General features: G+C 45.8%; 4 protein-coding genes across 9 annotated transcripts in view; 3 read left to right on the top strand and 1 right to left on the bottom strand.

Moving 5' to 3' along the window:
- pisd (phosphatidylserine decarboxylase) overlaps positions 1 to 8,218 on the top strand; it is a 17,528-nt gene extending 9,310 nt beyond the window's left edge. For 3 of the 4 annotated variants that reach the window (XM_084382918.1, XM_084382920.1, XM_084382919.1), the window contains 6 exons: positions 4,589 to 4,723; positions 4,857 to 4,958; positions 5,162 to 5,285; positions 6,368 to 6,508; positions 6,591 to 6,751; positions 7,352 to 8,218. In XM_084382918.1, coding sequence (XP_084239044.1) covers positions 4,589 to 4,723; positions 4,857 to 4,958; positions 5,162 to 5,285; positions 6,368 to 6,508; positions 6,591 to 6,751; positions 7,352 to 7,621 — 933 coding nt within the window. In that variant the 3' untranslated portion in view covers positions 7,622 to 8,218. Of the gene's footprint in view, positions 1 to 3,649; positions 3,795 to 4,588; positions 4,724 to 4,856; positions 4,959 to 5,161; positions 5,286 to 6,367; positions 6,509 to 6,590; positions 6,752 to 7,351 lie in introns of all 4 variants that reach the window. The other variant, XM_084382921.1, reaches the window with a different exon arrangement.
- A 77-nt stretch (positions 8,219 to 8,295) lies between these two features.
- On the bottom strand, positions 8,296 to 10,352 carry rnf224 (ring finger protein 224). Of its 2 annotated transcripts, XM_084382933.1 has the most exons (4): positions 10,219 to 10,352; positions 9,556 to 9,897; positions 8,914 to 9,174; positions 8,296 to 8,812 (listed from the first exon to the last, which is right to left on the bottom strand). In XM_084382933.1, exons 3-4 carry the CDS (start codon positions 9,166 to 9,168, stop codon positions 8,477 to 8,479), a joined length of 591 nt encoding a protein of 196 aa, XP_084239059.1. In that variant the 5' UTR covers positions 9,169 to 9,174; positions 9,556 to 9,897; positions 10,219 to 10,352; the 3' UTR covers positions 8,296 to 8,476. The 2 variants fall into 2 exon arrangements, with proteins under 2 accessions (XP_084239059.1, XP_084239060.1); XM_084382934.1 differs by lacking the exon at positions 10,219 to 10,352 and having other exon boundaries at positions 9,556 to 9,953.
- A 7,942-nt stretch (positions 10,353 to 18,294) lies between these two features.
- Positions 18,295 to 39,225, top strand: fer (fer (fps/fes related) tyrosine kinase). Of its 2 annotated transcripts, none has more exons than XM_084384110.1 (20): positions 18,295 to 18,459; positions 20,134 to 20,382; positions 21,307 to 21,438; positions 21,593 to 21,766; positions 22,139 to 22,238; positions 22,394 to 22,577; positions 24,990 to 25,127; positions 25,219 to 25,338; positions 25,456 to 25,578; positions 25,941 to 26,139; positions 26,301 to 26,399; positions 26,591 to 26,794; positions 28,111 to 28,233; positions 28,558 to 28,614; positions 28,767 to 28,885; positions 34,209 to 34,303; positions 34,407 to 34,530; positions 34,718 to 34,872; positions 37,252 to 37,374; positions 37,558 to 39,225. In XM_084384110.1, exons 2-20 carry the CDS (start codon positions 20,314 to 20,316, stop codon positions 37,692 to 37,694), a joined length of 2,475 nt encoding a protein of 824 aa, XP_084240236.1. In that variant the 5' UTR covers positions 18,295 to 18,459; positions 20,134 to 20,313; the 3' UTR covers positions 37,695 to 39,225. The 2 variants fall into 2 exon arrangements, with proteins under 2 accessions (XP_084240236.1, XP_084240235.1); XM_084384109.1 differs by having other exon boundaries at positions 26,588 to 26,794.
- Positions 39,226 to 40,978: 1,753 nt separating this feature from the next.
- apc (APC regulator of WNT signaling pathway) lies at positions 40,979 to 68,966 on the top strand. The gene is made up of 17 exons (XM_084383844.1): positions 40,979 to 41,217; positions 50,740 to 50,895; positions 53,273 to 53,360; positions 56,287 to 56,509; positions 56,885 to 56,993; positions 57,143 to 57,256; positions 57,492 to 57,554; positions 58,014 to 58,064; positions 58,157 to 58,243; positions 58,357 to 58,534; positions 58,650 to 58,850; positions 61,411 to 61,506; positions 61,610 to 61,749; positions 61,835 to 61,912; positions 62,340 to 62,456; positions 62,595 to 62,809; positions 62,910 to 68,966. The coding sequence occupies exons 2-17, from the start codon at positions 50,761 to 50,763 to the stop codon at positions 67,882 to 67,884; spliced, it is 6,870 nt and encodes a 2,289-aa protein (XP_084239970.1). The 5' UTR covers positions 40,979 to 41,217; positions 50,740 to 50,760; the 3' UTR covers positions 67,885 to 68,966.
- Positions 68,967 to 70,513: the final 1,547 nt, after the last annotated feature.

The following is a 70,513-nucleotide window of genomic DNA, read 5'->3' as shown; positions in this document are numbered from 1 at the left end:
ACAAAGTACATTCTAGTAACAGTACATCTGGGTTTGAGTCAGTAACAGAACTTCTGGGTTAGGATAAGTAACAGTAGGATCAGTAGCGGTAAATCTGGGTCAGGGTCAGTGGCGGTACGTCTGGGTTTGGATCTGTAACGGTAGGTTTGGGTTTGGGTCAAAAATGGTACATCTGGGTCAGGGTCAGTAACGGTATGTCTGTGTTTGAGTCAGTAACAGTACTTCTGGGTTTGGGTCAGTAAAGGTACATCTGCGTTTCAATCAGTAACAGTAGGATCAGTAACGGTACGTCAGGGTTAGGGTCAGCAACGGTACGTCTGGGTTAGGGTCAGTAACTGCTCGTCTGGGTTTGGGTCAGTAACAGTTAGGGGTGTTCCAACAAAGGTACCTCACGATTCGATTCGATTTCGATTATGGGAGCTTCGATTCGATTATTGGCCACGATTCTTCGATTATTGCAATTTTTAATGCTTTTTTCCATACAAGATTGATTTTGTCTTCATCTGTGGCTATATTTGTAAATAAATAGCCTATCAATTAACTCAGTTCCTCTAAAACTACATTCATAAAGTAAATAACAAGGTTTTTTGAACATTTGACTTGTATTTTTCAAAGACACAAAATATTTTATTTTATCACTATGTAAACATTTGCACTTTGACCTACTTAACTTTGACCAGGGAAAGCTCCACTTGCAGGAGAGCCCCCTCTATTGGTGGAAAACACTGAAAACAGTCAAGCCCTGGATTTAATGAGGCGTAAGCATGTGACGTGACGTGGCGTGAAGCACGAAGTTGGGCAGTGATCAGTGACAACAAAGTTGTGTTCAAAATAAGAGCTGTACATTGCACCCCATTGGATTTTAGAACTGGGTTCTTAGCGGGGGGCTTTTAATTTGAAAGTAGTGACCGTTCGTAGCTTGCCGCTACACAACAGCTGACAGTCAGCAGCTACTAGCTGTTTGGTTGTGTCCGCTAGCTGTCAGCTACAGAGACCGAGGAGACGGTAGCATCTCCCGGATCTCAGCGGCTTTCCAGTTGCTCATCTTGACATCCGCGGATGAAGTGATGAACTGACTGCTGTGATCAGCTGTTTCCTGGTTTTAAAACTCCCGGCTGCGGGCCGCACGTTATCGACACCTCCGCCCATGTCCCGCAATTGCCGGCACATTGACGCCTCGGATTTAGATAGCAATGGAGGCAGCAGTGTACCCTCAGAGGCGTCAAACTAGCGGACCAAAACAGACCGCCAATTTGCCGCCTTCTGTCTAAATGCGCGGACCTAGCAAAGCATCGACGTTAATTAATCGATGCCGAATCGTCACGTGAAGCATCGCGATGCATCGCCACATCGATGAATTGCACCCACCTCTAGTAACAGTAGGATCAGTGACGGTACATCTGGGTTTGGGTCAGTTACGGTACGTCTGGGTTTGGGTCAGTAATAGTACGTCTGGGTTTGGGTCAGTAACGGTACGTCTTGGTTTGGGTCAGTAACGGAACGTTTGTGTTTGGATCAAAAACAGTAGGATCAGTTATGGTACGTCTGGGTTTGGGTCAGTAACGGTACATCTGGGTTTCGGTCAGTAACGGTACGTCTGGGTTTGGATCAGTAATGGTACGTCTGGGTTTGGGTCAGTAACGGTACGTCTGGGTTTGGGTCAGTAACAGTAGGATCAGTTATGGTACGTCTGGGTTTGGGTCAGTAACGGTATGTCTGGGTTTGGGTCAGTAATGGTATGTCTGGGTTTGGGTCAGTAACAGTAGGATCAGTGACGGTACGTCTGGGTTTGGGTCAGTAACGGTACGTCTGGTTTTGGGTTAGTAATGGTATGTCTGGGTTTGGGTCAGTAACGGTACGTCTGGGTTAGGGTCAGTAACAGTAGGATCAGTAACGGTATGTCTGGGTTTGGGTCAGTAACGTACATCTGAGTTTGGATCAGAAACAGTAGAATCAGTTACGGTACGTCTGGGTTTGGGTCAGTTACGGTACGTCTGGGTTTGGGTCAGTAATGGTACGTTTGGGTTTGGGTCAGTAACAGTACGTCTTGGTTTGGGTCAGTAACGTACGTCTGAGTTTGGATCAGAAACAGTAGAATCAGTTACGGTACGTCTGGGTTTGGGTCAGTAATGGTACATTTGGGTTTGGGTCAGTAACGGTACGTCTTGGTTTGGGTCAGTAACAGTACGTCTTGGTTTGGGTCAGTAACGGAATGTTGTGTTTGGATCAGAAACAATAGGATCAGTTATGGTACGTCTGGATTTGGGTCAGTTATGGTACGTCTGGGTTTGGGTCAGTTACGGTACGTCTTGGTTTGGGTCAGTAATGGTACGTCTGGGTTTGGGTCAGTAACAGAACGTTTGGGTTAGGGTCAGTAATGGTACATCTGGGTTAGGGTCAGTAACTGTAAGTCTTGGTTTGGGTCAGTAACAGAACGTTTGGGTTAGGGTCAGTAATGGTACATCTGGGTTTGGGTCAGTAACAGTACGTCTTGGTTTGGGTCAGTAACAGAACGTTTGGGTTAGGGTCAGTAACGGTACATCTGGGTTTGGGTCAGTAATGGTACATCTGGGTTAGGATCAGTAACGGTACATCTGGGTTAGGGTCAGTAACGGTACGTCTTGGTTTGGGTCAGTAATGGAACATTTGGGTTAGGGTCAGTAACGGTACATCTGGGTTTGGGTCAGTAACAGTACGTCTGGGTTTGGGTCGGTAACAGTGCGCCTGGGTTTGGGTCGGTAACAGTGCGCCTGGGTTTGGGTCTGTAATGGAACGTTTGGGTTAGGGTCAGTAACAGTACGTCTGGGTTTGGGTCGGTAACAGTGTGTCTGGGTTTGGGTCAGTAATGGTACATCTGGATTTGGATCAGTTACGGTATGTTTGGGTTTGGATCAGTAACAGTGCATCTGGGTTTGGGTCAGTAACGGAACGTTTGGGTGTTAGGGTCAGTATCGGTACATCTGGGTTAGGGTCAGTACCGGTACGTCTGGGTTTGGGTCGGTTACGGTATGTTTGGGTTTGGATCAGTAACAGTCTGGTGGGCTCTGCAGAGATAAATACATGCAGTATTGATTCACTTTGTTAATTAATTAATTAATTGATTGTTTTATGTAAATTAATTACTGAACTAAACTTCATGAATGGTTTTTGTTCCTGTCATCCATCACAGGAACATGAGAGCTGAAGGACTCAACTGTAGACTGTTTATGACATTATGACACGAACTGCTCTGCTCTGTCTGTTCACACGTTAGCATCACTGTTAGCATTCCTACTAGCTCCACTGTAGCTTAGCTTTTTTAGCAACTTTGTGCTGTGTTAGCGTCTGTCACCTGCCCCCCCACCCCCCTCCACACACACGAGCCCCGCCCCCTCCACAACTCTCTTAACGACAGCCAATCAGGTTACAGAACCTTGAGAACAGACTTTCACGTTTAAATTTAATTGTTTTTCTTTTCTTTACTTTATTTGTATTTTTCTTCTTTTGTTTTTTCTTCTGTCTCTACTTCCTGTCAGTGATGTTTTTGTTTCTTTTATTTTTCTTTTCTTTTGCTGTTTGTTTCTGTCTCCTTCAGTTTTCTTCATTCATCCTCCTCATCGTCCTCCCTCTCACCTCATTACATGTCATTACATCTCATTATCACAATCAGGCTCCAGGTGCCTCGTTCGGCTCTACGTCGCCATCTGAGCACGCTCAGTGGCGGTGTTTCTCGCACGACACCTTGGCGCCGCCGACCTTTGGCCTTCCTCTGCTACGTCCTGTCCGTCAGCACTCTGCGGCCGCCGGCCAATAGGGTAAGAGTGGCTGCCGGCGTGCGTCTGATTGGACAAAGGGGAAGGACCGTGTGTAGATGTCCTCATTTTGTCTTCTTCACTTTTTCATTCTTTTGTCTTACTCCTTCTCTGTCCTCCTTTCCTTCTCCCCTGTTTTACGTCTTCACTTCCTCTGAAGCCTCGTCATCAATACTGCTGCTAATGATCGATAAGTAATAATCAAGTGTCTCTGCAGCCTGACAGCTTTCAGCAGCTTGTTGGGTCTGGTTCAGTCTCAGGTGTGGTTGAGGAGTCTCAGGTGTGGTTAAGGAGTCTCAGGTGTGGTTGAGGAGTCTCAGGCAGTGAAACAGACATCATTGGTCTGTTGGAGCAGACTTATTGATCACATCAGATCATCAGATATGTGACCTCTGAACTCATCAATACAATCATGCTATTAATAAGAGAACATGAAGTTGGACCTGCAGGATCATCAGCTCTGTGCTGCGTTCATGTGCCCTCTGAAAACTACGGTCGTCACAGTGTTTAGTGCAATGTCAGTGATCTTCACCTCCTCTGTCTCCTCCTCTACCTGCTCCCTCTTCTTCACCTCCTCTGTCTCCTCCTCTACGTGCTTCCTCTCCTTCACCTCCTCTACCTGCACCCTCTTCTTCACCTCCTCTCGCCTCCGCTACCTGCTCCCTCTCCTTTACCTCCTCTCTCCTCTACCTGCTCCCTCTCCTTTCTTCTCCTTTCTTAAGTTTTCACTGTTATATTCTTCTGCTATAAATTCAGATGATGATGATGAACATGTTGTTTCCTGTTTGGTGCTGTAGGTGGCGTTGTACCGCTCCTTTCCGACGCGACTCCTCTCTCGGGCCTGGGGTCGTCTGAATGGGGTGGAGCTCCCCACCTGGCTCCGAAAACCCATCTACTCCTTGTACATCTGGACGTTCGGGGTCAACATGCAGGTCAGGACCAGCTGTGACTCATCAACACTTTACACTGAACGGCTGCTTCAAGTGTCGTGGTTGTGTTAATATATATGTTAGTATATGATGTTAATATATTCTCCCGCTCTGGCCCGTCTTTATCGTCCAATAGGAGGCAGCCGTGGAGGATTTACATCACTACAGGAATCTGGGGGAATTTTTCCGTCGGCGTCTCAAACCTGCAGTCCGACCGCTCTGTGCCGCCTCTTGTCTGGTAACAGACTCCTCCTCCTTTCATCCTTCTCAGAGGAGCGAGCGAGCGTCAGGCTCAATAACTAAATGAATAATGTGAGGTCTGACGTAGATCGTCTACCTCCTGTGGTCTCAGTCAGACAAACTGTAGTTTAGTTATCAGACGGACTTTTATATTGTTCCTTGACGATGTGTGACGGTGTGTGTGTCTGTTTTGTCTGTCAGATCTCTCCCGCTGATGGGAGGATCCTCCACTTTGGTCGGGTCAAGAACTCAGAGGTGGAGCAGGTGAAGGGGGTCACCTACAGTCTGGAGAACTTCCTGGGCCCACAGAAGAGGCAGGGCAAAGGTGGGATCACACCCCCTTAGGACGTGTTGCTCCTGATTTCAGACGTGTTGCTCCTGATTTCAGACGTGTTGCTCTTGATTTAAAACGTGTTGCTCCTGATTTCAGACGTGTTGCTCCTGATTTCAGATGTGTTGCTCCTGATTTCAGACGTGTTGCTCCCGATTTAAAACGTGCCGCTCTTGATTAAAGATGTGTTGCTCCTGAATTCAGATGTGTTGCTCCTGATTTCAGACATGTTGCTTCTGATTTAAAACGCATTGCTCCTGATTTAAGACGCGTTGTTCCTGATTTAAAATGTGTTGCTCCTGATTTAGAACGTGTCGCTCTTGATTTAAGACGTGTTGCTCCTGATTTAAAACGTGTCGCTCTTGATTTCAGACGTGTCGCTCTTGATTAAAGACGTGTTGCTCCTGATTTCAGACGTGTTGCCCTTGATATCAGACATGTTGCTCTTGATTTCAGACGTGATGCTCCTGATTTAAGACGTGTTGCTCTTGATTTCAGACGTGTTGCTCCTGATTTAAAACGTGTCGCTCTTGATTTCAGACGTGTTGCTCTTGATTAAAGACGGGTTGCCCTTGATATCAGACGTGTTGCTCCTGATTTCAGATGTGATGCTCTTGATTTCAGACGTGTTGCTCCTGATTTCAGACGTGATGCTCCTGATTTAAAACGTGTTGCTCTTGATTTCAGACGTGTCGTTCTTGATTAAAGACGTATTGCTCCTGATTTCAGACGTGTTGCCCTTGATATCAGACATGTTGCTCCTGATTTCAGACATGATGCTCCTGATTTCAGACGTGTTGCTCCTGATTTCAGACGTGACGCTCCTGATTTCAGACGTGATGCTCCTGATTTAAGCCATGTTGCTCTTGATTTCAGACGTGTTGCTCTTGATTTCAGATGTGTTGCTCCTGATTTCAGACGTGATGCTCCTGATTTAAGCCGTGTTGCTCTTGATTTCAGACGTGATGCTCCTGATTTCAGACGTGATGCTCCTGATTTAAGCCGTGTTGCTCCTGATTTCAGACATGTTGCTCTTGAATTAAGACTTCTGATTCCATCTTCGTGTCTCTCCGTAGACTCATTGTCATTCCGGGACCTCCTCCTGTCGTCTCCTGAGAACGACCTGTTCCACGTCGTGATCTACCTGGCACCAGGTGACTATCACTGTTTCCATTCGCCCACAGACTGGAGGGTGGAGCTTCGACGTCACTTCCCAGGTGAGAGTCTGTTCAGCTGTTCAGCTGTCTGATTTCTGATGTCCACCTGTTCTTCATCCCTCTCTCTCTCTATACTCATTAGGCTCGTTAATGTCTGTTAATCCGGGCGTGGCTCGTTTGGTTAAAGAGCTCTTCTGCCTTAACGAGCGTGTAGCACTCACCGGCCAATGGCAGCACGGCTTCTTCTCTTTAACGGCGGTTGGAGCAACAAACGTCGGCTCCATCAGGGTTTACTTTGACCAGGTGTGGACGACTTTAGTTTAACCTTTCAGAGTTTTGGTCCTTTAATCTTCCTGTAGGTTTTTGAGTTCATGCTAATATTCCTGGAGACCTTAATGAGGTTTTGACCCTGATTTTAGGAAATCATGATTCTGAGGGAAATAAATCAGTTAATTATTAAAAACCTTTTGGGTATTTTTTATTAGATAAATTATTGTAGATTATTTGTAAATCTTTATGAAATGTTTGAGGTGATTTTTATTTGTTTTTTGTTCTTATTTATTTTATAAGTTATCAGCTGTTGTTGTATGTTGTTCAGAACTTATATTTTTGTTTGTTAATATTTGCAGTACTGCATTCTGCATATTGTGGCATGTAGTTACATTTTTGAATCTTTTTGATATATTAATGTTTTTACATTATTCTATATATATATTGTTGTAACAATAAACACAATATATTGTTTTGTAGCAGATTTATTTATCTTTAATTTGTGTTTTAGTTGATCAGCAATAACTTTATCTAATTGAATATTTATGTAATTAGATACGTTTGTAATTAAATAAATATTCAAGTAAATAATTAATAGAGTAAAGACTTCCTTTGCTTGTTTATGATCCTCAGGAGCTTCAGACGAACGCTCCTCGCTACAGGAAAGGCTCCTTCTATGACCGCAGCTACACTGTCGACAGTGACCAAGTGTTGACTGGGACAGGTGAAGGGGGCGTGGTCTCCGTTGACGGAGGGGGTGTGACCCTACAGAGGGGCGCAGCATTAGGGGAGTTTAACCTCGGCTCCACCATCGTCCTTCTGTTCGAAGCTCCAAAAGACTTCAGCTTCAACCTGCAGCCGGGACAGCGAATCAGAGTGGGAGAGGGGCTCAGCTGCCCCTGACTGGATGAGCTGCTGACTGAGGGGGAGGGGCCTGATGATGAGGAACTGCTGGAGACTAATCAAAGCCAGATTTTAAGGGTTAAAGGCATTGTGGGTAACTTTCTCGGACCTGAAGATGTTTTTATGATAAGGACTCCCAGAATGCCTTGTGCCTCATGAAGGGCGACATGCCAAACTTTCTCTTTTTCTATCCTGTCTCTCTGTCGATCGCCCAGAAACTGAACCAACAAACTAAAATATTCCTTTAAAATCAACACAAACAAACATTCAGACAGCATTTAACAAACTGAAGTCTGTTTCTGTTAACGTTCTGTTTACGTTCTGTTAACGTTCTGTTTATGTTCTGTTAACGTTCTGTTTACTTTGTTAATGTTCAGACACTCCGTCCACTCAGTTTGAATGTTGAAGCTTTATTGTACAGTCAGAGCTGATAGCATCATTTAGCACATACATCAGCAACTGATTGGTGGAAAGCGTACAGGATGCCTGTGATTGGTCGTAGTTTTAATAACAATGGATGAACAGAAAAACGACAGCTGGATGATGACTGTGTTTGATGTTTTGTAAAATATGTCATAAATAAATCTCTCTCTGTGAGCAGCTTGGTCTTCATTACACTCAGAAAATAAATATTAGGACAGTTTAGATGGAACAACACTGTGATCCTTCTGCTCTTCACACAGGCACAGTTAGGTTTGACGATCATCTCTGATGTCATCGATGACATCATCATCACTGATGACATCAGCACGGGTTATGATATCACAAGTCAGACACACTATATTTCTTCTTCTCTGTTTAGTTTTATTTATTTGTGTTCAGTAGAGGGCAGAACTGCTGACTCATTGGTCAGTTCTAGCCCCGCCCCGGGCAGCAGAACCAGCAGCACAACCAATAGGACGGCAGCGGGCAACAGTTGCCATAGCGATGGAAGCGCGGCTCGGCCAGTCCTCCATGTGACCAGCCGTCATCGGTGACCTCCTTCCCCAGCCACAGCTTCCCGTCCCGGGACGCGTCTCCGGCCGGCGCCTCCTCCCTGCGGCTGGAGCTCCAGGAGGTCAGGGAGCAGGAGGAGGTGCAGGTCTGCTGGGCCTTCACTCCCAGGAAGGAGGCCAAATCCAGGTCCAGACCTGCTGCTCCTCCTCTGGGCCGAGGAGTGTTCTGTCGACACTGAGGACACGGGATCCACACCTGAGGGAGGGGGAGGGGGAGGGGAGGAGGAGCAGCTGAGATTTAATCAACTCTCACAGTTTACACATATTCAGGTGAGTGTTGATGATGTCATCAGTCACCTGCTCATTGATGACCGTGTCCAGTCTCTTCAGACATGCCTGGCAGAAGGCGTGGCCACAGTGCAGCCGCCGCGGCAACCGCGTCGCCAGGTCATAGCTGCCGAAGCATACGATGCAAGCCAGGTCCTGCCTCCTCAGTGACATCATCGTCTCCCCGACAACAGAGGAGGGGGGAGAGGGGAGGGGCTGACAGCTCACTTCCTCTTCCTCTTCTTCTTCTTCTTCTTCTTCTTCTTCTTTTCTGTCGTCTGACATTTTCTCCTTCACAGCAAAGAATAATAGTTGAAAATGTGACGTTAATATGAATATGAATGAAATATTATTGAATAGATCAATAATATATCAGTGTGTAATATAATATGTCCAGCAGGGGGCGACGCCACTGTTGGAGGCTGATGAGTAAATAGTTTCATGTTGTAAATGATTTCCTGTTTACAAACAAACAGACCACAAGGCAGGGCTTAGACGTTACCACGGTAACGTGTTGTCAGGTTCTCAGTCAGCTCCACCCTCTTTACCTAATATGGTCAATTCTGGCTCCAAAACCTAATCAGTAACTTTTAACAGTAACTTTTCCAGTGAGTAATCTGTAATCAGCTGATCAACTGTCACTACTGTGAATGGTCAGAAACACGAGCTCACCTGTATGTTCCTCTTCCTGAACCTTCACATCCCGTCTCCTCTTCCTCCCTTTTGATCCCTCTTCTTCTTCCTCTCGGTTGTTGTTGTTGACACGTTTCTTCTTCTTCTTCTTCGTCTGTCTTCCTCTCTCCCACTGTTAGTTTCTTCCTCCTCTCATCCTCTTTTCTTTTGTCATTTATTTTCTGTGTTTCTCTGTTTCTTCTTCTTTGGTTTTCTTCCCTCTGTTCTTTCTGTTTATTCTCTCCTTTTCTTGTCTTTCCTCTTCTTGTTTTTCTCTTTTCTGTCAGACCTTCTCTCTCTCTTGTTCCCTCTCTTCTTCTTCTGTTTGTTGTCATTTGTCTTCTGCTTCAGAGAGAGAAAGAGAGAGAGAGAGTGGCCTCCATCAATAATTCAGCCTCGCTCGGCCACAGCAGACTCTGACAGACCGTCATTTTTTATTGATATGATGAACGTGAATCTTTTCATCATATTTAATCACACTTGATATTAAAATAAAGAAACATTTAAAAATGTTTTCATAAAATAAAATAAAATATAAAATAGAGTGAATATAAACATGACTGTTCTGATCAAGTAACAGAACATTGATCAATAACTACCAATGCATTTATATAACAATCATATTCAGACATCACCATGATGAACGGATCAATAATCTGTAACCTGATCAGCCAATAGAAAGTGGAGCCATTCTCAGGTTTCCATTGGCTGCTGGTGTCCACCGATCAGGTTACAGCTCAGTGTGGACTGACAGAGGTTGCCTAGCAACAGACGTACAGTGCGTGTGCGTGCGTGTGATGGCGGGTCAGCTGTCATCACGTTGTTCCTCTGCAGGGAGACGAAGATAAAACACAAAGTGATGAAGATTTCCCTCGGCTGTCTGAGACGGTCACACTGTTCCCCTGAACACCACCTGTCCTCCTCCTACAGGTGGCGCCACCATAACATCTGACTGATGACATTGAGCCAGGAAGTGTTGCTATAACCTCATCAAGTCTTTAGCAAACATTTGTTTGCAGCTTTTATCAGAACTGACACTCTGGTGATGTTTCACTTCCTGTTTGACCCGAACAATCAAGTCAAACTGTTCAACTGTCAACACACTGATGTCACAGTGATGTCAGACTGATGTCACAGTGATGTCACAGTGATGTCAGACTGATGTCCCACTGATGTCCCACTGATGTCACAGTGATGTCACAGTGATGTCAGACTGATGTCCCACTGATGTCACACTGATGTCACAGTGATGTCACAGTGATGTCCCACTGATGTCACACTGATGTCACAGTGATGTCACAGTGATGTCCCACTGATGTCACAGTGATGTCACAGTGATGTCACAGTGATGTATGTATCTCCTCTGACCACCGCGACCTGCGACTTTTCAAAACCGTCGTCATTCTACAAAACCTGACGACTGATTAACACAACCATCAGGTTTATAGATCAAACTGGGATCATAACGCTTGTTCTTTTTTTAGCTTTGGACAGCAGCCAGGCTGCTAACTGCAGCCAGGCTGCAAGCTATAGCCAGGCTGCTACCTGTAGCCAGGCTGTTAACTGTAGCCAGGCTGCAAGCTGTAGCCAGGCTGCTAACTGCAGAAAAGGAAATAAGGAGGCAGAGAAGTAAAGGAGGAGGTAGAGAAGAGGCTGCTAACTGTAGCCAGGCTGCTAACTGTAGCCAGGCTGCTGTGTTTGTATTTGTGTTAGCCAACAGTGATACCTCAGGGAAACACAGAAATTGAAAGGTTGTCTGTCTCTGCTTTAAACAACCTGAACAATGTTTGTTTGTTTGTTTACATTCACCTGATGACAACAACAGTATCTGTTTTTGAAATGTGCTCAGCCTTTACTCAGGTGACCAGTTCAGACCAGACCAGTGGAAGCTGTACTTTCCTTTTCATCCAGCAGGTCAGTGAACATGTCACTCTAAGCTGATGGTGAAGCTTCCAATGTCCCAGCAGTCTTTGACTGCACCACCATCTAACCTGATGAACGAACAGTGTATACAGCACCTGCAGACACCTGAGAGTTCAACAGATCAGCCTTTCTCTGAGTTCTACCTGTCAGGCACCACACAGACGAAACTGAGGGCAAAAAAAATGTACTCAACAACAACAACAACAACAACAACAATAATAAAAGGGTTCTGTATAGCTGACACAGTAAAACTCATTTATGATGTCAAACACTTTTCCTTTATTAATATTTATCATCTTTACTTCATCAGCTGCTCTGAACGAACAAAACAATTCATCAAACTCGTTTACAGCTAAACAAGAATATTAACAGTTTGATGTTAATATTTTATCATTTGATGTTCTTTCTTATTTCGAGTCGTTCTATTAAGAATTTCTGATTTTCTTGAATTAAAAAAACTCCTTCATATTAAAATGTTTAAAATCAATGTTATGAAAAATAAAAATACTTTATGGAGACGTTGCAACACTCCTGAAACCAGAATAATACATGAATACAATATGAAATACGGCAAAAATAAAAACATGTCCCATCACAAGTTGTTCGTCAGCAGAATGTGTTCATATTGATAATCAAGCATGTTAATAATCAATCAGAGAGGAAACTAAAGTTAACATAGACACACTTCATGTTGTTCATATTTCATGTGTCATAAACAAACACATTTTTTTCGTTAATACTCGTTAATGTCTCCAATAATCAACCAATAATTCATCAATATTTACCCAGAATCATGACAGGAAATAAAACCAGCAGAATAAAGTGTGATGTCATGATGATTTTTGTGTCAAATCTGCTCATAAATGTCAACAATGATAATAAAATAATAATGTGTTTGTCCGTGGGTCAACAGAAAACAACAACAACAACAACAACAACAACAACAACTGCTGCCGTGTTCTCATGAAGCTCTCAGCTGCGTCTCATGGTCTTCAGCTGCACCAGTAAAGTAAGTGGACGTTGAGTTTTAAAGGTTGTTTTAAAGGTTGTTTTAAAGGTTTTTTTTATTTTGAGCTCGTTAGAGACACAAAATGGCCGCCCCTGAGGAAACCACCCAGTCGGCCTCCTCTGCCTCTGACTGGCTGAGCCAATCAGAGGCAGAGGAGGTGGGTCATGTTAAGAGAAGCAGAAGGATTCATAAGAAACAACTTACTCGAGGTCATCACCTTTCCTTCCCTCCCTCCTTCCTTCTGTCCTTCTTTCTTTCCCTCCCTCCCTCCCCCCTTCCTTCCTTCTCTCCTTCCTTCCTTCCCTAGTTTGAGTTTTTTTTCTTTGTGTCTGTTTTTCTTCTCTTCATTTTTTCTTTCTCTTCACTTCCTCGGTTGCTTCCTTGTTTCCTCAGTTGAAGCAAGGAAACATTGACTCAAAAAGAACAGGAAATAACTAAATCTGAGCCAATCACAGTCCTCCTGCCTCTGTGACATCACTTCCTCCTCCTGCAGCGGTAGCAGCAGACACGGCTCCTCCCCTCCTCCTCCTCGCCCCCCCCTCCTGCTTCCTTCACCACGTATGGTGGTGGGGGGGCGGAGCTCGACACGCCGTAAGGGTTCCCGCCGTCACTGCTCAGAGCCATCGGATTGGCTATCACTGTGTCGACGTCATTGGAGGGGCGGAGCTTAGCCCGTGGGATGCTCACCTCACTGTAGGGGTTCTCCAGGGTGACATCAATCTTTGACATGATGAGGCGTCACAGGGGGCGGGGCTAAATATGATCAATCAATCAATCAACCAACCAGTCAGGCAGCCGGCCAATTAAAAGACACGTGGCAGTAAGGGCGAGAGAGCTCTGTGGTGGAGAAAGAGAGAGAAATTAACCTAGGAGGGAACGAGGAGGCAGATAAGGAAAGGAGGAGGCAGAGAAAGGAAATGAGGAGGCAGAGAAGGAAAGAAGGAGGCAGAGAAGGAAAGGAGGAGGCAGAGAAGGAAAGTAGGAGGTAGAGAAGAAAATAAGGAGGCAGAGAAGTAAAGGAGGAAGCAGAGAAGAAAGAAAGGAGGCAGAGAAGGGAACGAAGAGGCAGATAAGGAAGGAAGAAGGCAGAGAAGGAACTGAGGAGGCAGAGAAGGGAACGAGGAGGCAGATAAGGAAGGGAGGAGGCAGAGAAGGAACTGAGGAGGCAGAGAAGGGAATGAGGAGGCAGATAAGAAAGGAAGGAGGCAGAGAAGGGAACGAGGAGGCAGATAAGGAAAGAAGGAGGCAGAGAAAGGAAATGAGGAGGCAGAGAAGGAAAGAAGGAGGCAGAGAAGGAAAGGAGGAGGCAGAGATGGAAAGGAGGCAGAGAAGGAAAGAAGGAGGCAGAGAAGGAAAGGAGGAGGCAGAGAAGGAAGGTAGGAGGCAGAGAAGGGAATAAGGAGGCACAGAAGGGAAGGAGGAGGTAGAGAAGGGAATAAGGAGGCACAGAAGGGAAGGAGGAGGTAGAGAAGGGAACGAGGAGGCAGATAAGGAAAGAAGGAGGCAGAGAACTAAAGGAGGAAGCAGAGAAGGAAAGGCAGAGAAGGAAAGGAGGAGACAGAGTAGGAAGGAAGGAGGCACAGAAGGGAAGGAGGAGGTAGAGAAGGAAAGGAGGAGGCAGAAAATGAAATAAGGAGGCAGAGAAGTAAAGGAGGAGGCACAGAAGGGAACAAGGAGGCAGAGAAGGGAACAAGGAGACAGAGAAGGAAAGGAGGAGGTAGAGAAGAAAATAAGGAGGCAGAGAAGTAAAGGAAGCAGAGAAGGAAAGGAGGAGGTACAGAAGGGAACAAGGAGGCACAGAAGGAAAGAAGGAGGTAGAGAAGGAAAGGAGGAAGCAGAGAAGGAAAGGAGGAGACAGAGAAGGAAAGGAGGAGATAGAGAAGGAACTGAGGAGGCAGAGAAGGAAAGTAGGTGGCAGAGAAGGAAAGGAGGAGGCAGAGATGGAAAGGAGGAGGTAGAGAAGGGAATAAGGAGGCACAGAAGGGAAGGAGGAGGTAGAGAAGGGAACGAGGAGGCAGATAAGGAAAGAAGGAGGCAGAGAACTAAAGGAGGAAGCAGAGAAGGAAAGGCAGAGAAGGAAAGGAGGAGGCAGAGAAGGAAAGTAGGAGGTAGAGAAGAAAATAAGGAGGCAGAGAAGTAAAGGAGGAAGCAGAGAAGAAAGAAAGGAGGCAGAGAAGGGAACGAAGAGGCAGATAAGGAAGGAAGAAGGCAGAGAAGGAACTGAGGAGGCAGAGAAGGGAACGAGGAGGCAGATAAGGAAGGAAGGAGGCAGAGAAGGAACTGAGGAGGCAGAGAAGGGAATGAGGAGGCAGATAAGAAAGGAAGGAGGCAGAGAAGGGAACGAGGAGGCAGATAAGGAAAGAAGGAGGCAGAGAAAGGAAATGAGGAGGCAGAGAAGGAAAGAAGGAGGCAGAGAAGGAAAGAAGGAGGCAGAGATGGAAAGGAGGAGGTAGAGAAGGACAGGAGGAGGTACAGAAGGGAACAAGGAGGCACAGAAGGAAGGAGGAGGTAGAGAAGGAAAGAAGGAGGCAGAGAAGGAAAGAAGGAGGCAGAGAAGGAAAGGAGGAGGCAGAGATGGAAAGAAGGAGGCAGAGAAGGAAAGACATTAACATCCAGAGAAGTTTTTCTTCAACATTCAAATAAAAACCTGATTGAAACTGTCCAGTGAGCTGTTAGCAGCTCCTGTTAGCAGTGTACCCAAAAATGTAATAGATTACTCTGCTACTTAAGGGAGTTCTGCAGAGTCTTTGTTCTCTGATTTTTTTAACAGTTACAGTTACAGCTACAGCTACAGTAACAGTTACAGTTACAGTTACAGTTACAGTAACAGTTACAGTTACAGTTACAACTACAGTTACAGCGACAGTAACAGTTACAGCTACAGTTACAGCTACAGCTACAGTTACAGCTACAGTAACAGTTACAACTACAATTACAACTACAGTTACAGCGACAGTAACAGTTACAGTTACAGCGACAGTTACAGCTACAGTTACAGTTACAGTAACAGTTACAGATACAACTACAGCTACAGTTACAGCTACAGTTACAGCTACAGTAACAGTTACAGTTACAACTACAGTTACAGTTACAGCTACAGTTACAGTTACAGCTACAGTTACAACTACAGCTACAGTTACAGTTACAGCTACAGTTACAGCTACAGTAACAGTTACAGCTACAGTAACAGTTACAGTTACAGTTACAACTACAGCTACAGTTACAGCTACAGATACAGTTACAGCTACAGTTACAGCTACAGTTACAGTTACAACTACAGTTACAGCTACAGTAACAGTTACAGTTACAGTGACAGTTACAGCTACAGTTACAGCTTCAGTTACAGTTACAACTACAGTTACAGTTAGAGATCAGCAGAGTTAAACTGAGTCCCATGGACGAGGAGTCAGTGAAGGTTTCATGTTCAGCCTGATGAGACTCAGCAGCAAACATTCGAGTGTAAAACACAACATGGAGTCACCTGACTCACCTGTTCAGAGCTGCACACCTTCTTCTTCTTCTTCTTCTTCTTCTTCTTGGATTTAGTGTCTTTGTACAAAAATCACAAACTTCTTCTTCTGCTGTTTTTATCCCGTCTCTTCCTCTTCTTCTGTGCTGCTGTTTAAAGAAAGTCTCAAACTGAAGGAAACTCAGCAATCTGACTCTCTCTCTCCTTTTCACCGTGTGTGAAGCTCGCTCGACCGCCTCGCCCAAACCTGTTCTACCTGCCGACACTCCCTCTCTCCCTCTCCCTCCCTGTTCATTCCCTATGGAGCTCCACCTCTCTGTCTCAAACCTGAATGCCTCGTTGTTTCAGTATGTCACTTCACCTCTCTCTCTCTGTCTTACACTAACATATGAACAGTGTTTCAGTGTTTTACCTCAGGAACAGGGAGACCAGGTACAGCTGTAACACCTGGAATTGATCCAATCAGAAACGGGCTACGGTGATGTCACTCACTCTGCACATGGTCAGTTTGATGGTCACGTTGCTGTTGAAGAAGGAGCCAGACTTCCAGAAACACATTTTTTAACTTTTCTGTCACTAACAGGAGTGGACAGGTAGGCAGGCAGGTGACAACATGGCTGCTGGTAACATCTCGTTTATATTTTCAGATCATAAAGGCCTTCAGAAGCTACATGAGACTGTTGGCTAAGCTCATTTAGCCCCTCGGGCTAACGCTGACATTTCTTCAGAAGTGTTATTAATTTGCACTGTCTCTCAAATAAAATAATGCAATAAAATAAAACTATTATTGTGCAAATTAAATGTTAAATGCTAAATTCTTAGTTGGTGTTAATTAGCCCAGTCACACACTAACAGTCCTCAAACTATTTAGAATCAATGTTTTAATATTTGTGTGTTCATCAGACCATTTTCTTTCTTCATGATGTGTCATCTCATCTTCATATCTGAAAAAAGTTCATCATTTTTAAAGAAAAGAAAAGAAGAGATGGTCACGATAACCAGCGAATGAATTAAAATCAATTCCTCAACAAGCACATATTTCATGAAAACACTAAAATATATTACACATTGACGTTTGTGAGGACAGGTGAGACATCCGGACAGGTGAAACATGAGGACAGACGAGACATCAGGACAGGTGAAACATGAGGACAGATGAGACATGAGGACAGGTAAGACATGAGGACATGTAAAACATGGGGACAGGTGAAACAAGATGACAGGTGAGACACCAGGACAGGTGAAGTCCGTCTGTCTGTAACCGGTTGGACAGAAACTTGTATCATTCTTGTGGCACCAAGCCCCGCCCACACCCTGCTCTCACACCTGCATTATTATGACGCAGGTGTGAGATTGAAGCAGCTGGAAAAACGCCTGTAAACCTCTACAGGCGTTTTTCCAGCTGCTTCAATCTCACACCTGCGTCATAATAATGTTTACAGTGTTAAAAACGATGATGAAGGCTCAAACAAAGTGTCTCAGGTGATCTCAATTCAAGAACAAAAACAACTAAAGTATTGATCCGGTGTTTGCATATTGATCAGGTGCTAACTAAATAATAATCAGTCAATATTTAACAGTTGAACATGTTCTTTAAATATGTCGTAAGTTGTTTTAATATCTCAGTAAGTGAACTCATTCAGCTGAACCACTATTAACTATTAATAAATGTTTGACCACAATATTAAACTTTATATCATTATTAAATATGTTTGTTGTTGTTTGTGTTATCATTAAATATGTTTGTTGTTGTTTGTATTATCGTTAAATATGTTTGTTGTTGTTTGTATTATCATTAAATGTTTGTTGTTCTTTGTATTATTATTACTATTACTATTAAATGTTTGTTATTGTTTTGTATTATTATTAAATATGTTTGATGTTGTTTATATTATTATTATTAAATGTTTGTTGTTTATATTATTAAATATGTTTGATGTTATTATTATTATTATTATATGTGTTGTTGTTTATATTATTATTATTAAATATGTTTGATGTTGTTTATATTATTAAATATGTTTGATGTTGTTTATATTATTATTATTATCATTATTATATGTTTGATGTTGTTTATATTATTATTATTATTATTAAATGGTTGTTGTTTATATTATTAAATATGTTTGATGTTATTATTATTATTACTACGTGTGTTGTTGTTTATATTATTATTATTAAATATATTTGATGTTTATATTATTAAATATGTTTGATGTTATTATTATTATTATTATTACATGTTTGTTGTTGTTTATATTATTATTAATAAATATGTTGTTTTTAATACAGCCCCCCCCCAATTTCCCCCTTTTCCGTTTCCCGCGGAAGCCCCTCCCTGTTAGCCGTTAGCCGCTTAGCTCTATTGCCGGACGACAGGAGGAGTAGCCGGGAAAACAGAGGAGGAAAACACGGAGTAGAGGAGGACATGAGCCCGGCGGAGGACGGCAGGGGACCGCGGTGACCGGACAGCGAGTCTGCCGCCGAAAACAGCCGCTTCACGGTGCGTTATTGCGGCTGAAAAGGGCCATGGAGAAGTGGAAAAACAGCCAACCTCCTCCCGACTCTCCCACTCCTCCTCCTCCACCGTCTGCTGTCTTCATCTTTTCTTTATTTACCGGAGAAACGAGCCGAAAACCGGAGCAGGAGCACAAAGTGCTGACTGTAGTCCGTTTGTTGAGCTGGCGGTTTGTTTTAAAGCTGTTTTAATCAGGTTTACCAGCCGCCGTCAGCTGCCAGCTCCAGTTTCCCTTCAGTTCAGTGGAAACTTCAGAGCTCCTTATCCTGTTAGCCTGCTAGCTTCACTCTCCCACTTGTTTTGATGAGGAGGAACGGCTAGCGTTAGCCTAGCTCCAGCTGTACAGCAGTTCTGAAGGAATTTCAACGGTTGAGTTTGAAATCAGTTTGTAAAAAGCAGATTAAAGCTGTTCGCTTTCATTTAAATGTTGTAAATAAGTTAGAAATGTGTTTGTGAAGGTTTGCAGGAAGTTAGAAATGTGTTTGTGAAGGTTTGCAGGAGGTTAGAAATGTGTTTGTGAAGGTTTGCAGGAGGTTAGAAATGTGTCTGTGAAGGTTTGCAGGAGGTTAGAAATGTGTTTGTGAAGGTTTGGAGGAGGTTAGAAATGTGTTTGTGAAGGTTTGCAGGAGGTTAGAAATGTCTCTGAAGGTTTGCAGAAGGTTAGAAATGTGTTTGTGAAGGTTTGCAGGAGGTTAGAAATGTGTCTGAAGGTTTGGAGGAGGTTAGAAATGTGTTTGTGAAGGTTTGGAGGAGGTTAGAAATGTGTCTGTGAAGGTTTGCAGGAGGTTAGAAATGTGTCTGTGAAGGTTTGGAGGAGGTTAGAAATGTGTCTGAAGGTTTGCAGGAGGTTAGAAATGTGTCTGAAGGTTTGGAGGAGGTTAGAAATGTGTCTGTGAAGGTTTGCAGGAGGTTAGAAATGTGTCTGTGAAGGTTTGGAGGAGGTTAGAAATGTGTCTGTGAAGGTTTGCAGGAGGTTAGAAATGTGTCTGTGAAGGTTTGGAGGAGGTTAGAAATGTGTCTGAAGGTTTGCAGGAGGTTAGAAATGTGTCTGAAGGTTTGGAGGAGGTTAGAAATGTGTCTGAAGGTTTGCAGGAGGTTAGGAGGCAGGTGTGTTGACAGTCTGACTGTTCACACTGTCACTGAAGAAACAGGAGATGTGAACTGTGAGAAATCTTCTGACTGGATGTTTGAGATGAGAAGTGAAGCTCCGGATCATTAAACTGATTAATGTACTGAATGTTTCACTCTGGACTGAATGTGAAGGCTCACAGATGTGCTGAACACTGTCTGGTGTTTGGTGGATTTTATGTTTTTGAAAATATTTTAAAGTTTCTAAGTAAATCAAATGAAAACTTAATGTTTGAGTATTATTAAGAATGATTAAAGCAGTGGTTTTGATGAAGGCTGCAGATTGTGATCACTTTAATAATTGTGTGACAGTATTTATTACACATTAAATCTAAAAGGTGTTCTTGAGACAGATCTGCTGGACTGTGTTTGAAAAGTTTAAATACTCCATTACAAGTGACCAAGCCTGTTACTGCAGTACGACAGCTACATGTACCTGATCACATCTCAGTGTATATGTCTACTATTCATATGATGTTTAATAATTATGAAGCTGATGATGATACACACGTCTTTGTTCTCTCTCCTCAGAGGACCATGCAGTCATTTCTCGCTCACCCCTGCCATTAAAGTGAGAGAGAGAGAGAGAGAGTGTGTGTGTGTGTGTGTGTGAGAGAGAGAGAGAGAGTGTGTGTGTGTGTGTGTGTGTGTGTGTGAGAGAGAGAGAGAGAGAGTGTGTGTGTGTGAGAGAGAGAGAGAGAGAGATCCAGGATGGGGTTTGGTCGGGATCTGAGGAATTCCCACGAGGGATTACTGAAGCTGCAGGACTGGGAGTTAAAGGTGCGACTTGTTAAAGTGTCACATTTTAATATTCATCTGTGTTTCATCAAACTGACACTCAGACTCAGAGGGACGTGTTCATATAATGGAGTGTAGCTGTCGTTAGTCATGCATGTAAGCAGATCGAGACCTCGCAGCCAATCAGGTCTTCCATTAATCAGTGATGTCAGCGCTGCAGCAGACCGATCCATTAGCTTTAATGCTAACTCTCCACATACCAAAGAAAAAGTGTTAAAAAGGAAAATCACAATAAGTGATCGTACTGACAGCTGCTGATCAACAGGACGTCGCTTCACGACTGTCGGCTTCATATATATGTTGTCGACATATTTCATTAGTTTTATGACAAACTGAAACTTTCCAGAGTTAAATTATCTTTTGAATTGACAAACATCATCTGTGTTATTCATGACACGATTCAAACAGGGTCAATGATTATTTGTCTCTTTGTGAGTTATGTGTGATGCAGCAGGTTTCTTCCTGTCAGCTGTTGTCAACAAACACTGTGATTGGGTCTATGTTGGTTCAGGATGCCACCGGCCCAAAATCTGTTTAGTGTGACTTCACATTCATTGGTCGCAGCGCTGCGCCTGATATTCAGCAGGTCAGGTTTTTAAAAGAGACAGTCCCCTTTGGACAAATATTAGCCTCTAAACATATTTTCTGTGGATTAGATTGTCAACGTTTATATGAAGTAATGGTTTAATTAATACGCAAAGACAGTCTGATTTATTTATTTGACTGTGTGGAGCATCGACAGGAGAAACATTTATCTTAGATACAGAATATTTTATATTTCAAAACTGAATGATGTGAAAACTTTGAAGAGGCACACTGAACCCATCGAGGTGTGATGTCATCACTTCCTGTCAGCGCTACACACTTTAACAATAAATACACAAACACGTCTCTGTCGCCCTCTAGCTGCTGGAGACGGTGAAGCGCTTCATGACACTACGAGTGAAGAGCGATAAAGAGTACGCCGCTCTGCTGCTCAGCATGACTCAGCAAACTGAGAAACAGGAAGCTGCTGATTACGTCAGCACAGTGAGCAAGGTAAGACTCACTCAGACTCAGCCGACTTTATTGATCCTTTTGGGAGGTTCCCTCAGGGAAACTGAAGCATTCAGGCACTCCTGGGGTCACACCTGGTCTCTCAGTGTCACACCTGGTGTCTCTGTGTCACACCTGATGTGTTTGTGTGTGTCAGTCGTGGTCTCAGGTGATTCGTCAGACGGAGGCGTTGGGTCGAGTCATGAGGAGTCACGCTGACGATCTGAACTCCGGTCCTCTGCACCGTCTGGCCACACTGATCCGGGACAAGCAGCAGGTGAAGAAGAGCTACCAGAGTCTTCATCAGCAGCTGGAGAGTCACAACCACAAGGTCTGCTGGGAACCTAACGCACACAATACACACACAACACACGCACACACTGAACACAACACTGTAGTTTGCAGTGAGAGCAGCTGACTGGTCAGTTGAAGTGTCGATGAGTAAAGCTGAAGTAAACCGTCTATCAGCACTTCAGACAGCTGAAGACCTGAAGGGATCTGAAGCGTCACTCTTAATATTTAACAACAGACGAACTGTCAAAAGAAGAGACTGAAACAGTCAGAGAGGAAGATGGAATCAGCTGTTTGAGGTAGAAGAAGCTGAAGTCAGTCCAGACATGACAACAGTTACAATCAGCTGAAGTGTGTGGACCTAACCCTCTGTTCAGTTGTTTCACTAACCTGCTGCTGCTGTTGTTGCCAGGTAACCAGGAGTGACCTGGACAAACTGAAGGCCACGTATCGTCAGCTGGGCCGCGACGCCAACAACGCCAAAGAGAAATACAGAGAGGCTCTGGCTAAAGGTTTCTCTTCTTTACTCTTCAGTCTGTTTACATACTTTCAGTTTATCGAGGTCAGAATTTCTGTCCGTGAATGTTTTAGTAATGTCTCAAAGCTTAAGCTTTATGTTATTTTGCAAATGTCCCTGATTCCTCCCCCTCTTCCCGTCCAATCACAGGCCGGGAGGCAGAGCGTGCCCGCGAGCGTTATGACAAAGCGACGACAAAGCTCCACAACCTTCACAACCAGTATGTGTTGGCGGTGTGCGGCGCTCGAACGCAGCAGGACGAACATCGCCGCCGTGCTGCACCCGCACTGCTCGACGCTCTGCAGAGGATGCAGGAAGATATGACACTCGCCCTGTGAGTCACATGACCACACACTCTGAATCCCTACCTGACACACCCACATGTTACCTGACACACCCACATGCTACCTGACACACCCACATGTTACCTGACACACCCACATGCTACCTGACACACCCACATGTTACCTGACACACCCACATGTTACCTGACACACCCACATGCTACCTGACACACACCCACATGCTACCTGACACACACCCACATGCTACCTGACACACACACATGCTACCTGACACACACCCACATGCTACCTGACACACCCACGGTTACCTGACACACCCACATGCTACCTGACACACACACATGCTACCTGACACACACCCACATGCTACCTGACACACCCACGGTTACCTGACACACCCACATGCTACCTGACACACACACATGCTACCTGACACACACCCACATGCTACCTGACACACCCACGGGCTACCTGACACACCCACATGTTACCTGACACACCCACATAATAATAATAAACTTTATTTATATAGCGCTTTTTAAAAACAGAGTTTTACAAAGTGCTTTGACAAAGACAATGCAAAATTGTAGAGGACAACAGAACAGATTTGAGAGTAGTAGTAGAAGAACATAAGTAAGAATAAGAAAAAGAATAAAAGAAATGGGTTAAATCAATAAAACAAGAACAACAATATAGTCAACTCAGACAGTAGGAGCAAAGTAAAAGGAAGACTTCACATAAAAGCAAGTCTATAAAAATGGGTTTTAAGAAGAGATTTAAAAGAGGTTACTGATCCTGCAAGCCTTATCTCCTCAGGAAGGGCGTTCCAAAGCCGAGGGGCCCTGATGGCGAAGGCACGATCACCTTTGGTTTTTAACCTCGACTTTGGGATGGTTAGAAGGGCCCCGCCTGAGGATCTAAGGCTGCGTGCTGGCTCATAAGGAGTTAAAATGTCTGTTATGTAACTCGGGGCCAGCCCCACAAGTGCTTTAAAAGTGATCAGTAAAATCTTAAAATCAATTCTAAAACGGACAGGGAGCCAATGAAGGGAAGCTAGGACTGGGGTAATGTGGTGTCGTCTGTTAAAACCGGTTAGAAGCCTAGCTGCTGAGTTTTGTACTAATTGGAGGCGAGAGAGTGATTTATGGTTGATACCGGAGAGAAGGGAATTACAGTAATCTAATCTGGAAAAGATGAAGGCATGAATGATTTTTTCCAGATCCGGGCGTGAGAGCATATGTTTGATTTTGGAAATTGATCTTAATTGGTGAAAACAAGACTGGACCAGTTTGCGTACATGCGGGATGAAAGTGAGCTCTGAATCAAATTGGACACCAAGATTTCGTGCAGTGGGTTTTATGTTGGCGGACAGTGGACCAAGGGCTTGCTGAAGAGGGCTGGTATGGTTTGGGGGGCCGAACAGTATGATTTCAGTTTTTGAGCTATTTAGTTGTAAGAAATTTAGAGCCATCCAATGTTTGATATCTGTAAGACAGTCTAAGACAGCAGCTAGGCTTCCAGGGTCACTGGGCCTCAGCGGGAAGTATATTTGTGTGTCATCAGCATAGCAGTGGAATGAAACATTATGGTTTTCAATGATCTGGCCAAGTGGGAGCATATAAATAGAAAATAAAATCGGACCTAAGATAGAACCTTGCGGTACACCACAGGTAATGGGTGTTGTAGTTGAAGAATAATTACCTGTGGTGACCGAGAAGGATCTATCTAAAAGGTAAGAATAAAACCAACTAAAAGCAGTATTCATGTTACCTGACACACCCACATGCAACCTGACACACACACACATGCTACCTGACACACCCACATGCTACCTGACACACACCCACATGCTAACTGACACACCCACATGCTACCTGACAAACACCCACATGCTACCTGACACACACCCACATGCTACCTGACACACACACACATGCTACCTGACACACCCACGGTTACCTGACACACCCACATGTTACCTGACACACCCACGGTTACCTGACACACCCACGGGCTACCTGACACACCCACATGCTACCTGACACACCCACGGGCTACCTGACACACCCACGGGCTACCTGACACACACCCACGGGCTACCTGACACACACCCACATGCTACCTGACACACCCACATGCTACCTGACACACCCACGGTTACCTGACACACACCCACATGCTACCTGACACACCCACGGTTACCTGACACACACCCACATGCTACCTGACACACCCACGGTTACCTGACACACACCCACATGCTACCTGACACACCCACGGGCTACCTGACACACCCACATGCTACCTGACACACACCCACATGCTAACTGACACACCCACGGGCTACTGATACACCCACATGCTACCTGACACACCCACGGGCTACCTGATGATATTGATGTACTGGTGATATCCCTGTGTGTACCTGTGTATTACTGCAGTAAAAGTATCCTGGAGGAGTACTGTGAGATCAGCAGTCTGCTGACGGAGGAGATCGTGAAGGTCCATCAGGAGATCTCAGCAGCTGTGCAGCAGATCGACCCGCTGGCTGAGTACCAACACTTCATCGACGCCTACAGGTCAGACAGTCATCACTCGTCACACATCCCTCACACTCTGGTTACTGTGGTAACTGTCTTTGTGTGTCTCTTCTGGTTACCATGGTAACAGGTCTCCGGAGACTCCTGAGGCGAGCGTGGAGTTTGATGCGTGCCTGTTGGAGGAGACGGACAACCTGCCGGCCAATGAGATCCTCTGGAACACTCTGACGGCCGACAGCCTGCAGGCCACGTGAGCTGCTACAAAATAAGAGCGTCACACACAGTTTCCTGTAGCCTGTCAAAGTAAAATGTTGCATGTTTTCCAGCTATCTGTGACACTTTGTTGATCTGTTTGTTTGTTTTCCAGGTTGTCGTCGGCGACGGAGGAGCTGGTGCTGACTCAGCAGAATCTGAGGACGAAGGAGGCGCTGGCCGACGACCTCGATACCAAAATCCAGACGAGTCAGCAGAGCGCCGAGAGGAAGAGCGAGTGAGTCTGTCTGTCTGTCTGTCTCTGCTTCCTATCTCTGACAGTAGAGATGTTCTGCTGACTGATTGATATGTCATTCATCAGATCAGGTGAGCTGGAGGCCAGGATGAGTTTGTCTCCACTGTCTGTCAGGAGGATTTATTGAAACAGCTTGCTGGGTTCCCTTGTTGTGTCTCATCTGATCTGAGAGTTTAAAGGACACGTGTTTGGTTGTGGTCTGAGAGGGGGGATTGCTGTCTGCACTGATAGTGGAGGGGTCCATGTCAGTGACTGCATAGTCTGCTACACTAGACCCAAGAGCTGAGGAGTATGTGGATCTCTCTCTCTCTCTCTCTCTTATGGTCTATGTCTCTCGCCCTCAGCTGTGTCCTGCTGCTCAGTCAGAAACTGTCTCTCCTCGAGCTTCATCATGCTGTCCAATCACTGCGCGGCTCAGAGGCCCGCCTCGCCTCTCAGAAAGCCCTGTTGGATGCCAAGATGGCCGATGCCGCCTCCCCTCCCCCACCGCCGCCTCCCCCTGCGCTTCCGTATGAGGACGACGCTCGCTCCGTCGGATCCACCGTAAATAACCCTTTATTGATCGGTGATCATTGATTCATCTGATCTGAGCTCTGTACAGGAGCTATAGCACCAAGCTGCTCTTCAAAATAAAAGCACGTTTTCAAAAATCCAAATTTTCAACCTTAAAGACAGCTGGATTGTGTGTGTGTGTGTGTCTTCAGGATAAAACGAAGGAGAGGAGCTCTCGGTTCGACACTCTGCGTCACTCTCTGGCCGGAATGATTCGATCTCCTAAGGCCATGCTGGGCTCCTCCACCTCGGTGAGACTCACCTGTCTGTCTGTCTGTCTCACCTCTCACCTGTCTGTCTGTCTGTCTGTCTGAGGATTGACTCAGTCGTAGTCTGTCTCTTCACTCTCCTCCCTCACTGTCGCATGTCCTCATGTTTGTTGCTAATAAAGTTCATTTGAAGCCAGCCTGACTGTGTGTTCCTGTGTTCATATCTGCAGCAGTTCTTTGACGTCATCCCCACGTCAGAGCGCCCCCTGGCGGAGCAGGAGTGGTATCACGGTGCCATCCCTCGCACAGAGGCTCAGGAGTTACTACGGCAACAGGGAGACTTCCTGGTGAGGGAGAGTCACGGCAAACCGGGCGAGTACGTTCTGTCTGTGTTTTCTGACGAGCAGAGACGACACTTCATCATCCAGTACGCCGATGTACGTATATACACACAGTAACTGTGATGTCTGTGTCATTAATCACTGAGTTAACAGTCTTTAAAACAACAAACTCAAATGTTTCAAGACAATTTGTGTGCAGTGAGTATGTGAAGCTACATCACCGAGGTTCATATGCTGCACACTGTGTGTCAAAGAGAGACAGAGGGACAAAATGGCTGACATAAAAATGGATCCGTGAGAGTGGCCAGCCTTGGTTATTAGGGATGCACGATATTGGATTTTATGCCGATATTTTACTACTCATTTGGCCGATAACCGATATCGATACCGACATATATATATGTATATGTAAATATATATAAATGTATACTCTTTCTTGGAGGGATCCTCAAGTCTCTTCTGTAGTTGAATTAACACATTATTATGCAGACTCTTATCGTGTTGGCTCACCGGTAAATGCAGACATAAAATGCAAAGCTTAAAATTCTGAAATATTCATTCCTTATTCAAAATAAGAAAAATACTTTATCTAATTTTTGGCTTTATCCCAGGACTGTAGAAGAGGCAGCTGGTGAGTTTTCCTCCCGCCGGTTACCTGTTGTTTCCGTGTCCTAACGTGGTAACGTCCCGGATGACGGTTCTTCAAATGGACAATTCAGTTTATGGTGTTAAAAAAATGCTATCCGTTTTCGACACCTTAAAAAACTTCCATGACGCCGTCATTTTAAGCTTCTCCCTCGCTCTGCTGCAGGTTGACGTAGGTGATGTGTCACGTCGCGCTGCGCACGTAATCCTCACACCTGATTGGTGTTTGGAGAGCAGTGTTGTTGTGAGGCTGTCAGACTGTCTGAGAGGGGCAGTCAGCCTCAGGACCAGCTGACAGAGGGGACTCTTCTCTGGGCTCAGCTCAGAGTCTGGAGGGCTTTGGAGTGGAGGCGTCTCTGGCTGGACTTCAGCTGGTTAACAAGTGGAGCGTTCTCTGTTGAATGTTAATTATCAGCGGGTCTCTGCCTCATTCTGCTCTACATGCATTTGTTGGTGTGTTTCTGTGTAAAATGTGTCTGCAGACTTCTGCATGTAAAGACTCTGTCGGATGTTTGTCCCAGCAGGTTTAGTTCTGATGACTGAGTGGACCCAGACTTCACTACCGTACAGCGCAGTGGGCTGGATGACACTATCAGAGATCTGAAACCAGATTCTGACTGGAGTTTGTAAATGATAAATGTTCTCTTAGTTGCATGTCGGGCTCTTCAGCTGTTTCCTTTAGTGCATCACTGCCATGTTGAAACTCCCTGATGCTGTAATGGTTCTCTCTCTCTCTCGCTCTCTCTCTCTCTCTCTCTCTCTGGCAGAGTCAGTACCGTTTTGAAGGGACCGGGTTCTCCACCATCCCTCAGCTCATCGAGCATCATTTCTCCACCAAACAGGTCATCACCAAGAAGTCTGGAGTCGTGCTGCTCAACCCTGTCGTCAAGGCAACCACCAATATATATATCTATACACCCACACATGACTTGGTGTATACACATTATTGAGGACGGGTATCATGAGGAGTTTATTGATCAGTACCAATAACACTCCATAAAATAATCAAGGTATCAGTGTCTTCAGTATGGATTAAACCACCTGACCTATCAGTAGTTCTGACCAATGAGGAACTTACACATCTACTAGATTACCTGCATGTATGTGTGTAAATGTGTAGATTACATAGACACATAAATATGTCAGGTTGTACACTTGATGTGTAGATAGACGGCTGAGTGATGTCCTGCTGAGTTTTCTTTTCGTCTCTGCAGGATAAGAAGTGGATCCTGAACCACGAGGACGTGGTGCTCGGTGAGCTCCTGGGAAAGGTGACCTCACTTCCTACTTCCTGTTTCCTCCTGTCATCGATCACTCCACCTCATTACACAGTTTTTCAAGGTTTTTGGCATTTGAAAGTGTTTTTACCGTTTCTCTCTCTGCCTCCATGTCCCATCATGCCCTGCTGTCGTCTGGTTGCCAGGGTAACTTCGGTGAAGTGTTTAAAGGGACACTGCAGCGTGACAGAACGCCAGTCGCCGTCAAAACATGTAAAGAAGATTTACCTCCGGAGCTGAAGATCCGCTTCCTGTCTGAGGCCAGGTCAGCATCAATCAATACTTCAACAATGAAATACGAGAAAATATTTTTGTCAGTAAACCTCATCAAACAACAACAACAGGAAAGTACATCCAGGAAAAGAAGTCTAAGACTGAAGCCCTAAATCAATCAATCAGTCAATATATGACTGAACATAAAGACAATAAACTGAAGCACTAAATCAATCAATCATTGGAAATCTATATAGAATTGTCAGAAATGTAATTTTTTCAAAATTAATTGTCATACATTTGTATTTCTGTTTAAAACACTAATAATTACACTTTTGTCAGTAAACGTGTGTTTATTGTTTATTGTAAGTGCTGAATCGTTGGTAGCCAAACCTGCAGCACTGAAACACGTCTTCATCGAACTGAAACACGTCTTCATCGAACTGAAACACATCTTCAACAAACTGAAACATGTCTTCAGCGAACTGAAACACGTCTTCAGCGAACTGAAACACGTCTTCAACGAACTGAAACACGCCTTCAGCGAACTGAAACACGTCTTCAACGAACTGAAACACGTCTTCAGCGAACTGAAACACGTCTTCAGCGAACACGTCTTCAGCGAACTGAAACACGTCTTCAACGAACTGAAACATCTCTTCAACGAACTGAAACATCTCTTCAACGAACTGAAACACGTCTTCAGCGAACTCAAACATGTCTTCAACGAACTGAAACACGTCTTCAGCGAACATGTCTTCAGCGAACTGAAACACGTCTTCAGTGAACTGAAACATGTCGTCGACGAACTGAAACAAGTCTTCAACGAACTGAAACACGTCTTCAGCGAACTGAAACACGTCTTCAGCGAACTGAAACATGTCTTCAGCGAACTGAAACACGTCTTCAGCGAACTGAAACACGTCAACGAACTGAAACACGTCTTCAGCGAACTGAAACACGTCTTCAGCGAACACGTCTTCAGCGAACTGAAACACGCCTTCAGCGAACTGAAACACGCCTTCAGCGAACTGAAACACGTCTTCAACGAACTGAAACACGTCTTCAGCGAACTGAAACACGTCTTCAACGAACTGAAACACGCCTTCAGCGAACTGAAACACGTCTTCAGCGAACTGAAACACGTCTTCAACGAACTGAAACACGTCTTCAGCGAACTGAAACACGTCTTCAACGAACTGAAACACGTCTTCAGTGAACTGAAACATGTCTTCAACGAACTGAAACACGCCTTCAGCGAACTGAAACACGTCTTCAGCGAACTGAAACACGTCTTCAGCGAACTGAAACACGTCAACGAACTGAAACACGTCTTCAGCGAACTGAAACACGTCTTCAGCGAACATGTCTTCAGCGAACTGAAACACGCCTTCAGCGAACTGAAACACGCCTTCAGCGAACTGAAACACGTCTTCAACGAACTGAAACACGTCTTCAGCGAACTGAAACACGTCTTCAACGAACTGAAACACGCCTTCAGCGAACTGAAACACGTCTTCAGCGAACTGAAACACGTCTTCAGCGAACTGAAACACGTCTTCAGCGAACACGTCTTCAGCGAACTGAAACACGTCTTCAACGAACTGAAACACGCCTTCAGCGAACTGAAACACGTCTTCAGCGAACTGAAACACGTCTTCAACGAACTGAAACATGTCTTCAGTGAACTGAAACATGTCTTCAACGAACTGAAACGCCTTCAGCGAACTGAAACACGTCTTCAGTGAACTGAAACACGTCTTCAGCGAACTGAAACACGTCTTCAGCGAACTGAAACACGTCTTCAACGAACTGAAACACGTCTTCAGCGAACTGAAACACGTCTTCAGCGAACACGTCTTCAGCGAACTGAAACACGCCTTCAGCGAACTGAAACACGCCTTCAGCGAACTGAAACACGTCTTCAACGAACTGAAACACGTCTTCAGCGAACTGAAACACGTCTTCAACGAACTGAAACACGCCTTCAGCGAACTGAAACACGTCTTCAGCGAACTGAAACACGTCTTCAACGAACTGAAACACGTCTTCAGCGAACTGAAACACGTCTTCAGCGAACACGTCTTCAGCGAACTGAAACACGTCTTCAACGAACTGAAACATCTCTTCAACGAACTGAAACATCTCTTCAACGAACTGAAACACGTCTTCAGCGAACTCAAACATGTCTTCAACGAACTGAAACACGTCTTCAGCGAACATGTCTTCAGCGAACTGAAACACGTCTTCAGTGAACTGAAACATGTCGTCGACGAACTGAAACAAGTCTTCAACGAACTGAAACACGTCTTCAGCGAACTGAAACACGTCTTCAGCGAACTGAAACACGCCTTCAGCGAACTGAAACACGTCTTCAGCGAACTGAAACACGTCTTCAACGAACTGAAACATGTCTTCAGTGAACTGAAACATGTCTTCAACGAACTGAAACACGCCTTCAGCGAACTGAAACACGTCTTCAGCGAACTGAAACACGTCTTCAGCGAACTGAAACACGTCTTCAGCGAACTGAAACACGTCTTCAACGAACTGAAACATCTCTTCAACGAACTGAAACATCTCTTCAACGAACTGAAACACGTCTTCAGCGAACTCAAACATGTCTTCAACGAACTGAAACACGTCTTCAGCGAACATGTCTTCAGCGAACTGAAACACGTCTTCAGTGAACTGAAACATGTCGTCGACGAACTGAAACAAGTCTTCAACGAACTGAAACACGTCTTCAGCGAACTGAAACACGTCTTCAGCGAACTGAAACACGCCTTCAGCGAACTGAAACACGTCTTCAGCGAACTGAAACACGTCTTCAACGAACTGAAACATGTCTTCAGTGAACTGAAACATGTCTTCAACGAACTGAAACACGCCTTCAGCGAACTGAAACACGTCTTCAGCGAACTGAAACACGTCTTCAGCGAACTGAAACACGTCTTCAACGAACTGAAACACGTCTTCAGCGAACTGAAACACGTCTTCAACGAACTGAAACACGTCTTCAGCGAACTGAAACACGTCTTCAGCGAACACGTCTTCAGCGAACTGAAACACGTCTTCAACGAACTGAAACATCTCTTCAACGAACTGAAACATCTCTTCAACGAACTGAAACACGTCTTCAGCGAACTCAAACATGTCTTCAACGAACTGAAACACGTCTTCAGCGAACATGTCTTCAGCGAACTGAAACACGTCTTCAGTGAACTGAAACATGTCGTCGACGAACTGAAACAAGTCTTCAACGAACTGAAACACGTCTTCAGCGAACTGAAACACGTCTTCAGCGAACTGAAACACGCCTTCAGCGAACTGAAACACGTCTTCAGCGAACTGAAACACGTCTTCAACGAACTGAAACATGTCTTCAGTGAACTGAAACATGTCTTCAACGAACTGAAACACGCCTTCAGCGAACTGAAACACGTCTTCAGCGAACTGAAACACGTCTTCAGCGAACTGAAACACGTCTTCAGCGAACACGTCTTCAGCGAACTGAAACACGTCTTCAACGAACTGAAACATCTCTTCAACGAACTGAAACATCTCTTCAACGAACTGAAACACGTCTTCAGCGAACTCAAACATGTCTTCAACGAACTGAAACACGTCTTCAGCGAACATGTCTTCAGCGAACTGAAACACGTCTTCAGTGAACTGAAACATGTCGTCGACGAACTGAAACAAGTCTTCAACGAACTGAAACACGTCTTCAGCGAACTGAAACACGTCTTCAGCGAACTGAAACACGCCTTCAGCGAACTGAAACACGTCTTCAGCGAACTGAAACACGTCTTCAACGAACTGAAACATGTCTTCAGTGAACTGAAACATGTCTTCAACGAACTGAAACACGCCTTCAGCGAACTGAAACACGTCTTCAGCGAACTGAAACACGTCTTCAACGAACTGAAACACGTCTTCAGCGAACTGAAACACGTCTTCAACGAACTGAAACACGTCTTCAGCGAACTGAAACACGTCTTCAGCGAACACGTCTTCAGCGAACTGAAACACGTCTTCAACGAACTGAAACATCTCTTCAACGAACTGAAACATCTCTTCAACGAACTGAAACACGTCTTCAGCGAACTCAAACATGTCTTCAACGAACTGAAACACGTCTTCAGCGAACATGTCTTCAGCGAACTGAAACACGTCTTCAGTGAACTGAAACATGTCGTCGACGAACTGAAACAAGTCTTCAACGAACTGAAACACGTCTTCAGCGAACTGAAACACGTCTTCAGCGAACTGAAACACGTCTTCAGCGAACTGAAACACGCCTTCAGCGAACTGAAACACGTCTTCAGCGAACTGAAACACGTCTTCAACGAACTGAAACATGTCTTCAGTGAACTGAAACATGTCTTCAACGAACTGAAACACGCCTTCAGCGAACTGAAACACGTCTTCAGCGAACTGAAACACGTCTTCAGCGAACTGAAACACGTCTTCAACGAACTGAAACACGTCTTCAGCGAACACGTCTTCAGCGAACTGAAACACGTCTTCAACGAACTGAAACATCTCTTCAACGAACTGAAACATCTCTTCAACGAACTGAAACACGTCTTCAGCGAACTCAAACATGTCTTCAACGAACTGAAACACGTCTTCAGCGAACTCAAACATGTCTTCAACGAACTGAAACACGTCTTCAGCGAACATGTCTTCAGCTAACTGAAACACGTCTTCAGTGAACTGAAACATGTCGTCGACGAACTGAAACAAGTCTTCAACGAACTGAAACACGTCGTCGACGAACTGAAACAAGTCTTCAACGAACTGAAACACGTCTTCAGCGAACTGAAACACGTCTTCAACGAACTGAAACACGTCTTCAGCGAACTGAAACACGTCTTCAACGAACTGAAACACGTCTTCAGCGAACTGAAACACGTCTTCAGCGAACTGAAACACGTCTTCAATGAACTGAAACATGTCTTCAGCGAACACGTCTTCAGCGAACTGAAACACGTCTTCAACGAACTGAAACATCTCTTCAACGAACTGAAACACGTCTTCAGCGAACACGTCTTCAGTGAACGGAAACACGTCTTCAGCGAACCAAAACACGTCTTCAGCGAACACGTCTTCAGTGAACTGAAACACGTCTTCAGTGAACTGAAACACGTCTTCAGCGAACCGAAACACGTCTTCAGTAAACTGAAACACGTCTTCAGTGAACTGAAACACGTCTTCAGCGAACCGAAACACGTCTTCAGTAAACTGAAACACGTCTTCAGCGAACTGAAACACGTCCAGTTTCCTACAGTACAGCACTTAGTTACCATGACAACATTCATCAGCGTGTATTGTTTACTGTTACTGACACTGTCTCTGATTGGCTGCAGGATCCTGAAGCAGTACGACCACCCGAACATCGTGAAGCTGATTGGTGTTTGTACGCAGCGACAGCCGATCTACATCGTCATGGAGCTGGTTCCTGGTGGGTGGAGCTTCTTCAAGCTCAGTTGGTGCTCTGTTTTTATTGGTCGGCTTCTAACAGCTGTACTTGATGTGTTTGTGTGACCCTGTGTTGCGTCTTTTAGGTGGAGACTTCCTGTCCTTTCTGAGAAAGAAGAAAGACGAGTTAAAGACGAAGCAGCTTGTTCGCTTCTCTGTCGATGCTGCTGCCGGCATGGCGTACCTGGAGAGTAAGAACTGTATCCACAGGTACATAATCAATCAGTAATCAATACCTCATCACTGCAGTGTCCGACAGACCCTGAACAAAGCACCTGCTCAACACACAGCACATTTATTTTATATCTTTTGGTTCTTACCTGTGTGTCTGTGTACCTTTTCACCTGTGTGTGTGTGTGTGTGTGTGTGTGTGTGTGTGTGTGTGTGTGTGTGACAGGGACCTGGCAGCGAGGAACTGTCTGGTTGGAGAGGGCAGTGTGTTGAAGATCAGTGATTTTGGGATGAGTCGTCAGGAAGACGATGGGATTTATTCTTCATCTGGACTCAAACAGATTCCCATCAAATGGACAGCGCCAGAGGCTCTCAACTATGGTAACAGACCTGAAACACACTTAACACACACCTGAAACACACCTGAAGCACACCTGAAACACACCTGAAACACACTGGACACACACTTGACACTAGGGCATTAATGACTTCAGATTTTTTCAAGTCGACTTATCTGTCAGTAAAGTCGAGGTCGAGTCGAAACGTCGTTTGATGACGTCATCACATTGACCCAGCGGAGGAACATCTCCACACATGGGATGTGTGTCTGGCCCACAGCCGGAGAGTTTTAAAACCAGGAAACAGCTGATCACAGCGATCAGTCCATCACTTCAGCCGCGGATGTCAAGATGAGCAACTGGAAAGCCGCTGAGATCCGGGAGATGCTAGTGTCTCCTCGGTCCCGACAGCTAGCGGACACAACCAAACAGCTAGTAGCTGCTGTCAGCTTGTTGTGTAGCGGTCGCTACTTTCAAATTAAAAGCCCCCCGCTAAGGACCCAGTTCTAAAATCCAATGGGGTGCAATGTAAAGCTCTTATTTTGAAGACAAATTCGTTGTCACTGTTCATGAAAAAAAAAAAAAACACGACTTGTCGACCACTCTCAGGGGTCGTCGACTTGCTCCACTGATGTCGACGCATCGACAAATCGGCTTTTCTGTTAATGCCTTACTTGACATACACTTGAAGTGCACCTGAAACTAGAGTTGTTCCGATTCTGATACCAGTATCGGAAATGCCTCCGATACTGCCGAAAATGCTGGCATCGGTATTGGCCAGTACTTGGCCAGGAGTCCAGGCACCGATCCGATACCACGTAAATTATTAGAAATAGGAATCTACTTACCGGTTAGCTCCGGTAGCTCCGAGATTCCACCTGATACGTGTCCAGTGCGTTCGTCCTCGGGCAACCCCCATCAGCTGTGTTTTGAGTCCGCCACGGCGCAGCTCCGCCGAACAGCTGGAGTCAGGAAACCAAGGAATTCCTGCGATAATTACATAATCACGCACGACCGCAGTTATTGTGTTATAAACACAACGACACAAAGTGTTTCCGACTGAAGGATTAGAAGAAGAGCGCGTATTTGTCTCTTAGTTGAGGTTTTTGTGCTTGTATCAACACGGAGTGTTTTATTTTGAAAATTAACCGGATGTCATGTTGTTGTTTCGTGTCTGACTTCCTGTCTGCTCTGTGCTGAGTTCGGCTGAATTGCTGCGCTTCTTCGCCGCTCTTAAAACAGTTGCTGTGCTGCCACCAGCAGCTGCTGTTTTAGAGGTGTGAAGAAGAATTGATCACCTGACACCTGTAGACAAGGAGCTAATTTTTTTAAATAGTTATTCCTAGATTTATTTAGTTAAGTTGCACTACTATTTTATAATGTTCTATTTATAACACACTGGTATCTGTATCGGTACTCGGTACTGGCCGATACCCACGGCGTAAGAATCGGAATCGGTATCGGGAGGGAAAAAATGGTATCGGAACATCTCTCCGTGAAACACACCTGACACACAGCTGAAACACACCTGACACACACCTGAAACACACCTGACACACACCTGACACACAGCTGACACACAGCTGACACACAGCTGAAACACACCTGACACACAGCTGAAACACACCTAACACACCTGACACACAGCTGAAACACACCTCACACAGCTGACACACAGCTGACACACAGCTGACACACAGCTGACACACAGCTGAAACACACCTGACACACAGCTGACACACAGCTGACACACAGCTGACACACACCTGAAGCACAGCTGACACACACCTGACACACAGCTGAAACACACCTGACACACACCTGACACACAGCTGAAACACACCTGACACACAGCTGACACACACCTGACACACAGCTGAAACACACCTGACACACAGCTGAAACACACCTGACACACAGCTGACACACACCTGACACACAGCTGAAAACAGCTGACACACACCTGAAGCACAGATGACACACACCTGAAGCAAACCTGACACACACCTGAAACACACCTGACAAACACCTGACACACACCTGACACACACCTGACACACACCTGAAACACAGCTGACACACAGCTGAAGCACACCTGAAGCACAGCTGACACACAGCTGACACACAGCTGATACACAGCTGAAGCACAGCTGACACACAGCTGACACACAGCTAAAGCACACCTGACACACACCTGAAACACACCTGACACACAGCTGACACACAGCTGACACACACCTGACACACACCTGACACACAGCTGACACACACCTGACACACACCTGACACACACCTGACACACACCTGACACACAGCTGACACAACTTGTTAACAACATTGTATAGGATGGCATAAACCTGTTTACACACTTGTAACTGTGATTGGTCCCTGATGTCTCCTGCGCTGTGATTGGCTGTTGCAGGGCGTTACAGCTCAGAGAGTGATGTGTGGAGTTATGGGATTCTGCTGTGGGAGACCTTCAGTCTGGGGGTGTGTCCTTATCCTGGGATGACCAATCAGCAGGCCCGAGAGCAGGTGGAGAAAGGTAAACGCACAGGGAGAAGAAGAAGAGCTGTGAACTGTCCACAGCTCTTCATCATCATCTTCATCATCATATGATCAATAAATAAATCATTCTTATCTCATCAAATCTCTGCTAGGACATGCACCATGAAGTTACCCTGAAAATATTATGTCCTCCCCCTCTCTCTCTACTGCTGGTTGCTAGGTTACAGGATGGCGTGTCCTCAGCGTTGCCCTGACGATGTGTACAAAGTGATGCAGCGGTGTTGGCAGTACAACCCCGAAGACCGACCCAAGTTCTCTGAGCTGCAGCGAGACCTCGCTGCCATCAAGAAGAAGTGATGATGTCATCATACACCTCGCCGCCATCAAGAAGAAGTGATGATGTCATCATACACCTCGCCGCCATCTGGAAGAAGTGATGATGTCATCATACACCTCGCCGCCATCAAGAAGTGATGATGTCATTATACACCTCGCCATCTCATGAGAGACGCAAGAAGAACGTTCAGTTGGGTCCTCAGAATCAATCACCAGCAAAGAGTTGTTTTTTTGTTGCTGTTGTGGTCATTTGGTGGGCGTGGTCTTCATGTGGGCTTGTCTCAGTAACAAGACGTTTATAAAAACACTAAATCTTTGGTAACACTACAGACGGAGAGCGTGGAGCTGATGATGTCACAGCGACACACTGAGCGTGTCCGTTAATAAATAAACACTACAACATTTAAAATCAAGTCATCGCTGCAGACAGTTAGCATTTAGCTGATGTTTAAACTCATTTAGAACAATGGAAACGAGTAGAGGTTAGCATGGATGTAGCTAGCTGTGTTAGCCTCTGAAAGGTCTCCATAATCTCAGTCAACACGACAGAAACTGAACAAACTTGTTGCTCAAACAGGAGCTAACAAGGCTAACAGCTTAGCGTGATTGTAGCGATGGTTCCTTCTTCCCAACAGTCCGCTACAAACTAGTCAGTTAATGAACAAACAAAGAAACTGGTGTGTGTGTGTGTGTGTGTGTGTGTGTGTGTGTGCGCGCGCGTGTGCGCGCGCCAGCGTGCGTGTATGCATGTGTTTGCGCTGCTCAGCCATTCAATGTTGACCACTGAACACAGTCAGACGTGAAGCCACACCCATCTGTCATTATTGTAACCGTGGCAACAGCTTGAACCCTAAATGTTTCCACTGCTGAGGACCAATCAGCTGTCAACACTAACATCAACTCTTTATTATCTTTATTTATTGTTTTAATATTTTAATGTTTCATGAAACTTTTTTATAAATGGATGTGAAGCTGAAGGAGAACTGACCTTTATTCTGAAAATTCAGCTGTCAATCATCACTCAGACCACGCCCACTCCGACCTTTGTTATTATTTTTTAACCAATCACTGACTTTTGTTGTCGTCTAAAAGTTCACAAACAACAAAAAAAGGAGGAAATGAAAGTTTATAAAACAAAAAGTTTGAAACCAAAGTAAGAAATTCATCCAATCAAACGGCTCCAAAACAACAAATAAATGACATCATCAGCACTTACTCCATACATTTCCTGGTTGTCGTGGTAACTGAAGTGACATCAGATCACATGAAAATGTTAAAAAGAGAAAAAGTTTAATATAAATGTTTAAAAAAACGTGTAAAGGAATGGTGAGTCCTGATTGGTCAGCATCACTTCCTGAATCGGTTGGGGGGCGGGACTTAAATGTTAATGATGTCAGAGCGACACCTACTGTTCCTGTAAATAAATCCAAGATGTTTTTACAGTTTGTTTTTGTTTTGAAACACTAATCATCTGTTTGTCTTTTCTATTTGTTTAAACTTTATAAAAATATTATCGTAGCATTTATTATGAAAATAAAACAAACAACACCAACAATCACTGATGTGTGACATCATTTCAACTGGCTAACAGGCTCATGTTGGCTAGCTACATGCTAATGCTAACTCTTATGAGGAATGATGTTATTGATGGACTGGGATCTCACCCAATCAGCTGTGACTTTCTACATGACAACTGTTTCTATGGAGATAACCAATCAGGCGTCACATCCTGTTACAAAAACTGCAACATTGAATTGGTATTTAAAGGAACCGCACTGAGCTGGTTCCTGTTGATCAGACCTGTGCTAACAGAATCCACAAGGTTCTGTGCTCGGACTCATACGGTCCACTTTATATATGCATCCTTTAGGGAATATAATAACAAAAGCACTGCATTCATTTTCATTCTCATCAAGATGATACACAATTATACTTGACACTAATCCGTCAGTTAAACTTCGACACGTGTTAAGGACATAAAACCAGGATGACCTGCAATTTTCTGCTTTTAAACTCAGACAAACAAAGGATTGTGCTGAGCCCGAAACATGTTAGAGACAGGTTGAAGTTGGACATTGGACGGACGGTCACTCTGGAGACAGTCAGCGGCGTCTCTTCCTCAGTTTCACCCAGTGTTGTCAGCAGGAGGACGGTCAGCTGCCCCCCAGAACCTCCCAGAACCTCGACCATCAATAACTTCATTTACACAAAAACAATGTTTCCTCCTGCTGACTTGGTGATAGTGAAAATAATGATAAACAAAATGAAACTAAACTGATTCCGTGTTTTAGTTGTTAATGTGTTAAAATATTTTTTTAATGTAATGTTTTTTTTTCAATAGCTTTCATCTCGTGTGACCCAGTGACTCAATCTTATTACTGAATGGGACAAATAAGACACACCTGAGTGAATGTCTGTCAAATATCCAACTTAAAGCTAACTTCACTGTGGTCATTAACCTCCAGCACCACAGTGAGGACTCACTGTTTTTTTTGATCAGGATTTGTCCTTTAACTCCCACATAAAGCAAATTTCAAGGACTTCCCTCTTCCACCTGTAAAAATCAGGAACATCCTGTCTCAAAAAGATGCAGAGAAATTAGTCCACGCTTTTGTTCCCTCAAGGCTGATTATTGTCATTCCTGCTGATCAGGCGGCCGTAATCTGTCTGTAAAGACTCAACTCTCCATTACTCAAAACAAACCTCCAGTCACATAAACTGGATTTTTATTTCACTTCTACTTAAATTCTTTAGTTCAATCTTACGTCAAAACAAGCTACGTCAACACAATCTTTCAAATACATTGAACAGGAAAACCCACATGTGACATTAATAGTTGACCTGAGTGTGGAGCTGCTGTGTCAACATGATTTATCTCCACATGCTTCATGAGGATCAGACTGTGGAGCTGCAGACTGTTGGATGTTTGTTGTACACTGAGGCTCATTAGTGCCTGACATGCTGCTATTTAACTGTTGGCCTCCTTATTCCATTTATTATTTAATTATTAATCTTTTTTTAGACTTTCCCTTGTACGTTGGCTCAAGTGTGTTTTCTTTCTTAAATTATAAGCTTCATTTTTCTGTATTAAATCTCAACAGCACATTTTCACTGCTTTCATTAAGTTCAGTAATTAACACAAATAAATTAACTTTGAAGCACAAAACCTGCAGTTAAACTGCACTTTTACTAAAATACACAAAGATAGTGGTACTTTTACTTCAGTAACTGACCCCACTCACACACACACACACACACACACACAGACACACACAGACACACACACAGACACAGACACAGACAAACACACACACAGACAAGATGGCGGACCGCAGCAGCAGCAGTGTCTCCACAACAGAAAGGCCTCAGAGTTAAACTTCTCCTGACTTTGTTAAACTTCACTTTTCCCGCTCTGACCGGAGACATGAGCGGCCTCCGCCGCCTCTAACGGGCCGTTTCCCGGCTCGGTGTGACTCCCCGGTGATGTTCCCGTGAATCCATCGCCGTCTGAAGCGGACTTTGGTCTTTTCTCCGAACCGGGAAGGTAAGAACGGCCGTGCTGTTAGCTTAGCTGCATGCTAACCGTTTGTTTTGGTTGGATATCGCTGTTTGGACGGGTCTGTGGGCTCGCTGGGGTCGGTTACCGGGTTTAGCAGGACCGGACAGAGGAAGAGGACGTTGGATCACCCGGCAGACTGAGGGTATGTGTGAATGTATTCTGGGGAAATGACGGCAAAGTCTCGGGTCAGTGTTAGCCGCACAGTAACGTTTAGCTAGCTAACAGAGCTGCTGCTATTGTCACAGATACACTGTATCTTTGTACTTCTGCAGTACTACAGTACTACTACCGCTGCGTACAGTTAAGGCTGGTTAAGGTACTACTGCTGGCTTTTACCACCAGTACTACATAGACTAACATCTGCTGGTACTCCTTTGTTACTAACCCCACTCAGAAAATACAAACAGGTACAGGTACTTGTTGGTACTGTATGTCTTGGTACAGGTACTTGTTGGTACTGTGCGTCTTGGTACAGGTATGTGTTGGTACAGTACTTGTTGCTACAGGTACTTGTTGGTACAGTACGTGATGGGGAAGGTAGGTGTTGGTACAGGTACGTGTTGGTACAGTACATATTGGTACAGGTATATGTTGGTACAGTACTTGTTGGTGAAGGTATGTGTTGGTGAAGGTATATGTTGGTACAGTACGTGTTGGTACAGTACGTGTTGGTACAGTACTTGTCGGTACAGGTACTTGTCGGTACAGTACGTGTCGGTACAGGTACGTGTTGGTACAGTACATGTTGGTACAGGTATGTGTTGGTACAAGTACTTGTTGGTATAGTACGTGTAGGTACAGTACGTGTTGGTACAGGTATGTGTTGGTACAGTACGTGTTGGTACAGTACGTGTCGGTACAGGTACGTGTTGGTACAGGTACTTGTTGGTACAGTACGTGTCGGTACAGGTACGTGTTGGTACAGTACATGTTGGTACAGTACGTGTCGGTACAGGTACGTGTCGGTACAGGTACGTGTTGGTACAGTACATGTTGGTACAGTACGTGTCGGTACAGGTACTTGTTGTTACAGGTACGTGTGATGTGTAAGAAACAGTGTGTAGTCAGAGTACCTGTAGTACATCTCCGGTCATGTCTCTGCCTCATTATTGATCGTCAGCATCCACAGATGTATTTCAAACTGAGTGAACACACACGACACATTACGTCACCCTCCACTGTGGCTTCAGTCATAGTGTCATCACAAGCTCATGTGACTGGCCACCGGACCTTTATGTCGGGCTGCTTTTCAAAAGCTGAGTTGGCTTCGATTTTCCATTGCGGACCCCCTGCGGCCGGCACCACCACGGCCAAAATGGACCCATTAAAATCAACGGGAACACCTGCGTTTTCGCCACAGCGCCACATTCAATGTGAATTCAGCCTAAGTGTGACTGGCTGCCGTTATCAGCAGTAGTAGCAGTAGTATTTATATGTACTAATGTTAATTATTAATTATGTGACTGAGTTTGTTGGTCTGACAGAAGGGACATGTTAACGCTGATGACAACGACAACAACAACAACAACAGAACAGAATAATGGATCAGTAGTCGGGATTTATCTTGAAGGATATACTGAACAAGTCTGGATTAATGACTCGTGAGCACATCGTTTTCCTTCTGAGTGTGTCCTATAGGAGTTACTATGATGTCATAGGACATGTCAGACGACAAGGTCTAGTGATAACACTTTAGATTTTAGTATCAGTCTTACACACATGGCTTCAATTGTGTCCAGATGACTGATAAACACATCGGAAAATAAAGGATTTGATTCAGTGCAGTGAAGCTGCCGCCCACAGTCTCCTCTGACCCATCAGCCTGCAGGCGGAGCCACCTCTGCAGGTGATGTGTGGTCAGACCGCCAGCTCCACCGGCCTCCTGCTTTTACGTGGCCTGGTGGCGAGGTTGTTTGTGATGCTGACTCTGAAACCATGAAAGTGTTTCAGTTTTTCTGGGTGTTTCCTCTTCCAGAAGGTTTGGATCTGCAACACGATGATGTCACAGTGACCTGAGGCTGATGTGATGATGTCACAGTGACCTGAAATGACTCCAGCTGATCATAAATCAAACTCATGATTTTTCTTTTGATGGAGGAAAACAGAATACAGATTGTACAGATAAAGATTTATTGATCATTGATTGGATTATTGATTAGACAGAAAATTAATGTGTTGTGTTTCGGTAAAAAATTATGAATCGTTTATCTCAGTAAACTGTGTGTGTGTGTGTTGGCTGTAAATGCTGACGTGGGATTGGCCCACTGCTCAGTGAGGATGTGACTGTTTTAATAAGTCTCTGCTATTGTAGAGAGAGAGAGAGAGAGAGACACTGACAGTGAATAGAGAGAGAGACACTGACAGTGAAGAGAGAGAGAGAGAAATTTCAGTCTGGCCATTAAAGATCTGCGAGACAAGGGCAGAAGAGCTTTCTGGACTATAAAAAAAACCTCAAACATGGACACACCTGTCAAAATCTGGATCAAAATATTTCAGTCCATAATTGAACCAGTTTTATTGTTTGGTAGTGAAGTGTGGGGCCCTCTCATGAACCAAGACTTGGAAAAATGGGACAAACACCCAATGGAAAGCCGGCACACAGAAATCTGCAAAAGCGTCCACAGGAACACCCCCAACAACGGGTGCAGAGCTGAATTAGCTCCTACCACTACAAAGCCCTACAATGCCAAGAGGAGAGCAAAGACAGGAGTCCCCTCAGCCAGCTGGTCCAGAGGCTCAGCTCCAACAGCACCGGACACCAAGACCGCCCTCACACGATCCGGCCCCACCAAGTTATAGCAAAAGAAAAAGACAATTACATCGACTATTGGACATCTACAACCAAAACCCAAAGCAAACTCCAATGCTATTTGACCCTAAACAGACAATACTCCATGGCAGAACACCTGAGCTCTGTAACCGACCCGAGACTGAGGAGAACGTTGACTACGTACAGACTCAGCAGCCACAGCCGGGCCCTGGAGAGCGGCAGAGACCCGCTGATAATTAACATTCAACAGAGAACGCTCCACTTGTTAACCAGCTGAAGTCCAGCCAGAGACGCCTCCACTCCAAAGCCCTCCAGACTCTGAGCTGAGCCCAGAGAAGAGTCCCCTCTGTCAGCTGGTCCTGAGGCTGACTGCCCCTCTCAGACAGTCTGACAGCCTCACAACAACACTGCTCTCCCAACACAACCAGAGTCAACACATTATAACACAATGTAGAGAAACCTGCAACACTGGAAAGAAGAAACTAAAAGCCAAAGTGGATCAGAACCTTATCTCGCCCTAAAAACATGATGAGTCAGCAGAACATCTCTACTGTCAGAGATAGGAAGCAGAGACAGATGCTCACCAAGTACAGGCTCAGTGACCACAAACTGACAATCCAAACAGGAAGACACAAACAATCATGGCAACCAAAAGACAACACAACATGTGGTCACTGCTCGACAGGTGAGGCTGAGACAGAGATGCACTTTCTCCTACAATGTAAAACATTCAACGACACCAGGAACATTTATTTTAACAAGTTCAACTCTGTAATCTGAGTTCAAAGAGCTGAACCACCTCTCAACATTAAAATACTGCTGGGAGAAGGAGACAGGGCATACCTGCTGCACACTGTGTGTCCACATGCCACAACCTGAGACACACACACACACACACACACACACACGATATACTGTATATATAATTAATGTAAATCAATCTTAATGTTGTGTTCATGTTCATGTTGTTATTTGTTGTGTTCTGTCCGATTGTTTGGACAAATTGTATTTTGATGCTTTGGCAACATTGTTGAAACTTTCATGCCAATAAAGCTCATTTGAATTTGAATTTGGAATTGGAATTGAATTGACACCGACAGTGAATAGAGCGATGCAGTTTTTCATGTGTACTTTTACACAGTGTGTAGCAGTGTTTTTCATCTGCCATCATTATTTGTTAATACTTACATTGTTTTTCCTAAACTAACATGAGTGGCGTTACTTTACTGTTAGAAATTATGTCAACATTTATTTTAAGGCTAACATTGTTTTTTTAATGCTAACATTAAGTTTTATGCTAACATTAGTGTTTTTGTTTATGCTTATGTTAATATTGTTATGTGAAGATTAGTTTTGTTTTGCTAATAATACTTGATAATGATGTTTTATGCTAATGCCAGTCTTCAGTGCTGTCTTTTTATATATTTATATATTAATAATATTTTCTTATGCTAACACTGATTTTTATTATGAACTGACCGTCAGACATGAAGAAGAGACCTGTCCAGAGTGTCTCTCTCTCTCTCTCTCTCTGTGTGTCAGTAACCCGGTCAGTCTGCCTGCAGTAGCAGCTGCAAAGCATGCTGGGAGGAGTAGGAGGAGGGAAAAGTAGGCCCCCCTCCCTCATCCTCCTCCTTCCCCTCCCCTCCCCCCTCTCTCTGTCTCTGCCTCCCGATTGGCTGCTTGTTCGCCCAGCTGACTGCTCTCTGTCAGACACGGAGAGAGAGAGAGAGAGAGAGGGAGGGTGATGGAGGCTACAGCGATGGGGTGAGCTGCCATTTTCTCTTTCTTTATCCACAATCTATTCATCCTTTATTTATCCTTTATTCATCCTCTGTCTTCTGTCTGTTTTTATTCTGTGTCACATTACTGAGCGACAGGAAGGGGGAGGAGGGGGAGGATGAAGGTAGGAGGAGAGAGAGAGGAGGATGGAGGTCGTGTTTTTCTTCCTTCATTGTCTGTTTTCCTCTTCTCGCTTTTTCCTCTTCTGCATTAAATCATTTTGATTCCTGTGATGGAGAGAAACGGGGGGGAGAGAGAGAGAGGGGGGGAGACAGGGAGAGAGAGGGGGAGGTGATGGAGAGAGGAGGGAGAGAAAATGGCCGACTGGTGATGGAGGAAGACAGAGGGAGGAAATGAAAAAATAAAGGCGATGAGAGGAGAGGGTTGATTCTGTCAGCTGAAGATCAGACTGATCAATACAGTGATCAGTCTGATCTTCAGCTGACAGAATCAACCCTCTCCTCTCATCGCCTTTATTTTTTCATGTGTGTGAGGATGTGTAGTTTTAGTACTGCTGTAGTACATGTGTGTGAGGATGTGTGTAGTTTTAGAACTGCTGTAGTACTGTGCGGTAGAACTGCAGTAGTAATGTGTGGTAGTAATACTGTAGTAATGTGTGGCAGTAGTGTAGTAGTACTGCAGTAGATCAGATTGAGTCGATGACTGTGACGTCTCCATGTCGTGTTTTTCAGAAGGTGAAATATATCTGAAACCAGTAATTGATTTTCTAATCAGGGCCCTGATTATCTTTCTCAGTTGACATTTTCATTACGTAACAAATTGTCCCAGCTGTAATTATATGATCACAATATAAATCCTAACCACGGTGAAAAGAGATTTGAGCGAAAAAAGGTTTGGACACAAACATCCGTTAGCATGTAAATCTGCTGTTAACATATATTTATACTGTAAAACAGGACACATGTCTGTGAAAATATTCCTAAAGCTGCAAGAACTGATGTTTTTCGTTGTTGTGAGCAAAAACTGTGAACACATCAGCATATCATCAGATCACTTCCACATCCAGCAGTTACAGATCAACATGATCAACATGTATTCAGCGTGTTTGTGTCTCCTCATCAATCAAAGTCCAATGTTCACTCTTTCACCTGTTTGGTTTCCACCAACTCCTAAAAGAAATTTCTGGCTCTTTAGCTGCTGAACGCTCCTCTATGTTCACCAGTTAGTCTCTTTAGCAGCTGAACAATTCAATATGTTCACCAGTTAGTCTCTGTAGCTGCTGAACGCTCCTCTATGTTCACCCGCTAGTCTCTTTAGCAGCTGAACAATTCACTATGTTCACCAGTTAGTCTCTTTAGCTGCTGAACGCTCCTCTATGTTCACCAGTTAGTCTCTTTAGCAGCTGAACAATTCACTATGTTCACCAGTTAGTCTCTTTTAGCTGCTGAACGCTCCTCTATGTCCACCAGTTAGTCTCTTTAGCAGCTGAACATTCCTCTATGTTCACCAGTTAGTCTCTTTAGCTGCTGAACGCTCCTATATGTCCACCAGTTAGTCTCTTTAGCAGCTGAACACTCCTATGTTCACCAGCTAGTCTCTTTAGCGGCTGAACACTCCTCTATGTTCACCAGCTAGTCTCTTTAGCAGCTGAACACTCCTCTATGTTCACCAGTTGGTCTCTTTAGCTGCTGAACAATTCACTATGTTCACCAGTTAGTCTCTTTAGCTGCTGACCACTCCTCTATGTTCACCAGTTAGTCTCTTTAGCAGCTGAACGATTCACTATGTTCACCAGCTAGTCTCTTTAGCAGCTGAACAACTCACTATGTTCACCAGTTAGTCTCTTTAGCTGCTGACCGCTCCTCTATGTTCACCAGTTAGTCTCTTTAGCAGCTGAAGGATTCACTATGTTCACCAGCTAGTCTCTTTAGCAGCTGAACAACTCACTATGTTCACCAGCTAGTCTCTTTAGCTGTTGAATGCTCCTATATGTTCACCAGTTAGTCTCTTTAGGAGCTGAACAATTCACTATGTTCACCAGTTAGTCTCTTTAGCAGCTGAACAATTCATTATGTTCACCAGCTAGTCTCTTTGTTGAACGCTCCTCTATGTTCACCAGATAGTCTCTTTAGCTGTTGAATGCTCCTATATGTTCACCAGCTAGTCTCTTTGGCAGCTGAACAATTCACTATGTTCACCAGTTAGTCTCTTTAGCAGCTGAACGCTCCTCTATGTTCACCAGTTAGTCTCTCAACACCTCTTTCAGACACAGTCCGGTGTTGTGGTGAAAACAGTCCTCCCTTTAATTTTTGTTTTTTATTTCTCATTGATGCAGGGTGTTTGCACTGCACAGGGCGCCGAGATAAAATGCAGCTAGCTGCTGCGAAAAAGTTGAAACAGATTCAACTCTGGGGTAACGCAGCCCGATCTGACGTTGTGTTGCTAATTACATGAGCTAGCGTTCACACTGGACGACTATCACAGGGTTGTCAAACTAATTACTGAACGGTCGCATCTGATTTTTATTTAAAGTCGGGTCCGGAACAATTGCCGATATTAAAATAGGTCAACATTTAATGAATTTAGTATTTCACATCTGTCCCTTCTCAGGTCTTTAATATTTAATAAGAAAAAAAATCCCCAGTAAAAAAAGTTTGATGATACAGTGTGAGAAGATTTTTTAATAAGAGTTTTTAAAATCTGCTTATAAGGCTAAAAAAGATTGCCATATCATAATTATTTTGCCATTTAATTATTAAAAGTGCTGAAGTGAAAACCAGAGAAGGTAATAACAGGTGTAGTTGTGTACTTCGCCCAAGAACAATAACACAGAAATCACAACTTCCTGTATAAAAACCTACGTGGCCATTCAAGTATAGATTTTTGATTTTGGAGGTGCACTTGAACGCACTATGACATCTCTGTCGACGCCCGTGGACTCTCAGTCCGTCTGTTTGTGTGTCAAACTCCGACACAAGACAACAGAGGACAGCAGCAGAGAAGTAGGTGAACTCTGACTGTTTCAGCACCGGAGATCCGACTAGAGATCTGGCCGGTGATCTGACCAGCGATTTGACCGGTGATCCGAACGGCGATCCGACCGGAGATCTGACTAGAGATCTGACCTTTGAACTAGATGTGTAAACTGTGCGTCATGGAGGCAGATTGTGTTTCTTCCATGTAGCAGCTGGTTGTGAACTGTCACAACTCTGCAGTAACAACATGCAACACTCTCTCCAGCAGTTTATTTTGCCGACATGTGGAATGATGGGAAATGAGCAACATGAGAAGACATTGATCAGTGGACTGGATCGCTGTGAAGGATCTGTGTATTGTTCGTCACTAATAACTTATTGATCGATCAAAATGGAAGATGTTGCATGCATAACCAGAGGAGGTGTGTTCAGGGTCCAGACTGAGCTGACGGTCGGTCCAGAGAGAGACAAGTCCTGGACCATCAGCAGGGCTGTCAGCTGATCAGCACAGTTATTGATCATCTGTCAATGTGGACTATCACTGTAGGACCAGCCTATAGTAGTGCAGTATTGTAGTACCACAGATAGTACTGCAGTGTTGCAGTACCACAGATAGTGCTGCATTGTTGCAGTACCACAGATGGTACAGCATTGTTGCAGTACCACAGATGGTACTGCAGTGTCGCATAACCACAGATAGTACTCCAGTGTTGTAGTACCACAGATGGTACTGCAGTGTTGTAGTACCACAGATAGTGCTGCATTGTTGTAGTACCACAGATAGTACTGCAGTGTTGTAGTACCACAGATGGCACTGCAGTGTTGCAGTACCTCAGATGGTACTGCAGTGTTGTAGTACCACAGATAGTGCTGCATTGTTGTAGTACCACAGATGGTACTGCAGTGTTGTAGTACTGTAACGTGTTGTTGTGTTTAGAGACGTGAGCAGCTGGTAAATCATGTGACTGTCAGACATCAGTGTCACAGAGAGGAAACATCACATGATACACACACACACACAGTCACATGCAGTACATGATTATGTACAGTTACTACGTGTCAGAGGAGGATTAACATAAATGTGTTTAAACTGAAGCAAAGACTGATGTCAGTCAAGTCTCACAGGTTTGTCCCTCAGCAGCCTCCATACCTGTAGTTTCTTAATGATGTCTCTTCAGTAAACTCACTGCTACAGTGTGAACAACAAAAATGTGATCAAATGATTTAAAAAGAAAACTTAAATCCACCGCTCACCATTTTGTATCATCTGTGCACTTTCTGCTGCAACAAGACCGACTCTTTGACACAACGTGTCAGCTGCTGTCACAAGATATACAAGATGGACCGTCTCTGCACATTTAGTGCCCAGTGCCAAACACATCTTGTTCTTGTGTGGCAAACATCGTCTGGTTCAAGTCCCTGACCAGCCAATCAGTGCATCTCTTATTACAACCGTACATATATACCATATAATAAGGCTATCAGATGAGTAAAACACAACAATGTGTCAGCACCATCACTCGACCTGTAGGCTCTGTCTGTGTACGGTCAGTACCACAGTACCACTTTAATGAAGCCAAACATGTATCTGCACCTTGTTTCCTGTGTAAAGTGATGATCTGATGAGTGAAGACATGAAGATAAACCCAGTATTCTGGAGGAGTCAGTGTGCCGATGTGTAATATTTAGCTGCAGTTTTTTTGATAACGGTAAAATTAATGACAAACAGAACTATATTATAATTATTGTTGTTGTTGATGTTATTATAGAAAAATATGTTGGTTTGATGCAAATCCCAACAAATGTCACGTCATCATTTAATAGATTTTTTTCAGTCAAAATGAAAATTTGTTTTGCATAAATGATCGTTCTTACTAACGGTGAGTGATATCAATATCACTGTCTGACCACATCAAACCACAGGTTCACCTGAATGATGTGCTGGTGTCAGCACTGTTAAAGCTCCAGTAGCAGTCTTACAGGTCTACAGTGTGATGGTTCCTGGTTTGCTCTGTGCAGGTCAGTCGTGGGTCTTCCAACATGGCGGCAGCGTCTTACGACCAGCTGCTGAGGCAGGTGGAGGTGTTGAAGATGGAGAATTCTAACCTGCGACAGGAGCTGCAGGACAACTCGAACCACCTGACCAAACTGGAGACAGAGGCGTCCAATATGAAGGTCCGTGTTCAACAGTGTCTTGTGCTGGACTGACTTCAGTCCTGTGTGTGTGTGTGTGTGCGCGCGCGCGCCTTAATTCAGAACAAAAACACTCGACAGTGGAGGTCACCTCCCGCCGCCCTCCCGTCAGTAAAGTCTCTGGATCAGAGCAGACTCTGATGTGACTCCAGCTGTTTATTATTTTTAAATGATTGTTAAAAAGCCTGACTGATGAGACTGATGTGACATTGAGATTGATGAGACTGATGAGACTGATGTGACATTGAGACTGATGAGACTGATGTGACTGATGTGACATTGAGACTGATGAGACTGATGAGACTGATGAGACATTGAGACTGTTGAGACTGATGAGACTGATGTGACATTGTGACTGATGAGACTGATGAGACTGATGTGACGTCGTGATGCCACAACATTCCTGCCGGCCGGCTTGAATTGACGTGAGCAGAAACAGTACCTAGGTCTGCAGGGGGGGCACGGATCTCCAACTATACAGTGTGTGTGGACTGGCAGCTGGAGAGGTGTCAGTTCACCCCCTGAGCACTGCTGAGATGCTCTTGAACAAGGCACCGAACCCCTAACTGCTCCTGGCACCCCATACGGGTCAGCGCCCTTCGCTCTGACACCTCTCCATTAATACATGTCTCTCTCTCTCTCAATTCAAATTCAAAGGAGCTTTATTGGCACGAAAGTTTAACAACAATGTTGCCAAAGCATCGGTCCAAACACTCGGACAGGACACAACAAATAACAACACCAAGATTGATTTACATTAATTATATATACTGTGTGTGTGTGTGTGTGTGTGTCCGTCCGTGTCCCTCAGGTTGTGGCTCTCTCTCTCTCTCTCTCTGTGTCATATAGACTCAGTGTCTCTCTCTCTCTCTCTCTGTCTCTCTCTCTCTCTGTCATATAGACTCAGTGTCTCTCTCTCTGTCTCTCTGTCTCTCTGTCATATAGACTCAGTGTCTCTCTCTCTGTCTCTCTGTCTCTCTGTCATATAGACTCAGTGTCTCTCTCTCTCTCTGTCTCTCTCTCTCTCTCTGTCTCTCTGTCATATAGACTCAGTGTCTCTCTCTCTGTCTCTCTCTCTGGCATATAGACTCAGTGTCTCTCTCTCTGTCTCTCTCTCTCTTCAGCCCAGAATAGACCTGTGGTATTTTCCACCAATCACGCGGTGCTCTGAGCGGCAGAATGAGCTCCTTGTTGTTGTTCTGAGTGAGATATTTGTGTGTTAGATGATCTTTGGTCTGACACAGAGTACTCAGGAAAGCTGTCGGAGTGAGCTGTCTGTGTTCTCTACTCATCTTTGCTTCCTCTTCTTTCTTTCTTTCTTTTTTCATCTTTCCCGTCTTGTTTTTCTTGTTTATTTCCTGTTGTTGTTGTTGTTGTTGTTTTGCTTCCTCTCCATCTCTTCTTTTTTTGTCTTGTTTTTCTGTTCAAGTCTTTCTTTGTTTTAATCTTGATCCTTAATTTCAGCGTATTCTTTTGTCTTTTTCTTTTTCTTATATTCTTTAATTGTTTTGTCTAATTGTTGTGTTGTTCATGTCCTCCTCTGTTCTTTCTGCCTTGGGTTAGGTGTGAGGTGTTAGGGGTTAACCCTCACCCTAACCCTCCTTTTTGCATATTTGGTGTTTTAGTATTTAGTTTTATTAAGTTTGATCTTTTCTGCTCTAATCTTTCCTCGGTCTGTCTGTTACTTGGAATAGTTTCAGACTGACTTCTGTTTATTTTCATCTGTATTTTACTTATGTTATTTGTCCTGATCCAGTTTTAGTTACATTTTTGGTGTTTTCTGTTGATAGTTTTGTGTTGCCATCTTATTGTCGTGTCTGTGTTTTTCTTGTCTTTCACGTGTAGTTTTCTTCTTCTTTATTGTTGCGTCCTTCCTCTCCAAACACACACTCACTTCCCATTTCCTGTTTCCTGTTTCCTGTTTTGTGTCGTTGAGCAGAAAACACATATGGACAGTCTGAGAGTTGTTAGTTTCCATCATGTCGCTGTATGAACGCTGTCGATTCATCGTGGTGAGTGAAGAGCGATGCAGTGATTGACTCTGATTGACTGGGCGAGAGACATAGACAGACACAGAGAGAGAGGGAGACGCTGAGTCTATATTACACAGTTTGTTTTTCTTGTGTTTTGTCAGTTTGTTGCTCATTTTAACAACTCTTCACTATTTTTGTTGTTATTATTATTATTATTGATTATTTGTATTGTTACTGATTGTAACACAGTGTCCGGAGCATGTTTCTCTTTTAAAGCCTCTGTCTGTGCTCGGGGTGTGACTGTGGCGCCCCCTGTGGCCACAGCAGACAGCAGTGCACTGTGATGTCACTCTGGACCTACTTTATTCTCCTCTTACATCAAACAGGAAGTGCTGAAGCAGCTGCAGGGCACCATAGAAGAAGAGTCTGGAGAGGCGTCTGGTTCTCAGCTGGAGCTCATCGAGAGACTGAAGGGTGAACAACACGCACACGCACAGAAAAAACACAAAGCGTTTTTATACTGGACAACAACCTGCCTGGCTGTCCTTTTTGCGGCTAGGTCCGCGAATTTAGACAGACTGTGGTATATTGGGGGCCTGTTTTGGTCTGCCAATATGACCCCTAGTAGTGCCCTGCACGGGCCTGTTATCTGGGCCCGACAGCGCACTGGAAAGCTGCAGTTGACCTGATATCGCGGCAATTGTAGGCTGCAGGTCTATTAACAAATAAACACGTCTATCCAAGCCTAAGCTACAAAAACCAACAAAACACTTAAACCTTATCACAGTGTTTATTATTAGGCTAAACAGCTTGTGTTACCTGAGAACAGTAGAACTACTTATCAAATAAGTAGGCTATTTACCTGAACACGGCGATACAATTGTAAGAACAGTTATTGTAGCCTAAGCCCAATTCAACAACAGTGAGCTGCTTAACATGACAAGTCCTCAGTTCTTGTAACATCACAAGAACAGTCTGTTTACTTGGCGTCACGCAGAAAAAGGATATAGCATCCACAGTTTCAGGGGCAAGTCCAGTCCTCCTTTCTTCTATTACTCTTCCAGCTGCACTGAAAGCGCGCTCGCTGCTGCTTCCTCAAACACCGCCAATGCTCTGCTCTTTGGTGCTGGACTGCGCCTGATGCTGAGTAAATACAGGGAAAGTGGTTTAGTGGTTGCCACCGGTGCATAAAGTGAAAAGACAATTAGCCTACATCTAATAGGCTAAAGGAAATAAAATCTTACCTGATTGTGCAGGCTCCTGCCGACGCGCATCCTCCCCCTCTGTGAAGCGACTTATCTGGATTCTCACCTGTTGCTGGATGCTGGCCCTCTCGGCGGCAGTAAACATTCTTAATTAGTTGAACTTTGGCCATAAGAAAATGGCTATTTTATGAACTGGCTGGATTTCGATTTTTTTCATTATCCACTCAAGGTGTCGTTGGTGGATAATAGTCTGGGAAGGAGTGTCAGAAAACTTTGGGTTGGCAGTGGCTTTTCAGCTTGTTGACCCTGAGAACAACAAGGTGCAGGGTTGGGTATTCGTCCCCTTCTAGCTCCTTTTGCACGTCGCTAAATGCTAGGGCTAGAGCATCTGGGGAGACATCGCGTAATCTTGTGCTCTCACCACGGCTCTGAAGAAGCTCCTGCAGCTCTGCGTAGACTGATTGAATTGACTCCAGTGTGAGGAAGACTGTACTGTATCTGGTTTCTGCCATTTGTTTAACAGTTTTTAGCAGCTGACTGACCTGCCACGACTGCTTTATGTATCGGACTAAAGCCTTGGCTGCCAACAGGGTCTCTGCTACTTCTGGGACTTCTTCAGCCAGCACCTCTGTGTTCAAGGCATGCCGGCGGACTGTGTTGTACAGGTGATCTTGACAAGCCAGGTGCCGGTATGGACAGAGAGCGGCCACCACGTTTGCGCCTTGATCGGTTACCCAGACAACATTGTTCATAACTGATGCATCAAAGCCGAGGACTGTGACCAGTTGCTGCTGAAGCTCTTTTCAGATATTTTCTCCTGTTTTTGCATGGTTTGGGAAGCATGTTGTGGTGAGGAGCTTGCTTTTCATCTCATATTTTGGTGTAATATAGTGACATGATATAGCCATGTAGCTCATCTAACGGAAATCATCCGTCCACATGTCTGTAGTCATGCCAATATTTATCAGCGACATCACCTCCATTATCTCCTCAACTGTCTCCCCTCTCTTGTCATTCGCCATGATTTTGCATCTTCGGGAGATTGTGGTGGGGTCGGGGAGTAGTTCCTTGGCTGAAACACGGCCATATGTTGCACCAACATTTATTAGCTCTTGTGCTAACTGTTTAAAATTGGCCCCTGCAATTGTTTCAAATGGCCGAATGTCCATGCAACAAAAGTTCACACATTTTGTTGTGACTTCTGACTTCACTGTGTCTGGTGGTGTTTTGGGGATGTAATTGCTTACACTCAGTTGTATGTGACCGCTGCTGGATCCGTCACATGAACGATCAAAATGTCTCTGTAGATGTGATGAACCAGTCATTTTGCTGTCATATGGTAGAACAGCATTGCAAAAGCTGCACTGAACAAACCCGGTTGGCTCATCTTGAAGGGTTGTAACAAGTTTAAACTTTGTCCGATACTGAGCTTTTCCCTTGGTGTTGCTCACCGTCTTAAGTTCACAATCTTCAATCTTTTTCTTCATGTTGTCCATGTGTGTGGCGGCGGGACCTATGGGCTGGACGCGCGAATGGGATCAGTATAATATGATGTGAGTGACATGCAGTGGAGAGGGAGGGGCAGAGCGGCTGCTGCGTTCAAGCCCGAGCCCGGCCCGTGTCCGAGGTAATGATGTGGTAATTGGCCCGAAGCCCGGCCCTCGGGCTGTCGGGCCCCTCGGGCCTCGGGCTCCAGTGCAGGGCTCTAACGCCTAGGAGGGTACACTTTTTGCCACCTCCATTGTTATGTAAATCCAAGTCGTCGATGTCCCGGCAATTGCGTGACACGGGCGGAGGTGTCGATGACGTGCACTTTTGTGCGACCCACAGCCGGGAGTTTTAAAAGCAGGAAACAGCTGATCACAGCAGTCAGTTCATCACTTCATCCGCGGACATCAAGATGAGCAACTGGAAAGCCGCTGAGATCCGGGATATGCTAACCATCACAGCCGAGAGAACCGTCAATAACCAGATCACGGGGACTGTTGTACATCACTGTTCACGCCCAACTTCATGCTTCACATCACGCCACATGTTTACGCCTACCCCAGTGGCGGCTTTTTTGAAAAGGAGGAATATTACACCTCCATTTCACAGAGACAAGACGGAAGATTGCACGCTGCAAATGTGGCGCATTTTCTAACTAAAAGGGGCTACACACTTGCACAGTAACCTGACTTTTGTTTCCTCTCCAGAGATGAGCCTGGACTCTGCAGGTTTTAAGCCCAGGTCAAGGCCTCCTCTGCCCCCCTCGTCCTCCTCCAGCTCGGCCTCTTCTGGCTCTGGAGCTGCTGGAGGAGCAGCTGGAGGCTCCGGAGCTCCAGGCCCCCCAACCACCGCTGCCTTCCCCAGGAGAGGGCTGCCGTCAGTGGGTAGAGACAGCCATGACCGCTGCCTGGAGGAGCTGGAGAAGGAGAGGTACTACTGAGAGTACTACTACTACAACAGTACAGAGTACTACTACTACAACAGAACATGATAATACTACTGACTGTACTACTAATACTACTACTACAGTACATGATAATACTACTGTGTACTTCTACTACTACAGTACATGATAATACTACTGAGAGTACTACTACTACTCCAGTACAGTACTGAAATATTTATTATTGATATTTTCGTGGTGTTGTATCAAAGGCAGAAGTTCAGTGTCAACACTAGTTTGTAGTTTTTGTCAGGTTTTTAATTTTCTGCGTGTTTCCTGTCACTCTGTGTGTCTCTCTCTTGGGTTGGCCTCTGCGGTCCTCTCTCTGTTCCTCTCTGTGATTGGCTGCTGCTCCGTGGCAGGTCTCTCCTATTGGCTGAGCTGGAGAAGGAGGAGAAGGAGAAGGACTGGTACTATGCTCAGCTGCAGAATCTCACCAAGAGGATCGACAGTCTGCCGCTCACTGAAAACGTAACTCTACTTTGTTTTTTGTCGAAACTGCACACGTCTCTAAATACTACAGAACCCATGAGCCTCAGCTGCTGTTGCTGTGGTGACAGTAGCCTGATGAAAACAGTCGCAGATGTGTCCTCGCAGCTGATTGGACTGTGTGTTTGTAGTTCACTCTGCAGACGGACATGAGTCGTCGTCAGCTGGAGTTTGAAGCTCGTCAGATCCGATCGGCGATGGAGGAGCAGCTGGGCTCCTGTCAGGAGATGGAGAGGAGAGCTCAGGTAGGAACTCACCTGGAGTCTGTTTGATCAGTCCTCCCTGAGTGAAGCCAAGAGTGACCATGGCAACTGCTAACTAAAAATTGGAGCCTCCATTTTAACCAGCTGGATATGCTGAATGATGTCGAACTCTCTGATCATTAAAGTCCAATTCAAACAGCTTCATCACAGCTGAAATATTAAAGTTTGAAGAAATGTCTTTAATGTCAACATCGTGTGTGTGTGTGTGTCCCCTCAGGCTCGTGTGTCTCGTATTCAGCAGATAGAGAAAGACATCCTGAGACTGGGAGCTCGCCTCCAGGTAACCTCACCTGTTCCTCATGTTTATAGTGACATCACAGACTATCTGCAGTGAACCAATCAAAGTTTAATGTGAGTTGATTAGTTGATGGAGATAACAGCAGGTGGAGCTGATTGTCGCCATTAAACCACAGAAGAAGAAGAGGACACGTTCAGAGAGGTCCAGTGAACCGTCAAACTATGGAGTAGATTTCTGTTGTCTGTATTAATGTGAGGAAGGTTATAGAGAAGTCACATGATTCATGACATCATCATTTATGACCTCCTTTTCTGCCTTTTTTAAATTTTCTGTAAAATTTTGATTGATTGAATCTTTTCCTGCTGTGTTCAGTGTAAATGTGACGTTCTTCAGACCTGCTGTTTGAATCTTAAAGTTCACCCTCGTTTTTTATTGATTAAGTCATTTACGTTTCTGATGAAACTCGTTCATTTAATCCGCTCCCTCCCTCTCTCTCCCCAGGTGGAGGAGGGTCAGGGGGCGAGCGACAGTAGCGTTCTGGCTGGAGCTCAGGTGAGCTTCCTGTCCTCTCGTCTTCTTCTTTACTTTATTTCTCTTTTGTTTGAGCTCTTGTTGTAATCTTTCATTGTTTTTTCCTCCTTCAGAGCTCAAGCAGCCGATTGGACCACGAACCAACCAATGAGGGGAGCTACTCTGTGCCTCGACGAATCACCAGCCATCTGGGAACCAAGGTCATAAATTCTGCCTAGCAAGCCTTTAAACATGCATGCCCCTCTGTGTCGCCCGCTGCTGGTGGAGACGGTTTACACTGTAAAAAGTTCACCGTCTGTGTCGCCCCCTGCAGGTGGAGATGGTGTACAGTCTTCTGTCCATGTTGGGGACTCATGATAAGGACGACATGTCGCGGACGCTGCTGGCCATGTCGAGCTCGCAGGACTCGTGCATTGCCATGCGTCAGTCTGGCTGTCTGCCGCTGCTCATCCAGCTGCTGCACGGCAACGACAAGGACTCCCTGTTGCTAGGTAACTGGTGTTTTTGCCCTTTTCTGTCACAGGTATCTCGCATCACCTGCTTATGTTTCCCCATCTGCCCAGGCAACTTTGTCTTCTCACCTGTGGTTTGTCTCCTGTTGGCTAGGTAACTCTCGAGGAAGTAAGGAGGCTCGAGCGCGGGCGTCAGCGGCGTTGCACAACATTGTTCACAGTCAGCCGGACGACAAGAGAGGCCGCCGTGAGATCAGGGTACTCCACCTTCTGGAGCAGGTGCGTCATTACTGCGAGGCGTGTTGGAGCTGGCAGGAGAACCACGAGAGGGGCGTCGACCAGGAGGACAATCCCAGTGAGTGATGTCACACAGACCAATCAGGAGGACAGACAATCAGGACACACGTCACATTTCCATCACCAGTTTTTATATCAACTAAATACACTATATATATATACAGAATGTGTATGATGTTCTATATGAGTGTGTGTTGTGTTTATATACTCTGTGTGTGTTGTGTTTATATACTCTGTGTGTGTTGTGTTTATGTACGTGTGTGTGTTGTGTTTATGTACGGTGTGTGTGTGTTGTGTTTATATACTGTGTGTATGTGTGTTGTGTTTATTTACGGTGTGTGTGTGTTGTGTTTATATACTGTGTGTGTGCTACACGATTATGGCCAAAATGATAATCGCGATTATTTTTGTCAGTATTGAAATCACGATTATTCATTGTTAGGTAAAACATATCTTTTTATTGCACTTTCTTTTTTAAACAAACCGTATGTGAACAAGGCTTCAAATTGAAACTTAAAATAATAATAAATCACAAATAATAAAATAAAATGTACCCAAGACAAAGGGCAAAAAATAAATATGCCATTGCAGAGTGCAATCGATCCCTCACACTAGCTCCTCGCTTCCAGATGCTGCCGTACTGTCACTGTCTGCTTCCGACATTGCGTCAGGACGCCGAAGTGCCACGAAGAGCCGCGGCCCTTCTGTTCACACCAGACACGAATTTGCTGTCGGCAAACAGCTCTGCTGCTCAGCTGCTCTGTAGTCACACCTGGAGCTGTTTTTTCACCATAAGAAAGTAAATAACCGCATAAAATTACAACGCCATGTTTTCCTGACAACTGTAAATGTATGTCCACTTCATAGTACTGAGTAGTTTTCTGTCAATGGGGGTGTTTAATTATCGAAAATTGTTTTATTTTGAAATTTGTTTTATTTTTTGAAAATCGACCGGATTCTCTCGTTGTTGCTTTGTTTGACTTCCTGCCCGGCTTGACACATTCGGCCGCGGCAAGCGAAAAATAATAGACCAGACGCTGAAACGATCGCTGCACGGCGCGTACCGGCAGCGGGGCAGTGCGCCGCGGCGCCACCTATGTGAACGACACCATCAGTTAACATGGGCGCCGAAACGGAAATGGCTCCACTCCTCGGCGCTTCGCAGCTAATTGCAGCGCTTCGGCGTCCTGGCGACACTGTTGGATATAATTTGAGGCTGCCGCTGCTGGAGGGTGTGCTCGCTTGCTATTTAGGCAGCTTAATGAAGCCCTAACCTTTCGTTCGCCCCCTGGTGGTTGGCTGACTATTGGGTTGAGAAAGTGCTTGATTTGATATGCAACAGAGCTTTTTAAATGTTAATATCGCGACGATCATCTTAATTTAACCATCGCAGCCAAAATCATGACCGTGATTAAAATTCAATTAAAGGTCCCATATTATACTGTTTTTCATCAATTCCACTCAGCTGTCAGAGGTCCAACAACACTGTATTCGAAATGTGCTGCCCCAAACCCATCAGTGGTCCTGAACTTCAGCTGTCTGAAAGTGGCTCTGCTGAGAGCAGCTGGTTCTGTGCCTGCAGCTTTAATGCTAATGAGCTCCGTCCTAACACACGCCCCTCTCAGGGAGAGGATGTCGTTCACGCTAGCGGTAGCATGTGCTAATGTTTACGGTGGATGTAGCGCTATGGCTCGCGAGATGCTGTCGTTCAACCCCACCAGTTTGACCCAGAATCGGACCCAGAATGAGAGGCTCAGAAACATACAGACTCTGCGGCTGCAGCAGGACTCCCCGACACAACCACCGGCTCTCATCCCCCACTGACCTGCAACAGGTAACAGCTAAAAACAGCTAGCGAAAGCTGTGTTTGTCTCCAACACAGTCTCCAACCTCTTTGACACTGTCCGCATAGTCTCTGTCTCCAGTCTGCACATGTTTCCAGCCTTTTCACTGTGACAACCAAGCTCCCTCGTAATATTATCAACATTAAACTCGCTTCAAACGCCGTTGCATAGCGGACCGAGGCGGAGCTAACTAGTTAGCCAGTTTCAAGCTGACTTTACCAAACTCGTAGGCAGCTGTAAATACTATCAACACGTGGCGACTCTTACCTGTGGCTCTGGTGCAGCTGCTGGGTCCCGTATGGTTGAGACTGATCCTTTTAGGAGGGTCAGTGTCGAGTGCTGTACCTGGTGGGTGGACACTGTGGGTGGGATTATTCAAATTTGACTCGCTCATCTGGAAACTGCAGGCAAGACACCGTCAGAAATCTGTATCTCACTAAAAAAAGTTTTTATGAGTGTGGCAGCACCATAGACCCAAAATAACACCCCAAATCCCAGAAAAAGTGAGTTTTTCATAATATGGGACCTTTAACTGTGCAGCCCTAGTGTGTGTGTGTTGTGTTTATATACAGTGTGTTGTGTTTATATACAGTGTGTGTTGTGTTTATATACAATGTGTTGTGTTTATATACAGTGTGTGTATGTTGTGTTTATATACAGTGTGTGTTGTGTTTATATACAGTGTGTTGTGTTTATATACAGTGTGTGTATGTTGTGTTTATATACAGTGTGTGTTGTGTTTATATACAGTGTGTGTGTGTGTTGTGTTCTCAGTGCCGTCTCCAGTGGAACATCAGATCTGTCCGGCTGTCTGCGTCCTGATGAAACTCTCCTTCGATGAAGAACATCGACACGCCATGAACGAACTTGGTGAGTCTGCTTAGCTTGTCTTACAGACTGGTTCCTGACTGGTTCCTGACTGGTTTTACTGGTTATTGAGCTCCATCTCTTTGTGGGTTACTTTTCCCTGCAGGTGGTCTGCAAGCGGTGGCAGAGCTGCTTCAGGTAGACTGTGAGATGTTTGGTCTGAGCAGTGATCATTACAGCGTCACACTGCGGCGATACGCTGGCATGGCACTCACCAACCTCACCTTCGGAGATGTAGCCAATAAGGTTGGAGGAAAACACAAACATGTTTCAAAATGTTTCTGCTACATTAACCAATCAGGTCACAGCTTTGTGTTGTTTTTCCCATCAGGCCACGCTGTGCTCCATGAAGGGCTGCATGAGAGCGATGGTCGCCCAGCTGAAGTCTGACAGTGAAGACCTGCAGCAGGTAAACTCACCTGTGTGTGCAGCTTGTGAAGGATCATGAGCAGATGTTATCCTCAACATCTAAACTGTAGTGCTGGTGGCCAACAGTACCCACAGATACCCCCTCCACGTACCCCTGAGGAAAGGGTCATAAGAGAGTTTGTCGATAGTTGTCCTCCAGCTGTGCCTCGTCTTTCAGGACGACTCAACAGGTTAATGAGGTCCAACCCTCAAAACATTATGAAATAAGCCCCGCCTCCCAGGGCTCCACACTCAGAGCAGCAGTGCGACTTGCTAATATGCCTCTGTTTGTTTTTCAAACGATCGTCTTGTGTGATGTGAAACACCAGGAGCATCACTTCGGTCGGTAGTGTCCCCCAACCTTCAGTCCTCCTGATGCCTGTCTGCTGCCTCAGGACTCACCTGAGTCTGTTTCCGTCTCTTTCCAGGTGATCGCGAGTGTGTTGAGGAACTTGTCCTGGCGTGCTGATGTCAACAGCAAGAAGACGCTGCGTGAGGTCGGCAGCGTGCGAGCGCTGATGGGCTGTGCTCTCGAGGTCCAGAAGGTGAATAAAAGCAGTTTTCCCTATTGATTAGTTTGTTTCTATTTATCTATTGTTGTTGTTGTGTCTTCTTAAACTCTGAGGTCTGTACTGAGTGCGTTCTTTGATATGTTCTTGTGTGTTTTTTTTCTTGTCCTTCAGGAGTCGACACTGAAGTCTGTACTGAGCGCGCTCTGGAACCTGTCGGCTCACTGTACAGAGAACAAGGCGGATATCTGCGCCGTAGATGGCGCTCTGGCGTTTCTGGTGGGAACGCTGACACATCGCAGCCACACCAACACGCTTGCCATCATTGAGAGCGGCGGCGGCATCCTGCGCAATGTCTCCAGCCTCATTGCCACGAACGAGGCGCACAGGTAAACAAATATAAACTAGTAGAGAAACAGTGATAAGCTACAGTGTCCTCTGTGGACTAAATACTGATCACTCCCTCTTTCCCTGCGTTATGTCTTGCAGGCAGATCCTGCGTGAGCACGGCTGCCTGCCGACTCTGCTGCAGCACCTCAAGTCTCACAGTTTAACCATCGTGTCCAACGCCTGCGGGACGCTCTGGAATCTGTCAGCCAGAGACGCCAAAGACCAGGAGGCATTATGGGAGCTGGGCGCCGTGGGCATGCTGCGCAACCTCATCCACTCCCGGCACAAGATGATTGCCATGGGCAGCGCCGCCGCTCTGCGCAACCTGATGGCCAACCGGCCGGCACGCTACAAGGATGCCAGCGTGGTGTCGCCGGGTGCTGGCGCCCCGTCACTGCACGCCCGCAAACAGAAAGCATTGTTTGAGGAGCTGGACGCCCAGCAGCTGTCAGAGACTTTCGATAACATTGACAACCTGAGCCCCAAGGCAGCACACAGGAAGGGGCGAGGCTGCAATGGCGCCGCAGGAGGTGGGAGCACTACACGCTCGTATGCTAACACACCGGTGCTGTCGAGCCCAAAGAATGGAGATGGATCAAAGCGGACGAGCGAGGAAGCGGCATACGCTCGGCCAGTGTTCCCACCCAGTGTCCGAGCGTCCAGCGACAGCCTCAACAGCGTGACAAGCGCTGATGGCTACGGCAACCGCGGCAAGACCAAACCGTCAGCAGAGCCGTTCTACTCATCAGACGAGAGCGGAGCCAACAAGTGCTGCGTCTACAGGAAGTACCCCGCCGACCTGGCACACAAGATCCGCAGTGCCAACCACATGGCGGATGACGATGGTGCAGAGCTGGACACGCCAATCAACTACAGCCTGAAGTACTCTGACGAACAGTTGAACTCTGGGAGACAGAGTCCAAGTCACCGTGGCGGAATCGAGAGTGACGAGGATGAAGAACAGGATGCTAGGCTGGGGAGAAGGAATGACTGCAGCGACTCTGCAACAACCAGCAGCCGCATAGCTTCCGGCCCCACGCCACGCTACGTTGTTGCCACGGCAACATCAAACTACAGTGGTGACACTACAGGCGAGCAGCCAATTGACTACAGCCTGAAGTATGGTGCAGACGCTGCCCGTAAACCTCTGTTCAAGCCAGAAGAGACCACTGCTCCCTCTGCTCCGCCTCCCCCATCAGCCTCTGCCAACAAGCTCCGCCCCCCTCCATCCTCAGCCAATCGGGTTGTGCCAAAAGGCAACCAGGAGTCAACGCAGACATATTGCGTGGAGGACACACCCATTTGCTTCTCCAGAGGCAGCTCGCTGTCCTCGCTATCATCAGAGGAGGAAGAGGAGGACGGTGATGTCATTGAGAGGAGGAGGAGAGGTGGGAGCGTCATCAGCGGCTGCGGCGGCAGTAACGACTACCCGACACTTCCTGTCAGCGAGAAAGACGCACACGAGCAGCAGCAGAGGCAACAGAAGGAGGCGGAGAGCCAGACCGCTGCTGCTGCAGTTCCCTCCACACGAGGGAGACGAGGTCACCACCACCACCATGGCCACGCCCATCACCACCATCACCACCACCATGTTACGTCATCCTCGGGCGCCAGGACTCCCAAGAGTCCTCCAGAGCAGCCGTACGCTCAGGAGACGCCGCTGATGTTCAGCCGCTGCACATCCGTCAGTTCCCTCGACAGCTTCTCTACTTCGTCTATTGCCAGCTCTGTGCGCTCAAGCGAGCCGTGCAGTGGCGTGCCAAGTGGCGTGGTCAGCCCCAGCGACCTGCCCGACAGCCCAGGACAGACGATGCCACCGAGCCGTGCCAAAACGCCACCACTGCCGCCATCAACGCAGAAAACAAAGGAGCAGGAAAAGGCCAAGAAGAAGGATGAGGAGGAGAGCAGCACAGATGTCCTGCTGCACTTCGCCACAGAGAGCACGCCGCACGGCTTCTCCCGAGCCTCCAGTCTGAGCGCACTCAGTCTGGACGAACCGTACATCGCAGCAGAGATGAAGAAGAAGAAAGAGGAGGATGGAGGTAACGAGGCGAGGGGGGAGGAGGCACCAAAACCAATCCTCGACGAATCGGATGACGACGATGACATCGAGATCCTGGAGGCCTGCATCAACATGGCCATGCCCAAGTCGTCACGGAAACCAAAGAAACCACAACAAGCAGCACCACGGAAACCCAGCCAGCTTCCTGTTTACAAGCTCCTCCCACCTCAAAGCCGCACCCAGTCACAGCTGAGGAAAGATGTCCCGCCGCCAGAAGAGGTGCCGAGAGTTTACTGCGTGGAGGGAACACCGCTCAACTTCTCCACTGCCACCTCACTCAGCGACCTCACTATCGACTCCCCACCCAATGAGGAGGTGGCAGCAGTTGTTATATCTGTAGGCCCTCCCACCTCCACTCAGGGGAGGCGGGCTGGACTTCCTGAGGGTGAGAACGGTGACGATATCCTCGCAGAGTGTATCAGCGCTGCCATGCCCAAAGCCAAACCCAGAAAACCAATCAGAGCAGCAGCAAACAGCGAGCACCACCAAGCCCCACCCCTTCCCCCTCCTCTTCCTCCTACTGCCCCGCCTTCTCTCGGCCCACAGCAGCAGAAAAAGAAGCCGACATCTCCAGTGAAGCCGATGCCCCAGCGGGCATCGTATAGTATAGCCACGGCAACAGCTGCCAAAGCAAAACCAGGGTTTGCTTTTGACTCGCCACGTCACTACACGCCAATCGAAGGCACACCATGCTGCTTCTCACGCAACGACTCGCTGAGCTCACTCGACTTTGACGAAGACGACGGTGGAGGGAAGGATGAAGAGGAGAAGAAAACAAAAGAAGAAGAAGGAAGGAAGAGGAAGCAGCAGACCGCGGCTGTTTTCCCTAGAACTAAACCTGCCACCAACCCGACAGCAACGGACGAGAAGCAGAAGTTCGCCATCGAGGACACGCCCGTCTGCTTCTCCAGAAACTCCTCCCTCAGCTCGCTGAGTGACATCGACCAGGAAAACAACAACAAGGAGTTCGCTCCACCCCCGCCAGCTGAGCAGCAAGATGGAGGCAAAGCGAGGAAGAAGTCTCCTCCTCCTCAGGCAGAGTCAAAGCCCCGCCCCCCTGCAGCCAGTGGCTACGCCCCAAAAGCGTTCCATGTGGAGGACACGCCCGTCTGCTTCTCCAGGAACTCGTCACTCAGCTCACTGAGCATCGACTCGGAGGACGACCTGCTGCAGGAGTGCATCAGCTCCGCCATGCCCAAGAAAAAGAAGAAAGCCACCAACACCGTCCCCGCCGCTGTCGCCACTGCACTTCCCGTTCCCAAAACTGATGACGGCATCCTGGCCGAGGAGGAGCCTTCAGAGGCACCAAGAAGCCCTGCCTCCCCTGACTCTGAGTCCTTTGATTGGAAGGCGATCCAGGAAGGTGCCAACTCAATCGTCAGCAGCCTTAATGCCGCCGCCGCCGCTGCCACATCACTGTCCCGCCAGCCATCATCTGACTCTGATTCAGTCCTGTCCCTGAAGTCTGTGGGCTCGCCATTCCGCTTACCAGCAGCCAATAACAATGCAGAAGATGAAGAAGAAGTGGATGAAAAGGAGGAGGCGGTGTTGAAACGGGGGGCAAGGATCCTGAAGGGTGGAGAACGCACCACTCTGGAGGCCAAGAAGAAGAAGGAAGAGGAAGATGATGAGGAGGCAAAGGCGGTGAGAGGCGGGAAGAAGGTGTACAGGAGTTTGATCACAGGCAAGCCAAGAGCAGAGCCAGCAGCCAGGGGGCGGAGCAAACCCCGAGCAGCAGCTGTGGCCAAAGCTCCAGGAAGCAGCGATGGCCCTGACAGAGGAGGCGGGTCTTCTCGGGATTCCACGCCGTCCCGCTCTTCCACAGCCAATCAGAAAGGAGGAAAGCTGTCACAGCTGCCACGCACAGCGTCTCCAGGAAGTGCGTCATCATCGTCCTCGTCGGCCTCCAGACAGGCCAAACAGAGCGGGGTGTCCAGGAGTGGTGGCGGCATCCCAAGGAGCGAGTCGGCGTCAAGGGTCAGCAGCTCTACGGCCGCCAAGAAGCAGAAGGCGGAGCCGGAGAAGCCGGCGCTCGTCCGTCAGTCGACCTTCATCAAAGAAGCTCCGAGCCCGACGCTGAAGAGGAAGCTCGAAGAGTCTGCAGCCACCGCGGCGTTAGAGTCGCCAACCAGCCCTGACACACCGCTACCATCGGCAACCAGAAGACACGATGTCAACCGCTCCCACTCCGAGAGCCCGTCACGGCCACAGGAAGTGACGTCATCACGCTTTAGTCGCACCGGCACCTGGAAGCGGGAAAATGGCGGCGGGGGAGGAGGAGGAGGGAGCGCCAGTAAACATTCGACATCGTTACCACGTGTGGGGACGTGGAAGAGGACAGGAAGCTCCTCGTCTGTGCTGTCCGCATCATCGGAGTCCAGCGAGAAGGGGCGGAGTGAGGAGGAGAGCGCCATGAGGTCGAAGGGAACATGGAGGAAGGCGAAGAGCGGCAGTGGCGATTCATCAGCAGCGCGGAGCTTGACCAACAAATCAGAAGATGTGTGGGTTCGTCTGGAGGACTGTCCCGTCAACAACCCGCGCTCCTCCTCTTCCTGTTCAGCCCGCTCTCCCACCGCCGCCAACGCCCCGCCTGTCATTGACAGCCCTGCCCCTTCAAAGATTCCCTCCTCCTCCTCTTCCTCCTCCTCTAACCTCAACCTGCGCAGGAGCTGCGAAAGCCTGGACGACAAGCCGCCACCACCTGAACGCCAAAAACAACAACAACAACAACAACAACAACAACAACAGCGCAGTCAGCAGCGCAGTGGCGCCGTAGCGGCTCGAGTCAGCCCCTTCAACTACACTCCAAGCCCGAGAAAGAGCAATGCTGATGTCACCACCACAGCCACGCCAACCACCACGACATCTTCATCAACGACCCCTACACGGCCTTCACTCATACCCACCCCTGTCACCAAAAAACGGGAGCCGAAGGGCGGAGAAGGTGGTGGTGGCGGTGGCGGTGGTAGCAACAGCGGTGAACGCGGCTCGTACATTGTGACGTCGGTGTGAGAAAGGAAACGGGAAGAAGAATCTTGAAACGGTTGATCAGAAAATGGCTGCCGCAGTTTGGACAGTTGATAAAATGGAGGAAGTGTAAATACATGTTTGCGTGTGAACGAACTGTACAGGAAGTCTGTATTTAAGTGCTATCCCCGCCCCACACCTCCCTCCTCTTCCCTCATTGGCTCCTCTCACCTGTCAGTCAAGCTTCTTTATTCAATGAGAGAAACTTTAAAAATGAACTTTTTATGTTTTTATACCACTAAAATGTGTAGCGCTTAGCTCCGCCCCTCTCTGCCTGTGTCCCTGCATGGTCCCGCCCCCTACCTTAACGATGACAGTTACCACGGTGACATAATGATGATGATGATGGTGTTTCTGCTAGCTGTAGCGTCTGAGCTGATTCTGCTCTTTGGGAAGTTTTCTTGTTTTTTTGAATGGAGTTTGGTTCTGAAAGCAGATTTTTGTCCTGTCGCCAGGCAGAAGTTAATTTATTTTCTCCACGTGGAGAAAAATGACCTTCGATCAGTTTAATTCTCAGAATTTGAAAACGTTGATCCAAGTCCAAATTAAATCAAAACGTATTTGTCTGTTTCAGTTTTTGGTTCTGATTGAAATGTAAAAAGTTTTGTGAATGAAAGTCGAGCGACTGGAACATTTTCAGTTCTTCTTTCTGTCGTCAGACGGACGTAAAACAAGTTTTCAGAACCGGACTCAAAATCTGCATTTGTGTCAGAGAGGGAAGTTTTCTGCTGACTGAACTGTAGAAAGTGAAACATGTTAGAGGAAGTTTGAGTCCGTTCTTGAATTTTAGAAAACATTTTGAGAAATTGTCTGTTGGCTGAAAACTTGCCGCTCTGTATCGCCTTGGAAACAAATAACACTGTAAAACGTAAGTTATTGCTGTAAAACCTTAAAACCTTTTAACTTTGAAGCACATAATTTAAAACAAAAGATTTTTGCCAAAAAGTTTCCACAGTGTTTCTTCATAGCTGTAACTTGATTTTCACTGTTTTTATGTTGAAGCTGGAGGAAAAACTTTTAGGTGAAATGTTAACAGAACAATAAAATTCAACATTTTAGCTGCAAAACAGCTGTTTTATGTTTTTATTTGTTAGTTTGGGCAACAACGTATTGTGATGATACTGCTCGGAGGTTTGAAGGGACATCCGGCTTTTGAAAGGGTAAAATTCTGTCAGTGTGATCAGAACAAACATTTTGTTGTCGACGAAATCTTCAGATTATAAAACGACTTTTCACTAGATCTTAATTTGACTCAGAACGAAGCGGGTCCGGGTCGTTTGAGACGTTTCCCCTCAAACTTTCAGCTGCTCTGACTTTTATTTTTGTCTGTTATTTCAAAAAAAATTACAAATTTTCAGAATTAAATTAGCAAAATAAAACTTTGCTTCATTTTAATCTGAGAAAAATAATTTTTAAAGATCGTAGAAGTTGTTTTCAGACAAGCGAAGCTGAGCGCCACCACCATCAATACTGACCCTTCAGGGCCTCCGTAGATCAACTGATTAAACCAAACTGAAGTTCTGACGATTGTTCGATCAACTGATCAATAACCTTCATCATGTCTGAATAATCCAGAGTGAAATATTGATCAACGCTCTGTTGGATTAAAATGATTTGGTGACTACACAATGATCTGGTACGACCTCAGGTACCGAAGGTGAAGAAGGGCGACGAAGGTGACGAAGACCAACAGGTGATGAAGTTTGTGGTGGTACTGGCAGTAAAATGCTTACAGCTCAGCCCAACCTACTTAAAATATAAACAAAAAACATGTAAATCTAGAGGCGACACTCGATGTCCGTTACTTGGGCAATAAAACAATCAACAAATGCCTCTTCAGGGATCATCAAACTGAAAGGTGCTCCTACAAGCCCCAGTGAAATAACATGTCAGACTGAAGATGTATCTCCGGTTTTGGGTTTCAAGAATAAACACAGTTTCCTCACTAGAGCGACGTGAAGCAGCCAAGAAAACACAACAGGGCCTCAACAGACCAGAGTTTCTGTCTGTAATCTCGGGACGAGTTCTCAGTGAGTCAGGGACAGATCCAGAATGAGAGAGAGACCCAGAATGGGAGAGAGACAGATCCAGAATGGGAGAGAGACAGATCCAGAATGAGAGAGAGAGATCCAGAATGGGAGAGAGAGATCCAGAATGAGAGAGGGACAGATCCAGAATGAGAGAGAGACCCAGAATGGGAGAGAGACAGATCCAGAATGGGAGAGAGACAGATCCAGAATGAGAGAGGGACAGATCCAGAATGGGAGAGAGACAGATCCAGAATGAGAGAGGGACAGATCCAGAATGGGAGAGAGACGGATCCAGAATGAGAGAGAGAGATCCAGAATGGGAGAGAGACAGATCCAGAATGGGAGAGAGAGATCCAGAATGGGAGAGAGACAGATCCAGAATGGGAGAGAGACGGATCCAGAATGAGAGAGAGAGACAGATCCAGAATGAGAGAGAGAGATCCAGAATGAGAGAGAGAGAGACAGATCCAGGATGAGAGAGAGAGAGACGGATCCAGAATGAGAGAGAGAGAGAGAGAGAGAGACAGATCCAGAATGAGAGAGAGACAGATCCAGAAGTGTGAGAGAGAGACAGATCCAGAATG

The sequence above is a fragment of the Pagrus pagrus genome (genome assembly GCF_965226575.1).
Source record: "Pagrus pagrus genome assembly, chromosome: 19".
Classification (NCBI taxonomy): Eukaryota; Metazoa; Chordata; class Actinopteri; order Spariformes; family Sparidae; genus Pagrus; species Pagrus pagrus.
Note: the sequence above shows the minus strand (reverse complement) of the source record. Positions and strands in the feature narration are given on the sequence as shown.

Bases quoted from the DNA above. Each gene is read 5' to 3' on its own strand.
- apc (XM_084383844.1), top strand. From the start codon at position 50,761: ATGGCGGCAGCGTCTTACGACCAGCTGCTGAGGCAGGTGGAGGTGTTG. The intron at 50,896-53,272 runs GTCCGTGTTCAA...TACATCAAACAG, and splicing joins CAGAGGCGTCCAATATGAAG to GAAGTGCTGAAGCAGCTGCA. The intron at 58,535-58,649 runs GTAACTGGTGTT...CCTGTTGGCTAG, and splicing joins CAAGGACTCCCTGTTGCTAG to GTAACTCTCGAGGAAGTAAG.
- fer (XM_084384109.1), top strand. From the start codon at position 20,314: ATGGGGTTTGGTCGGGATCTGAGGAATTCCCACGAGGGATTACTGAAG. The intron at 21,439-21,592 runs GTAAGACTCACT...TGTGTGTGTCAG, and splicing joins ACGTCAGCACAGTGAGCAAG to TCGTGGTCTCAGGTGATTCG. The intron at 26,140-26,300 runs GTAAATAACCCT...GTGTGTCTTCAG, and splicing joins CTCGCTCCGTCGGATCCACC to GATAAAACGAAGGAGAGGAG.
- rnf224 (XM_084382933.1), bottom strand. From the start codon at position 9,168: ATGTCAGACGACAGAAAAGAAGAAGAAGAAGAAGAAGAAGAAGAAGAG. The intron at 8,813-8,913 runs GTGACTGATGAC...CCCCTCCCTCAG, and splicing joins ACACGGTCATCAATGAGCAG to GTGTGGATCCCGTGTCCTCA.